The 70,462-nt window shown below is 49.2% G+C and overlaps 2 protein-coding genes and 2 non-coding genes across 4 annotated transcripts in view; 2 read left to right on the top strand and 2 right to left on the bottom strand.

Moving 5' to 3' along the window:
- ADCY10 (adenylate cyclase 10) overlaps positions 1 to 11,517 on the top strand; it is a 42,446-nt gene extending 30,929 nt beyond the window's left edge. Inside the window, 11 exon segments of the mRNA XM_049777594.1 lie at positions 536 to 692; positions 4,851 to 5,055; positions 5,143 to 5,239; positions 6,183 to 6,298; positions 7,437 to 7,554; positions 8,128 to 8,194; positions 8,197 to 8,337; positions 10,682 to 10,738; positions 10,740 to 10,772; positions 10,774 to 10,875; positions 11,194 to 11,517. Of these exon segments, the coding sequence (XP_049633551.1) occupies positions 536 to 692; positions 4,851 to 5,055; positions 5,143 to 5,239; positions 6,183 to 6,298; positions 7,437 to 7,554; positions 8,128 to 8,194; positions 8,197 to 8,337; positions 10,682 to 10,738; positions 10,740 to 10,772; positions 10,774 to 10,875; positions 11,194 to 11,355 (1,255 nt within the window). The 3' untranslated portion in view covers positions 11,356 to 11,517.
- Positions 11,518 to 18,009: 6,492 nt separating this feature from the next.
- On the bottom strand, positions 18,010 to 52,149 carry MPZL1 (myelin protein zero like 1). Its single transcript, XM_049776583.1, has 6 exons — positions 52,009 to 52,149; positions 28,703 to 28,869; positions 27,848 to 28,061; positions 26,290 to 26,422; positions 22,865 to 22,967; positions 18,010 to 19,056 (listed from the first exon to the last, which is right to left on the bottom strand). The coding sequence occupies exons 1-6, from the start codon at positions 52,091 to 52,093 to the stop codon at positions 18,955 to 18,957; spliced, it is 804 nt and encodes a 267-aa protein (XP_049632540.1). The 5' UTR covers positions 52,094 to 52,149; the 3' UTR covers positions 18,010 to 18,954.
- Positions 52,150 to 56,964: 4,815 nt separating this feature from the next.
- Positions 56,965 to 57,036, top strand: TRNAP-AGG (transfer RNA proline (anticodon AGG)). Its single transcript has one exon. It is a non-coding gene; the product is annotated as a tRNA-Pro (tRNA).
- Positions 57,037 to 57,725: 689 nt separating this feature from the next.
- On the bottom strand, positions 57,726 to 57,797 carry TRNAP-CGG (transfer RNA proline (anticodon CGG)). Its single transcript has one exon. It is a non-coding gene; the product is annotated as a tRNA-Pro (tRNA).
- Between the last annotated feature and the right edge of the window lie 12,665 nt (positions 57,798 to 70,462).

Genomic DNA, 70,462 nt, shown 5'->3' with positions numbered 1-70,462 from the left:
CACAGTGAGCAGGCCCCATGTATACTGTGAGCAGACCCCCAAGTACACAGTGATTGGACACCACGTACTGCATGAGCAGACCCCAAGCATGCCAATTCTCAGTGAATGGGCCCTGAGCACGAGTGAGCAGACCCTAAATACCACGGTTAGCAGACCCCGAGTACACAATGAGCACACCTCGAGTAGCAGTGAGTGGACCCTGAGTACTCAGTGAGAGTATCCTAAGTACCACAGTACTCAGTGAGCAGACCCCAAGTACACAGTGAGCAGACACTGAGCATACTGAGTAGACCCTGAGTATGCAGTAAGCAGACCCCCAGACTTTGTGAGTGGACCATGAGCAGTACCAGGCTCGCCCCTCAGTAAATCCAGAGTCTTCTCATTCCTATGTTTATGTACCTATCAAGACGGCCATGTTCAGCATTCACCCCTGAGGTAATGGGCCCCTCTGCACCCCTGGTCCCAAAGAAAGAAGAGGTTGGACCAGTTGTACCAGCAGATCAGCTGACAGTCCTCTGCACCCCCTGCCGTTCAGGAAGAAGAGGCTGGCCGAGCTATACCAGCAGATCAGTTGTCTCTCCCTGCTCTGGCGCATTTACAGCTTCAACTACTTCTTCCAGGACAAGTACTACTGCAGCCTGGCCATACTTATGCAGATGAACACAGCCCTGGAGACAGGCAATGACTTCCAGGTAGGGGCTGGGTGCTGCCCTCCTGGCCTGAGTTTGCCCACAGGGAAAGGCAGAGGCTGCCCCCAACCTCACCACTGGCTTACTCACTATCATTTGGTTCTTTGGGGGGGAACCCAGTGCACCTTCAGGGACATTTGGCTAATGGGGCCAGCAGGTGGATACTACTACGGCCTGAGGCTGCAGTGGTGGGGAGACCTGGGCCACCCTAGCAGTGCACCTGGGAATGCTCAGGGGACCATGTGATGCCAGGGACCAGACCCAGGGTTGGATGCATGCCAGGGCTGCCCCCTTTATTCTGGTTTCTCTCTCCTGACTCATTTTATAGTCAATTATCAGGGAGGTCAGTAGCTCTCATTTTAAAGGGCTGTATCCAGTTTGGGGGGCACACTGGCAGTGTTTACGGTTTACTTTTTTAAATTTTTTTAGACTTTATTGATCAATTGATTGGTTTTTGGGCCACACTCAGCGGTGCTCAGGGGTTACTTTTGGCTCTGTACTCAGAAATCATCCCTGACAGGCTGGGGAACCATATAGGATGCTAGTAATCAAACTGGATTCCTCCCAGGTTGGCTGCATACAAGGCAAACACTCTACCACTGTTCTATCTCTCCGGCCCCTAGAGTTTACTTCTGGCTGTGTGCTCAGGCATCAATCTTGGCAGAGCTTAGGGCATGCTGTGGAATGACAGGGATGGAACCCAGGTCAGTGTGTACAAGGTCCTACTGTCCTATCATACCAGCCCCTGAAATATCTTTTATAAATGAACATACATACTCAAAGTACCATTTTCATTGAAGAGGAAAAAAAAAGCCTTGTATTTCCCCAATCATTTTAGTGAAAAGAGTGACTGGTGTTAAGATTTTTTAAGTATTTTGGGGGCCAAAGCAATAGCACAGTGGCCAGGCGTTTGCCTTGCACTTGGCAGATCCTGGGAGAACCCGGGTTCGATCCTCAGCACCCCATATAGTCCCCTATGCCTGCCAGGAGCAATTTCTGAGTGCAGAACCAGGAGTAACCACTGAGCACATCCTGGGTGTGGCCCCAAAACAAACAAAAAAGATTTTTAAAGTATTTTTAATCAATGTCTTATTTATAGAAGATAAGATTATCCATCTGCGGGGGGCCGGAGAGATAGCACAACAGTGTTTGCCTTGCAAGCAGTCGATCCAGGACCTAAGGTGGCTGGTTCGAATCCCAGCATCCCATGTTCCCCACCCACCCCCATCCCCATGCCTGCCAGGAGCTATTTCTGAGCAGATAGTCTGAGCAGATAGGCAGGAGTAACCCCTGAACCCCACCGGGTGTGGCCCAAAAACCAAAACAAAACAAAACAAAAAAAGATTATTCATCTGCAACCTTCTTGCTATGATAGTATATCACAAAGTTTCTGGAAAGTTACACTATGTACTCGTAAGAAAGAACAGGTGAAAAGGAAAACATTAAAGAATTCCCCATGGCCCTTAAAAAATGAATTTAGGGTGGGCCGGAGTGGTGGCGCAAGTGGTTAGGCATCTGCCTTGCCCGTGCTAACCTAGGATGGACCATGGTTCAATCCCCCGGTGTCCCATATGGCCCCCCAAGCCAGGAATGATTTCTGAGCACATAGCCAGGAGTAACCCCTGAACGTCACCGGGTGTGACCCAAAAACAAAAAAACAAAACAAACAACAACAAAAAAAAGAATTTAGGAACAGCAGCAATAGCACAGCAGGTAGGGCATTTGCCTTGCATGAGGCTGACCTAGGTTTGATACCCAGCTTCTCATACAGTGCCCTGAGCACTACCAGAAATGATCCCTTCATGCAGAGACAGGAGTGGCCCCTGAGCAACACTGAATGTGGGCCAAAACAAAATAAAAAGCAAAGAAATAAAATTAAAATGTTAAAGTATGAGCTGGAGATATAGCACAGCAGTAAGGCATTTTGCCTTGCAAGCTGCTGACTCGGGATGGACCCAGGTTCGATTCCTGGCATCCCGTATGGTCCCCCCCCCCCAAGCTTGCCAGGAGTGATTTCTGAGTGCAGAGCCAGGAATAACCACTGAATGCCACCAGGTGTGGCGAAAAAAAGAAAACAACAACATACCTCTACATATGTATAGTAGCTACTACTTACACAGAAGCACTTACTACTACTTACAAGAAAGACTCCATTCCCCCTTCCCTCAACACCATCATCTAAGGAGACTCAAAACTCTCACTGTGCTGGTCTCATCACTTTATAGATTCTTTTATTCTTATTCCATCTTCTGGCAATTGTCTTTCACCAAGGAAAGTCCTTTGGGGGGAAATAAAAATCTTAACACACATATGGGGGAAAAAAAACACATGTCAAAAAAAAAATTTTTTTTTTTGGTTTTTGGGCCACACCCGGCGGTGCTCAGGGGTTACTTCTGGCTGTCTGCTCAGAAATAGCTCCTGGCAGGCACGGGGGACCATATGGGACACCGAGATTCGAACCAACCACCTTAGGTCCTGGATCGGCTGCTTGCATGGCAAACACCGCTGTGCTATCTCTCCGGGCCCACATGTCAAAAATTTTATGGGACTCACCCATCCACAGGAAAGCCCAAAGAAGTCCTGACTGGTGGAGCCAGAACTGGTGGAACTCAGCCTGAAGGGCACTTACCTTGCTGTTGAACTGGTTTGATCTCTAGCATCCCATAGGATCCTCTGAGCCATTCCAGGAGTGATTCCTGAGTGCAGAGTCAAGAGGAAGCCTTGAACATTGCCATGGGAGACACAAAAACAAAAATATATATTAAAATATTAAAAAATAAGAGAAGTTCTGATGGCAAGCAGTCTTTGATGGTAGAATGAGCAGTCACACAGCCCAAAGGCAAAGAAAGGAAAATCCTTGATGAGTATAGAGAAAGGGAAAGGGAGAAGGTATGTGTGTGTGTGTGGGGGGGAATCACACCCCACAGTGCTCAGGAGCCATCCCTAGAAGTGCTGAGTGACCCTATATGTGGTGTCAGGGATGAAACTGGGGTGAAACCAGGATTTGTCTTGCCCCTGTGAGTGCTCTCCAGCCCCTTGTTTAACTTTCTCTAGGTGTAGAATTCACCAGGTGCTGGATAGTACAGCAGGTCCTTGCTTGCCTTGCTGTGTGTGATCCCTAGCACCCCAGAGGGTCCCTTGAGCACAGCCAGGAGTGGTAATTCCTGGGTGCAGAGCCAGGAAAATGCCCTGAGCACTGTTGGGTGTGGTGGCCCTAAAAACTAAGGAAAAAAAAAGTAGATCACCTGAACTACTTTTCCTTTGCTGTTCAATAATAAAAGGAGCCCGTGCCTGCAACAGCAAATTAAATCCTTTGGGAATGTAACAATAAAATATGATGCCTCTCTTCTCATCTCCCTGACAAACAGGCCATCCCAGGTCCTGTTTGGAGGTGATTATGCCACCAACTCCTTTCTGCACTGTGTGATCCTAGACTGGGCTAGGAAGAGCTCTTTTATGTGCAAAAGGCCTCGGTACACCCCCAGCATCTCCTTGAGCACTGCACCTCATTCCCCTGCTAAGCACTAACCTGGAAGTAACCCTGGAGCATGGCTGAGTATGGCCCCAAAGCAGAAAAATAGGGCTGGAGAGATAGTACAACAGGGAAGGTGCCTGCCTTGCACATACTCCACCCTGGTTCAATCTCTGGCATCCCAGTGGGTCTCCTAAGCATGGTCAAGAATGACACCCCCTGGGGCTGGAGAGATAGCATGGAGGTAAGGCATTTGCTTTGTATGCAGAAGGATGGTAATTCGAATCCCATATGGTCTCCAAGCCTGCCAGGAGCAATTTCTGAGCATAGAGCCAGGAGGAAACCCTGAGTGCTGCCGGATGTGACCCCCAAACAAAAACACACACACACACACACACACACAAAAAAACACACTGAGCTCTGAGGACCAGGGGGTGTGGTCCTAAAATTCAAATTTAAAAAAATGTCAAGGCTTAAGATTTTCAGGGTTCTGTGATTAGGCAGGGCCATGGAGCTTTTTCTGGGAGATAAAGCAAAGAGGAGGGTGAATCCCACTGAGGATATGCTCAGTGCCATGAATATGGAGTGTATGAGCATGCAACGGGTTCCCAGACAGAGCCTTCTCCCACTCTACCTCCTCTTCCCACTCTTCCACCCTGCCAATCTGTCCTGCGCTGCTTCCGTTACAGATAATCAAGGCCTACCTCGACTACTCGCTGTACCACCAGCTGTCTGGCTACCAGGAGGTATGGTACAAATACGAAGTGATGGCCATGAATCTGTTGTACATGCCTCCCTTAAGAGGGGAGAACCTGGAGATTGTGGCCTACATGGCCTATAAGCTCAGCTACATCAAGTTTCTCATGGGCCACCTGGACTTGGCCATTGACATGGGTAAGACCCTGTGGGCTGAGGCCGGGAGGGCCGATCTAAACAGTACTCCACTGGCCCAGTGCCCTCCAAAACACATGCTCCCCCCAGGCCAAAGAGCCCGCAAGATGTGGGCACGGATTCGGAACCAGGATAGATACTGCCACGTCCTGTATTGGCTCAGCCGGTGTTTCTTCATGAAAAACAGGTATTTGGCCACGGACAGAGCCTTTGCCAGCGGCAAGTGGGGAGGAAGTAGGATCGATTCCAGGGCCTTAGATTCTATTTGGGCCTTAGATGCCAAGTGAGGGATGCATAGTACAGGTTGTCACCCACTTCCTGGGGGGTACTGAGGCACCTTTTTACCAAACAGACCCATGAGACATGGGGGACAGGAAACATGTCTGTAAGGGAGATGGATACCCCTGAGGACCAGGAACATGGCCTCTATGGAAGAACAGTCAGAGAAAAACACCAGTCTAGAGGTCTGAGAGGTAGTCCAGGAGGATGACATAGGCCTAAAAGTAGTCCAGGTGAATGGCACAGGCCTGAGAGGTAGTCCAGACAGATGGCATGGGGCATGCATGCACACAGCCAAACCAGGTTCCATCCTTGGCACCACATGGTCTGGCAGGTATAGATCTAAGCACAGCCAAGGTGACCTGAGGAATCCCCAGCACCGAATCCTCAGGCCCTTGCATGTAACCACTGGCAAAAGTGATTGAGAATTGTGATGAGGGGCCGGAGAGATAGCATGGAGGTAAGGCATTTACCTTTCATGCAGAAGGATGGTGGTTCTAATCCCGGCATCCCATATGGTCCTCTGTGCCTGCCAGTGACGATTTCTGAGCATAGAGCCAGGAGTAACCCCTAAGCACTGCCAGGTGTGATCCAAAAAACCAAAAGAGAGAGAGAGAGAGAGAGAGGGAGAGAATTGTGATGAAGGTAACTCAGGGTCTCTTGAAGACCTGCTTCCCCCCTAAAAGCAGCTGCAGTGGATGTCTCTGAGGTTGAATCAAAACTGGCATTTGCTGGTATTTGGCCCCTTTGCAAAAAGACAGGGCAGGAGAGAAGATCGGGGCTCAACTTGCCTGATGCACCCCCTCAGGCTGTCCTCATCTCCCTGAACCTCTCCACACCAGGACCCACAGTCTCAAACAGCTGATGCAGATGCTGGACCGGCTGTGGGACCTTTCAGTGGCAGAGGAACACATCTACAGCCAAGCCATCTTCTACTTTATCTGCTTGGACATCATGCTGTATTCAGGTACGCTGGGGAGGGCAGGGGCAGGGAGGATGATGTCTCAGTGCCCCAGAACACCCCAGTTGCAGGCTAGAAGTGGGAGAAACGTGTTTCTGAGCTGAGGGACCATTCGGGAGAGGCCAGGGTTATTCAGAGAGGAGGAGTGCTGAGTTAGAGAAATCAGGGCACCATTTCTGGGGTAGCAGAGGATGGATTGCACAGGAAGTACTAAAGTCACCAGTACCCATTGCCCAGGTACCATTTAGAGTACCTCATTTTTTCCCCCTATAACCTTCTCGGGGGACACATGGAGCCCAGGATCAATGCTCAGACTTTCTCTTCCCTGTGAAGGGCCTGGCAAGCCTGAGTGGGGACAATTTAGAGTTTGGTTTTTTTGAGGGGTGTTTCTGGTCCATACCCAGTACTCTTCAGGGCTGACTCCCAGCTCTGTGCACAGGAATCATTCCTGACTTTTTATGGCTCCAGGGATCAAACTAGGATTATTCAAGGCAAATGCCTTCTCCCCCTATGTTTCTCTCTGTCTTGGGCTTTCATCCACCTCTGGGACAGGGCATTCTGTCCAACACTACTGCTAAGACCTTCTAGAAATAATAATGGGAAAGCAGAGCCATACACCGAGGGCAGCTACTGGCTTTGTTCAATCCCCAGCATCACATAGGGTCCCTAACTCACCAGGAGTGACCCCTGAGCTCAGAGTGAGCTAAATAATAATAACTAATAAAAGTAATAAAGAGGGGCCAGAGAGAGTGTGGAGGTAAGGCATTTGCCTTGCAATCAAAAGGTCGGTGTTTCAAATCCTGGCATCCCATATGGTCCCCTGAGCCTGCCAGGAGCGATTTCTGAGCATAGAGCCAGGAGCAACCCCTGAGCGCTGTCAGGTGTGACCCAAAAACCAAAAACAAAAACAAAAAAAGTAATAAATGAAGGCTCCTGCTGCCAGCTCTGTGGAATGGAATTTTATCATTTCAGCATATGTAGCATGTCCACACAGCAAATGCGAAACTTGGGGAACAGGGGCATGGTACAGTTCATAGGCGCTTTAGGATCCAAACTGACTAGTAGTCTAGTAGGAAAGAGGGGGCTCCTTGGCCAGAGAGGGTCCCCCTACCTCTGGAAAAGTTCTCGTCTCTCTCATTTGTAGGCTTCATTTATAGAAGCTTCGAGGAGTGCCTGAACTTCGTCTTGCAGAATGAAGACAACGACATCCTCAAGTACCAGAGTGGAATCCTCCTGGCTCTTTACTCGTGCATTGCACTCTGGTAATTGCAGTATCCACGGCCTCAGTATACCCCCAACATGCAACCAGGGATCCCTTGCATGTGGGATTAATGTGGCTGTTTGCTTTAGAGGAGGGGGTACTGGGGTGAAGATGTTGACTTTGCAGATAACTCCCAAGTTTGATCCCTGGACTTACACAGGTGCCCTGTAAGCACAAAGCTAGGAGTGATCCTTGAGCACTGTCTGGTGTGGGCCCCCCTAAAAAAATAGTCTCTTTCTTTGCATTATAATATGCGAGTGCTTCCATATCCTACGAGGGTGGGTGAGTACTCCAATGTCACCAGTGAATGCCTACCCCAAATCAATCTTATGGTCCCTGACCCTGCACATTGTCTCCTATATCCCTACACCTTCTGTGTCATTGTCACACCATGGCAGGAGCACAGAATAATAAGAACAGATGGGACATTGTGAGTGACCATCAGGCTTAGGGGGGCTCCGTGGCTTGGCCCAGAAGCTCCTAGAAACCACAGGACTGAGGAATGTAAGAGGGGACCCGTTGCTGTCACATAACCAAACACCCACCAGGATGATGTCACGAGCTCTGTGTGCAGGTATGGCCGGCTGCAGGACTGGGGACAAAATTCAACATTGGTTCTCCCTGAACGGGCTAAGCACCTGGGTGTCCCAGGAAGACGCCCACAGCCATCTATTGCCAGGGCATGAGCCCGCTACCCTGGAGATCCAGCGCCCTTTTACCTGCAGCACATGATCCAGCAGCAGATGGAGGGAATGCACAGGACAGTGGCGTGAAGCTCCTTAAGGTGAGTGGGAATCTCCCCTTTGACGGACTGTGGGACCTTTACCCAGGAGTCCATAAGGGACTGTTGCATTCATTATTAAATAGAGAGTCCTAGTGTTGTGGTGGGATGGCGAGACCTTTTTCAGCTCAGTCTGGCTCTTGCAGCCCCTTCAGCCGTGAGTCTGTAGGTTGCAAACTTTATTACAAGGCCCCTAATTGCCATGTGCATTTCCCATATGCTTCTAAGCTAAGCAGCCTCTTTCCTTTCTCCTCTGCATCCATCCTGGCCTGCCCTATGCTCTCTCTCTTTGCTGTCTCTCCCCTCCCTCTCCCCTCCCCCAGGCAACCCTTTATCCTCTCTTCAAGCTACCCCTCCATCACAGGTGTGGGAGGGTCTGATCATCCCAAATCTGAGCAAAGACCTCAAGTTCTTCTGGCACAGAAACTGGTGGGTGTCTCCACACTTGGGCCCAGAGCCCAACTTGGGCCAACTTAGTCAACAGAGCTGCCATCCAGGGGGATCTAGGGGGACCCCAGCTTCTCCTGAGTTCAAGTCACAGCCATGGACACACACACCATATACTGCACACACCACTAATCCCACATAATGTGCTTCATGTCACACATCACATGTAAACATCATGTGCATATACACCATACATGTTATTGTATACCATACATGGTGTCTTACATATATCACATGTGTGCAGACATGTCACAACACGCACAAATCCTATGTCACACATGACACCATTGCATGCACTATGCTCATCATACACATTACAGACATCACATGTCAGATACACTGGACATGTGCTTGTTTGTTTGTTTGTTTGTTGTGGGTTTTGGACCACACCCTGCGATGCTCAGGGGTTATTCCTGGCCTTCTGCTCAGAAATAGCTCCTGGCAGGCACGGGGGACCATATGGGACACCGGGATTCGAACCAACCACCTTTGGTCCTGCATCGGCTGCTTGCAAGGCATTGTTTGTTTTTTTAAGTTCCAAGAGTCAGCCAGTTTTATTTCACAGTACCTTCTGCCATGCACACCTCCTCAGGGCCTCTCTAAGCCTTTTCCTAACAGCTACTTCTCTACTCCCTCTGGGCTCTCTCAACCTCAGTCTCCCTTTCAGCTGCTTCTTCCAGGCTTCCTAACTGGCTTCCAGGCTGACTAACTCCCTTGGGTGATGTTACTACTGCTGCTTCTTTGATGATACTGAATTGTTGATGCTGAATCTGATGCTGTATCTCTGATGATGATGGCTCTCTCTCTCTTGATGCCTCTCTAACTCTCCTTATCCCCTCTCCCTCCCCCCTCCCCCCCCCCCCCGCAGACTCTTCTACCCACCCATTCCAGGTGTGGGCAGTTCTGATCATTCAGGTGGGATAGATGAGTTGGGGGAGGGGATACCCACATTCTCCAGCTTTTTTGTATTATTACACAAGCATTATAGATAAGTCTCTAACAGGGATACAACAGAGATATATGTATAAAATTATTGTGTAAGATAGACAATATAACATAGCAATTGGGAAACATTCACCAGGATAGCTGAGAACTTTCAAAACTCTAAAATACATTTCCCCAGAATTGTGCAAACAAATATTAAAATTAGATACAAAATTTTCTGTTTGCAGTAAGACGTAAAACAAAACAATATGATACATAGAGATGAAACACACTTTAAATAGTAAGACAATGACTGATAAAAATAGAGTCAAAAGATTAGCCTAGGGCCGGGGCGGTGGCGCTAAAGGTAGGTGCCTGCCTTGCCTGCGCTAGCCTTGGATGGACCGTGGTTCGATCCCCCCGGTGTCCCATATGGTCCCCCGAGCCAGGAGCAACTTCTGAGCACATAGCCAGGAGTAACCCCTGAGCATTACCGGGTGTGGCCCAAAAATCAAAAAAAAAAAAAAAAAAAAGATTAGCCTAGAAAAAAAGTTGATTTTTTGTAGGTAACCCAGGTGCAAGAAGTTCTAAAAATAGCTTCTTCATACAAACTACATGCTGTCTGCATCACATACATCAGAGGCATGCAGACATGTCCCACACACCTCTCACAAATGCCCCTTCATATACATCACATATCATAATGTGTCAGGCATATTGTGCACATGTCATGAAAGACATGAATCACTATACATGCACTGCATGTCACACATGTGACATATATCATGTGTGTTCAAACAGTTGCATGCAACTCATACAGATATCATGTCCCATCACACTCATCACACACACAAGCAAGAATTGACAGAGACAATTGACAGAGGACATGGATCCTCGGTCGGACTGCTGGGCTTGTCCCCTGGCTGTGCCCCACCCCAGCACACCCCTCTTTACAGGCTGTTCTGTGTCCCTGCAGTCTCTAGAGTTGCTGGTCACCCAAGCACTGCCACCGGGCCCGTCTTTTACCCCACGAACTGTACCACCTCATGTCATACGTTTGCATCCTCACTGGGCGACGAGTGAGCACTGTGAGCTCTTCTTCAGCACGCCATGACCTTCACCGAGGCTCAGGGCAACATGCTAGAGAAGTGCTGGATGACCATGAACAAGGCAGGTGTCCCCAAGTGGGGTGGGGCAGTGGGGTTACAAGGTTCCCTCGGGAAGGTTTTGTTTCTATTTATAACAAACCCAGCAGTACTCTGGGGATTACTCTACATTCAGGAATCCTCCTGGCAGGGCTTTGGGGACCATATGAAGTGCCAGAATTGAGCTTGGGTCAGCCATGTGCAAGGCAAGCACCCTATCTACTGCTAGATGGGGACCCTCAGACACACAGTTTCTAGGTCTCCCAGTCTGCAGACATTCTTTTGCTTCAGCCCCCAGCCACTCCTCTCCACACCCTGAGTCACCTCACACTCTGCCCTGCAGGATTGGTGGTGCTCCAGCTCCAAGGTAGCCACAGACCAGTGGCACCAGATCGTTCAGAACCTCCCATCCTGGAGGATGATCATGGAAGACAAAGTGACCCTCGAGGATGTGCAGAAGAACAAGTTCCATTTGCGAGTCAATATCCTGGATAACCCTTTCTAAGTCTGTGTCCTGAACCACCTCCTTCACTGACTGGACCACCTCTCCCAAGTCAGTAGGTTGATCATCATCTAAGGCAGTCTTGGACAACCTCTTTCATTTACTGGGCCCAAAAACCCTTTCTAATTCGGCAATTATGCAGAAATAAAGACACCGTCTGCCTGAGCTGACTTGTGCCACCCTGTGCTCCCAACCTGCTACCATAGCCCCTTCATCCCTAAACCCCTTTAGAGCCAAATTCTTCCAAGTCAGGCTGGAGTGATAGCACAGCGGTAGGGCATTTGCCTTGATCACAGCTGACCCTGGATGGACCTGGGTTAAATTCCCGGCATCCTATATGGTCCCCCAGGAGTGATTTTTTTTTTTAAGCAGAGCCAGGAGTAACCCCTGAGCACTGCAGGGTGTGGCCAAAAACAAAAACAAACAAACAAACAAACAAACAATAAATGGGGGGGCCGGAGAGATAGCATGGAGGTAAGGTGTTTGCCTTTTATGCAGAAGGTCATCAGTTCGAATCCAGCATCCCATATGGTCCCCCGTGCCTGCTAGGAGCAATTTCTGAGCATGGAGCCAGGAATATCCCCCTGAGCACTGGTGGGTGTGACCCAAAAACCACAAAAAAAAAAAAAGAAAGAAAGAAGGAAAGGAAAGGAAAGGAAAGGAAGGAAGGAAGGAAGGAAGGAAGGAAGGAAGGAAGGAAGGAAGGAAGGAAGGAAGGAAGGAAGGAAGGAAGGAAGGAAGGAAGGAAGGAAGGAAGAAAAAGAGAGAGAAAGAAAGAGAAAGAAAGAAAGAAAGAAAGAAAGAAAGAAAGAAAGAAAGAAAGAAAGAAAGAAAGAAATAAAGAAAGAAAGAAAGAAAGAAAGAAAGAAAGAAGAAAGAGAGAAAGAGAGAGGAAGGAAGGAAGGAAAGAAAGAAAGAAGGAAGGAAGGAAGGAAGGAAAGAAAGAAAGAAAGAAAGAAAGAAAGAAAGAAGAAAGAAAGAAAGAAAGAAAGAAAGAAAGAAAGAAAGAAAGAAAGAAAGAAAGAAAGAAAGAGAAAGAAAATTCTTCAGCTTGGAGTTTTGAGACCCATTTACTTTACCTGTCATATCTGAGCAGGTCTCAGCTTGAGACAGGGACAGAGCCCACTTTCTTTGCATCAGGGGGAACCATAAGACCCACCATCGTGCCTGCTTGGCTGGCCCATGCTGGCATCCGTCGTTTAAATGGAACCTGTTTGGAGGTTACACACTAACATGGGTCTAAGGTTTGACACAGCTGTTCTCGCCAGGGGCAGAAGGACAAGTTGTGGTCAGAAACATATTTGTGGGGACAAGCTGTTCCATGATGGGAGCAGCTTTCCAGGGCCCCATGAGCCCTCTCGTATTTGCTTGGGGATTTGGCTTATTTTGATTTGGGCATCACATCCAGACTGACCAGAGCCTTATGGTGCTGGAGATCAGTTTCAGAGTGCAGAGAAAGCCTGTGCTCAAGACTTGGACCTCTCCACAGCACTTGAGATCAAACCCAGGGCAGCTATGTGCGAGGCACGTATATGGCCCAGTGCACCAATGCTCTGGCTCACTACATCCGGTTTGGATCATCGAAATAAAAATCAAATCTGCAGGATCAATTTGAGTAAAGATAGGCCAGAGCCATAGCACAGCAGGGAAGGTGTTTACTTTACATGTGGCCAACTGCAGTTCAATCCCCAGCATCCCATATGATTCCCAGAGCACCACCAGGAATAAATCCTGAGTGCAGAGTGATAGGTATCCCCTGAGCACTGCCGTGAGTGGCCTAAGAACAAAACAAAACAAAAATCCAATAAGGACAAGCCATCAGCCAAACACAGACTTGTCCATAAGAGCCTTGTTTGATTACCACCAAAGCAAACAGACAGCACAGACAGCAAACAAATCCAAACACACAAAACTGATGGGAGTTGCACAAGCTCCTTTCAGAAATATTAATAAAAAATTAAATAAACTCCCAAAACTCCTGGGGGATGAGGGGTAGAATCACAGGCAGTCCAGTTTCATTGTTTTTGGTGGCTCTTTGTTGTTGTTGTTGTTGTTGTTGTTGTTTCTTTGTGGACCAAACCTGGCAGTGCTCAGGGCTTACTCCTGACTTTGGGCTCAGGAATCACATTGGGCAGTGCTTGAGGGAGGATCAAACTCGAGTCAGCTGTGTATAAGGCAAGCACCCTCCTCATCGAGCTCTCTCCAGCCCCAAATATCCTCGTAAGACTAGAAATCTTCTATTAGCTTCTGACTGAGGCAGGATCAAGACAGGGCCAGGCCCTTAGAGCAGTTTGGTTTCTGATCTCCCTGGAAGGGAGGAAAGGAGGGAATGGAGAGAATAGGAGAGGCCGGGAGAAAGTTGCCCAATGCGAGCAGATGGTCCTTCCCTGTCCCTCCAGGGATCTGAAGCCAGGCTCAGATTTTTCTGGAACCTGGAGGCACCATAAGCCCTCCAACCAGTTGGATGACTTTTGGGTCAGGTCCTGCCCGTGGCCACTTTGCCCTCCTCTGGCCAGCAGAGGGCAGCACAGTTCCTTGAAGGACGATTCGGAGTGACCAAGCTTCTGCGGGACAAGAGAGCAAAGGGCTGAGCCACGTGCCCTGGAACTTGGCTCCGAAGTCTCTCCCTTACTCGCATTGCAAGTGCTCAGAACACGCAAGCAGGCCAGTGAATGGCAGCAGTTTATTTTGCAGTGCCAGGGTGAGTACCCAGGCCCTTGAAGCCATATTCCCAGACAGCAACATTTTCTTTTTGATTGTTTCTTTGGGGGACTCACCTGAGGAAGCTATGCGATGTCAGGGTATGCGTGTTTGTGTGCCCTGTCAGCATCTTCCCCTCCTTTTTGTGGGTTAGTTCCAGGTCCACACTTAAAAGTGCTTGGGAAGCCAATTGAACGTTTTCACCTGAGCCTTTCCAGTAAGCTCCCTTAGAAGAGGCAACTACCTTCTGGAAGATTTAGCCACAGAGCCGAACTATTCAGGCGTGTCCAGTCACAGAGGCAGCCTAAGAGCGAGTGTGTGTACGGGTCCAGCCTCTGCGGCATGCGTGGAATCTTGTCCACACAAGATTTCAACTCAGGTCTGATCCCCCATTGCTCTGCCAGGAGTGATTACTCCTGAGCACAGAGCCAGGAGTCAGCCCTGAACTTACTCACATTTTGGGGTGTTGCCCCAAAACATGAAAAACATGAAGCTCGGAGTCACACAGGGACACATCTGGATTTGTGGGAGCAAGTCTGGAGGCCCCTGACTGGGGAGAGAGAACAAGTGTCCCTGGGAATTTACAGGGGGACATGAAACATTTATTCAGCTGAGCAGGCACTATGGTGGCATTCCAGACTCAAGGATTAGGATGGTTCTGAAGTTTGGGGCAAACCGAGGTGGTGTGAGTGCTGGCGAGGGAATGGGCTGGGGGAGAGGGGTACCCATGATATAACAGAACAGCTCTGTCCCCAGCTTTCTCCATTAGAATATGAGCCTCTGGCCCAAAACCCTGATTCTAGGGAACAACTTTCACATTCATTCTTCCCCAGCTGGAATTGATTCATGTTCCTGGAACTGTTCTTTAGACTTTAGGAAGTTCTAGACCTAGAAGAGGAGCTAGAAGTCCACAGTACAGGAGCTGCTTTAAGGCCCAGAGGGGCATCTCTGAGCCCACATTGTACCTCAAGGAGAAAGCAGGAAGAAGAGGAGTGGGAGGAGGAAGAAGAGGGGCGAAGGGCAGCATGAATGAAGGTGGAGCACCAGGGCATTTGGGGTGCTTTGGGTGTGGGGTGTGGGGAGGCAACAGGTTCTCCTTTTGGGTCAGGATTTACATCTTGCATGACTCCTGCTATCCACGCAGGCATTAGGCCAGGGCCATACCACAGAGCTCAGAGGGCACTGGACAGCAGATCTGTGGCCGGAAATAGTTGAGACTGTGCCTGGAACTCCCCATTTCTGAGCAAGGTTCCTTCAGCCTGGAGCTGAAGTCTCCTTTCTCTCCCTTTCTCTCCTGCTCGTTCTGGAACTCCCTTTGTTGTCCTTTCCGGTCTCTCAATAAGTCAAAGTGAAGCCACAGGAGCCCCACCTCCTCTCCCTGGCAGCCTGGAGGACTAGGATGTTGTGAAGCAACCCAGCTCTGCCCAGCCTGGCTGACAATCTGAACTTTCTCCCCCTGGCAAAGGGGAGGATGAACAAACAGCTGAGGTCGCCAGTCTAGCTCCACTTCACATTCTTGGATAATGGGGATCTGTGGTGATTTTTCCAGAAACATCCCCACAGCTCTGAGCAGCCAATACAGGAAGGGTTGGATATCTGAGACCAGCCAGGCCTTCAGGGTTGACAAAAACATCCAGAAGCTAGAAGGGCCTGCAGCAGGGGCTTTGCAAAAAAAAAATTTTTTTTTGAAGATTCTAGGCTCTTTTTTTTTGTTTGTTTTTGTTTTTGGTTTGTAGGCCACACCTGTGGGTGCTCAGGGCTTACTCATGGCACTGCACTCAAGGGAACTCTAGGGGATGCTGGGGAACCAACCCAAGTCTTAGGGTTGTGCAAGGCAAGTGCCCAACTAGCTGTACTGTCTCCCTGGCTTTCCCACCAAGAAAGTTTAAGGCTGCTTTTTTTCTAATTAAAGTTTAAAAAACACAGGGATCGGGGCTGGAACCATAGCACAGTGGGGAGGGCATTTGCCTTGCACTTAACTGATCCTGATTTGATTCCTGACATCCCACATCCCGAGCATTGCCAGGAGTAAACCCTGAGCACCACCAGGTGTGTGGCCCCAAAATAAAATAAAATGGAGGGGAATAATACAGCGGGCCAGGTGCTTGCCTGGCACAGGGATGAGCTAGGTCTGATTTCCTGCCAAAATATAAAAAATAAAGAAGTGGGGGTTGCAGGGAGATGATTCAGTGGGCCAGCGTGTAGGCAATGTATTGGGGGGGGGGGGAGTCCAGGTTTGATCCCCAGAACTGATGGCCTTCTGAGCAGCAAGCTAGGAGTAGCCCCAGAACACTTCCAAGCATGACCCGTAATAATAAAAACTAGAAAAACAAGAATAAAAATGGGGCCTTCTCAGTGGCTCTGCCCTCTCCTTCCTCACTCTCTGATCACACCTGATACCCAAGTGACCTAATGCCCCTGGAACAGGGGCCTCCAAGCCCATGTACACATTTCCAACACACAGGGTTCCTCTTCTCAGAAATAAGGAAAAGTTTAAAAAAAAAAAAACCAACCTGAGGCCAGAGCAATAGAAAAACCCAGGTCAGATCCCTAGCACCTCACCGGGTCCCCTGAGCACTGCCAGGAGTGAGCCCTTGAGAGCAGAGTCCAGTCAGCCTTGAGCACTGCTGAGCGTGGCTCAAAAGAGAGAAGCAGAATAGCACCCCAGTTCTTCCTTACACTAGGAACCCCGCCAGCCAGCCAGCCAGCCAGCCAGCCAGTCGCACTGCCATCTGGTCTGGGACACACAATAGAGGAACATCCTATTTGCAGGAGGAAACGCCAAGTGGGAAGTGAGGCCACCCCCCTGGGATGGGGACCTGGAAGGACCTGAGCTTCCTTCCTGGCAACCTCCAGGGCTGAGTCCACACCCCTCCCTCCCCTTGGGGATGTTTGTGCAAGCCCAGCATTCAGCTGCCTGAGGCTGGGCATGTCCTGAGGGCATAAGGGGATGGGCTCAGCGTCCCAGGCAGGGGCTCCCCAGAATGTCTCTCATCTCTCCAGCGAAAGGTTTCAGAGGTGGGGACTAGTCCTTTCCAAAGACAATTGCTTGTTAACAGCAGGAGGACAGAACAGGGAGAGCAGAAGGAAGTGCTCATAGAAGTACTTTGAAAAAACTGTTTGAAAAAGGCCTGGATGTTATTTTTGGGCTACACCCTGCAGGGCCCCAGGGGCTTTCCATGTCTGCTGCAGCTGCTCTGGGGACATCCATGCTGAGAATAGAACCCAGGGCTTTGACAGGCTAAGCCTGAGTCCAGTCTATGTCTATGTCTCCCAGGCCTTAAGTGTCATTTTATTTTATTTTTTAAACTCAAGACATTGGAATACCACTCCTACCGACTGGAGTAAGTCCAGAGTACCTCCAGGGATGGCCCCCCAAACGAACAAAATTCAACAAAAAAAAAATGGGTAGGGGATAAAATCATAGACTTGTTTCTGGGAAATTTTCATTTTTAATGTTTCTGTTCAGTATGATGTTATGTTACAGAAAATAAGAAGTTATGTTTGAAAGATACACAATCAGAGTACATAGATACGGTTTTAGGGATGTTTTACTTTTTTTTGGGGGGGTCACACCCAGTGGTGCTGATGAAGGGTGTTAAATGCTGGCAGGAACATTTTTGGAGAGCCTGATGGGAGTGGAGCCAGTCAACTGGAATACATGGAGCAAGATTTGGGGGACATCTTGGGTATTTCTAGGTGCGCTCTTCTAGCTAACTCCCTTCTAGGAGGACCCCACTCCATTCCCTCCAGAAGCTCCCCAAGAAAGACCAGAAGTGGCAACTTCTGGCATGAGGGGGGACAAGGTGACTGTGACCCTCCACAAGTGCTCTGCACTCCCTCCAAGGCGCCCTTCCAATACAGGGGAAGGGAGAGAATTCTCAAATAGAATCATCCAGAAATCAAAGTTGGCCACATAAATCTTTAATAATCCTTGCTAAGTTTGTTGTGTGTGATAAAAAAAAATCCTGAGCTCTGAGAAGAGAGGGTGGGGTGCTGAGTGAGATGAAGACCCCCCTGTTGCTTCATCTCACTATTTAGTCATTTGATGAAATTAGGGTGTGTGTGCAAGGGGGCTGGGGACTGGAATGAGATATTTGGGCTTTTTTGTTGTTTTGGGGGCCATACCCAGCAATGCTCAGGAGTTCCTTCTGGCTCTGCACTCAGGAATCACTCATGGTGGTACTCGGGGGACCCTATGGGCTGCTGAGGATTGAACCCGATAATGAAAATAATTTTCCAGCCTGGACCCTCTTCCCTCAGCAGGCTGAGGGGTAGGGTGGGGTAACCCTCACAGTGGGGGATGCTGCCTGCAGCGGGGTATATAGGCCAGTGGATGAGGTCTTCAAGTGACCCCCACAGGACTGTGTAGTGAGTGGAGTAGGCAAGGGTGTTCCCCATCTCTGCAAAGGGTACCAAGCCAGGCTTCTTTCTGGGTGGGGGGGACAGCACACAGCCTTCTAGGAGGGAGCAGTCAGGGCACCCACCAGCAGGCTTACAGGTCTCCTCAATAATGGAGAGGACAGGGGAACCCACCACTACCATCACGACCACCACCACTGAAAGCTTCTGCCAGGCCCTACAGGAAGCTGGACATTGTCCCTTCAGCTGCCTGGAGTTTTAAACTGGGAAAGGTCCAGTCTGTGGGGCATGAAAGGAACTTGGGGATGGCTGGAAAAGGGGCCCACAAGGTAACCAAATGCCCTGGACAATAAGGCACCGATGAGAAAGCTTAGAACAGTGGGGCCTGGGCTATGGCCTAGTGCTGGGTCTTCCAACAGCAGGCACAGTAGAGGCCATGGGGGGCCCCCTACATGCCCCGTCTTGAGTCAGCATAGCATAGGGGTCTCTGCAGGAGGCCGGCCGGAATAGGCAGCTTGTCAGGAGGTTTGGGGGTATCCATCAGTTTTTCCGGATGTCTGCATAGACCACAGACTCGGCCTTGTTGATCTTGTCACTGCAATGTCCACCAGAATGTTCTAGTTGCGCGTAAATGATGGGGCCCTGTCGGGGAGAGACAAGGTCAGTGCTCAGAGACAGGCTGGGCCTCCCAGAGTCTTCTAGAAGCTTCTTTCAGGAAGGCTTAGGGCAGAGTGGATGGTAAGGCCTTCCCAGGACCTGCCTGCATCTTCACACTCCATCCCATAGTACATACCCTGACATGCTTCTACACACTTCCCAGGAGCAGAATTTGCCAAGTCCTGTCCTGTCACGACCAACTGAGAACACCACTTCCTGGATTGCTTAGATCAAATAACTTGGTTTTGTTTTTGTATGTTTATTTGATGTCAAGATCCAATTGGAAAGAAAAATCAGGGTTGGAGCCATAATACAGTACAGTGGGGAGGTACTGGTCTTGCATGTGGCTGACCCCGATTCCATCTCCAGAATCCCCTCTGGTTCCCTGAGTCTGGCCAGAGTGATCCCTGGGTTGATCCACTGGTTTGGCTCCAAAACCAAGAAAAAGCAGGAAGGAGAAAAAAAGAAAGATGGAAGAAGGAAGAAAAAAGGAGAAAGGAAGGAAGAAGGGGAGAGAGGAAGGAGGAAAGGGAGAAAGAAAGAGAAAAAAGGAGATAGGGGAAAGAAAAAGAAAGGGAGAGAGAAAAAGGAAGTGGAGAGAGGAAGAAAAAGAGAAAGAACCCCAAAAGCCACTGTAGGACTACAACAAAAGGTTCTGTGATAACATGTTTTCCAGACCCAGCAAGAAGGGAGAAGACCTTGGGAAGGGAGAGCAAGGCCAAGAAAGGTCTATATGGAACAAAGCTTAGCACCCTCGAGATCTGAGAGGAGAAGATGGGGCCGAGGACAGCGGCTCCTAACAGCTAACACGCCTGTCCTGGAGTCTCCCCAAGTGGCCAGGACAGGGCGAGAAGGGAAAAGGCCCCTGTTGGTCATAGAAGCTGTGGGAGTCTTGACAGAGTCGAGGGAAAGGCTCACTGAGAAATGACACCCACTAACACCAAAGCACCTGAAGCTAAAACTCCAAAGTGCTGTGAACTCAACAGTGCTCCAGCATCTCTAGAAAGAGTGGCCAGGTAGAGAGGTAATCCAGGGAGCACTTGCCCTTAGGAATTCAAACCCAGAATTAGACTAAGAGAGTTTTTCGAGTCCAGCTGCAGGGAGAGGTCTGAAGGGAAGCCAGTCACATTAGAAGGTTCCCCCAAGCACATTTACTTAGGGCCAGAACCCTGTTCCTTGGGATCCAGTAGTGGGGGCGGGGGGGGGGGCATATCTTTCAAATGGGCAGGACCACCTTGGGTTGGAACACAGTGGCACCAAAAAATACGGATGAACATGAAAGGGCCTTCCCCCAGGATCCCAGGATCGGACTGCAGAGGGTGGAAAATGTGGGGTTAAAGGATAAACAAACTTGGAAGGACAGAGTGAACCCTCCTTCCCTCAGGCCCTCTGGCCTCCTTAAGGAGCATTGGTGGGACCACAAAATTGTGCAGGAAAAATAAATTTTTAGGGCTAAAGAGATAGCAGAGTGGTAGAGCATTTGCTTTCCACATACCCCACCTAGGAAAGACCTGGGTTCGATTCCTGGCATCCCATACGGTCCCCTGAGCCTGCCAGGGGCGATTTATGAATGCAGAGCCAGAGTGCCGCTGGGTGTGGCCCAAACACCAAAAAAGAAAAAAAAGAAAGAAATCTCCTCTTGGGGCCCCTGGTCACATCCTATAGGCCTTGGAGGTCTTCTCCTGGGCATCTGTTCTCAAAAAGTCCTAATGCCCCCTCCCCCAGAAGTTGGGGGTAAACTAAAAAGGTGAGAAAAATCTTGTGGGATCGATGATCCAATCGATGGCCAAGGAAGGTCAGCCCCAAGCATAATGCTGGAAAGTTCCAGGCACTGTAAGAGAAGGCCCCAGACTAGACAGTTCTGAGATGGACTATTCTCAAATGTGTGGATAATGTGAGCAAAGAAGGCAGGGGCCGGCGAGGTGGCGCTAGAGGTAAGGTATCTGCCTTGCAAGCGCTAGCCAAGGAAAGATCTCGACCGCAGTTCGATCCCTCAGTGTCCCATATGGTCCCCCCTAAGCCAGGGGCAATTTCTGAGCGCTTAGCCAGGAGTAACCCCTGAGCATCAAACGGGTGTGCTCCCCCCTCCCCCCAGAAAATAACAAGGCAGGAGCCGGAGCAAAATCACAGAGAGAAGTGCACTTGCTTTGCATGCAATCATCCTGGGTTCAATTCCTGACATCCCATAGGTTCCCCTGCATACTGCTAGGACTGATTCCTGAGTGCAGAGTTAGAAGTAGCACCCAAGCATCACCAGGTGTGGCCCAAAAACTTAAAAAAAAAAAAAATGAGCTCCCTGATTTGGAGGCTGGAGCCATAAACAGCAAGGAAACAAGGTTGACCTGGTTTGATCCCCCGCATCCTATAGAGTCCCTGGAGTCTTTCTTTTTATTTTTTGGTTTTTGGGTCACACCCAGTGGCGCTCAGGGGTTACTCCTGACTTTGCACTCCTAACTCGCTCCTGGCAGGCAGGCATGGGGACCAGATGGATGCCGGGATTTGAATCACCGTCCCTCCTATATCGGCTGTGCGCAAGGCAAACACCCTGCCGCTGTGCTCTCTCTAGACCCTGGAGTCTTGATGGGAGTGATACCTGAGCATTGCCGGGTGTGGCCCCAAAACAACCAAACCTGTTCTTCGGTGTCAAGAATGGGAACACCTCATCACCAGCTTCTAGTACAGCAAATACCAGGGCCCTCAAGGAGGAACATGTAGGGCCTTAGAATCCAAAGACACCCATCAGCCCTGCCAGTGCTTTTCTCCACAGCCTCATTCCCACCACAGGCTATAATCCAAGACACAGATGGACTGATGGACAGATTCAACAAACAGACAATGGGCCCGGAGGGATAGCACAGTGGCGGCGTTTGCCTTGCAAGCAGCCGATCCTGGACCAAAGGTGGTTGGTTCAAATCCCGGTGTCCCATATGGTCCCCCGTGCCTGCCAGGAGCTATTTCTGAGCAGACAGCCAGGAGTAACCCCTGAGTACCGCCGGGTGTGGCCCAAAAACCAAAAAAATAAAAATAAAAATAAAAATAAAAAAACAGACAATGAGCGAGCTGGTGGCCAAGGCCAAATTGGCTGTGCACAGACCCAGGTTCTAGCCTCCAGTGCATCTGTGGTTCAAATGACTCAGACACCCCCAGTTCCTCACCACACAGAACACCCCCCGCTCTTCGCTTCCTGGCCCCTTGTTCCTCAGGTTTCCCACCCCAGAAAGCTTGGAAGTGTGAGCATAGCCAGGTCAAAGCTCAGCACACCCTATGGTGTGCATTTCACAGGAATACACTTTCCACCTCTAGAGTTTTCCACCAGGGAACATGGCTCCTCCTTTCCTTATGCCCAGTCCTGGGTCCTGGGGCGTCTGTTCAGGACTCAGAGAAGTGCCCCTAGTCTGCTTTTCAAGAGGAATTGAGACAAAGGACTGGTGGGTTTTCAATCCTGTCAACTTGGCTGGCCGTGTCAGGGTGCGTGGAGCACCTCTGAGAAGTTGTCAGGCCCAGATGTGTTTCCCAGATGGGCTGCTCAGGAGCTTCCTTCGCAGCCTACATCAGTAGGGACCTAGGGGCTAATTTCACCTTGTCTCTCCCTGGTTCAAGTCTTTAATCTCTCTTCCCTCTCTCCTCTCCCCTCTCTCCCACCCCTTGCTTTCTCCCCTCTCCTCTCCCTCTCTTTCCTCTGAATCTCGTCTCTCCTCTCACTCCCCTTCTCTCTCTTCTGTTTCTCTTCTGTCTGTCTGTCGGTTTCTCTCTCGCCTCAGACCCCAGAGTGCCCTAGCCACAGGGCCATTACCTGATGGGATCCGGTGGACAGAGTCTTTACCAGCCCCTCCGTGTCGGAGGGCCCTTTTCGTGGGGCCTGCTTAACCGGTGTGAGGCCCTCAGAAGTGCTGCAGCTGATGGGATGTCATGGGAGAACAGAAGGTGAAAAAAACAAATTAAAACGAATGGAACACACTGAAGGGAGGGCAGGAAATGGATTCAAAACAAAACACAAAAGGGCCGAAGTGATAGCACAGTGGGTAGGGTGTTTGCCTTGCGTGCAGCAGACCTGGGTTCAATCTCCAACATCTCATATGATCCCCTAACCTACCAGGAATGATTTCTGAGTGCAGAGCCAGGAGTAACACTGAATGCCACTGGGTGTGGCTCAAAAACCAAAACCAAACCACCAAAACACAATGCAAAGTGGGGCGAGGGCCGGACAAATCAGATGTAGAGAGACTGCTTTGTCTCCCAACTCAATACACTCCATAGGCGTACAGTAGGGGCTGGGGAAGCAACCCCAAGCAAGGCGCGTACTGTAGATGCCCCTGGAGTCTGAGTGGGGTGCTAAATCCTATTGGTATCCACTTCTCTCCCTGTACCCGTTCAACCCTTTGGGAGGAAGGTAAGGCTGTACCCAGGGCCAAAGAGTCGTGCCAGTGATGCCTCTTTGTGATCAAAAAAGAAAAATCACATCTTAGTGTGTCCCCCCAAATAACAGACATATTCAAGTTGGGGGGGTCTTTCTCACTTCCTTTCTTCTAGGCCCAACCCCTTCAGGCTGTCTTCCCACCTGACCCCCCCCCCAATCAAAGACAGCCCAGAGGGGTGTCCAAGAGAAGGCAATAAGGACTCATATTTTGGGGGATATGACTAGCAGAGTGTTTCATAAGTGGCTTAGAGACAGAACAGGGGGCAAGGTTCTTGTCTTATATGTGACAACCCCTGCTTTGATCCCTGGCACCTTGAAAGTTCACCTGAGTCAGTACCCCAAATCAAAATGGAATGGGTGCCTTCTTTTCAGGGGGCCATACCTGGCAGCATTCAGGGGTTACTCCTAGCTCTGTGCTTAGGGATCACTCCTGGCAGTGCTCACAGTGAATCCTATGGGATGCTAGGATCAAATCTAGATTGGCCGCATGCAAGACATAAGCCTTCCCTGCTGTGCTATCACTTTGCCAACACAAATGGAGTTTCAAAGATCAGTAACACAAGCCGGATATGAAAAAAGAACACACTCCCACACATCTCTCTCTCCAGAGAATACTAAGACCTCTTGGAGACCCGAGACCCACCCTGTACACCCTGCTCTCCTGGGCAGGCAAGATGCACCCTACTCCCAGCACAAACAAGGACAAAGGGTGGACTATTACCTCCCACCCCATGCCTTGCTACTGCACTAGAGCCAAGCCAGCAAGCGAGTGAGTGCAGGCAGGAAAACAAGTCCTGTGAGCAGGGACATGCACAGGAGCAGCGACAGGGACGGGGCCAGGAGAATTACCATGAGTCACTATGTCTGTCTAGGGCACTGCAGATACCCCAGACCCGCTACAGCCCCCAGGGCCCATCTGCGCCAGCCATTCTTAAGAAGCAGAAGAGAAACAGAATCTGATCCACGCACCAAGGTGGGGAAAGGGAAGAAAAACAAACATAAAAACAAAACAAGAAAAAAACAATGTGAGAAGAACAGTGATGCCATTGGGTCATGCAGGATCCCAAAGTACACACTTCTACCCCACTTCTTACACCCGCAAAGCAAGAAATGCCCCAGTCACCAGCTGGCATGGCAGCCGATTCGTCTGTGATATGCCCACCCCTCAGAGCATATTCAAGCAAGTAAGTATCTAAATGCCAGCATTCCAAGTCATTAGCTACAGCAACGCCAGAGGAAGGAGCAGAGGTGCCTCACCAGCCAGGGGTCAGGACATGCAATGCTCAGCAGACCACAGTGCCCTGGGCTCTGTGCACCTGGCCAGAGGAATCCAGCCTTCACCCCATCTTATTCAGCCAACTTTTACCCCGTTTCATCACGACCTCTCTGAGACAACATTCCCTTAAACCAGAGTCTAGGCTTTGCTTCTTCCCAACTGAAGTATTTGGGCTCAAAGTTTAGGATTCCCGGTTGGACAAGTTCAGTCATGTAGGCCTCTGCCATTGAGAACGAGCGAGCGAATAAGCGAAGCAGCAATAGTGGTGTGAAACTTTGCAAGACTGCAAAGAGGGAGAGAGGTGGGAAGCAAACAGTTCAGCCCGGCAGCACCATTGAGAACCATCGAGGATAGAAGGGCAAAGCCATGAAAAGCACAAAAACTGCAAGATGCGAAAAGGGAGAGAGGAGCTGGCATGGGGTGAGAGGGCAGCTCTACCCATGCTTCTGGACTCTTCTGGCTCGGAGTTTTGCATCTACATAAGGGGGAAGGAAGAACATTGCAGTGTGATGCATGGAATTAACAGAGCATGAAAGCCTGTGGGTTAGAACAAAGTGAAGGGGCATAGGCTGGTGGTAACAGAAAGAGAAAAGAGAAGAGAAAGGGGCGAGTGGAGAGAGGAAAGACTTAGAGCAGGGAGGAGATAGGAAAGAGGAAGAGATAGACAGAAAGAATAAGTGTCCACCTTTATAAGATAATGCCCAGCTATCAAACCCAAACAAAAGTGTTCCCTAACTTCCTTTTCCTGGTAATCACTTCTTTTGATATGTAAAAGTCCACCTGAATTACAGGGCTTCCCCTTCCCCCTTCCAATGGGTGAGGTTCTGGATAATAAAGAAAGGAGACTTGGTATTATTTATCTGCTGCTACCTTGCTTCATCAGGTTGGTCCATCTAAGGGGTAAGAAACAAGGTGCCTGGGCCGGAGAGATGGCATAGCAATAGGGCGTTTGCCTTGCAAGCAGCCAATCCAGTAGGTTCAAATCCCGGCATCCCATATGGTCGGTTTCCTGAGCCTGCCAGGAGCGATTTCTTTTCTTTTCTTTTCCTTTTTTTTTTTTTTTTTTTTTTGGTTTTTGGTTTTTGGATCACACCCGGCAGCACTCAGGAGTTACTCCTGGCTCTATGCTTAGAAATTGCCCCTGGCAGGCACAGGGGACCATATGGGATGCCGAGATTCGAACCACTATGCTCATTCTGCATGTAAGGCAAACGTCCTACCTCCATGCTATCTCTCTGACCCCCGGCCAGGAGCGATTTCTGAGCACAAAGCTAGGAGTAACCCCTGAGTGCTGCTGGGTATGACCCCAAACCAAAAATAAATAAATGAATAAATAAAATGGACATGTTTTAAAAACACAGTGCCTAGGGCAGTCTCTCCCAGCTTGAGAATATTTTTATTTTACACACTTTACTAGTGGCTTCTAGGTTCTGCATATCCTAAGGAGACTGCCTGGCTCAGACACATGTGTGTGTCTGTGTGTTTGTCCACCAAGCTCTCTGGGCCCTTTACCCAGCTCTCTTACCCTGTGTAGTCCCTCTTGAAGTTCCTCCGCCGATGTAGCACCAGCAGCACGAGGCCGATGAGCAGTGTGAGGCCCAGGACCACTGCAGACACAATGCCCACAACCACCCAGACGGGGAACACAGGCAGGTTCTCTGGGGGGGTGAACACAGAGGGTGTCAGGGCCCATGTGTCCCCCCACGTCCCCACCTCGAGAATCGAGAACATTTCCTGAAACAATGAGCCAGCGAGCAAGCAAATGCCTTCCTGGGGCTGTGAGCTCAAACCAAGTATGTCTGCACAGTGGGAGAAGGAAACCTGGAAACCCAGGGGGGTCAGAGAGATAGCACAATAGGTAGTGCTCAGGGCTTGCTCCTGGCTCTGCACTCAGGAATTACTCCTGGTGGTGGTTGGGGGACCATAGAGGATGCTGGTGATCAAATTTGGGCTATCCACATGGAAGGCAGCGTCCTACACCCTTCCCCTGTGCTATCGCTGCCAGCCCCCCTCCCCTTCTAGGTTTTGACAGGGTCAAAATTACCTCCTGGACAAAATTGAAACAGTAGGAAACCCTACCTCCTGCCTCCCTACTTGAGCAGCCCCCTCATGAATTAGGTCTCCCATCTTTGATTCTGGGGATTTGGTTTTTGGACCATACCTAGTCTTACCACACCTGGCTCTGAGCTGAGGACTCACTCCTGGCAGACTCAGGGGACCCTATGGAATGCCAGAGATTAAATCTAGGTTGGGGGCTGGAGTAATAGTACAGCGGGGAGGGGCATTTGCCTTGCATGTGGTCAACCTGGGTTCAACCCCTAGCATATCATATAGTCCCCTGAATGCATCCAGAAATTTCCTTCCTTCCTTCCTTCCTTCCTTCCTTCCTTCCTTCCTTCCTTCCTTCCTTCCTTCCTTCCTTCCTTCCTTCCTTCCTTCCTTCTTTTCTCTTTTCTGTTCTTTCCTTGTCTTGTCTATAGGTCACAACAAGTGGTGCTCAGGGCTTGCTCCTGGTTCTGCACTCAGGGATCACTCTTGATGGTGCTGAGGGAAGGGGTTGTATAAAGTACCAGGGGTCAACTGCATAAAGGCAAGTGCCTTACCCTGATCCTAACTTTCTGGCCCCCACCAGGAGTAATTCTTTTTTTTTTTTTTTTTTTGGTTTTCGGGTCACACCCAGCAGGGCTCAGGGGTTACTCCTGGCTCTGTGCTCAGAAATCGTCCCTGGCAGGCATGGGGGACCATATGGGATGCAGGGATTCATCCTTCAGGATGTAAGGCAAATGCCCTACCTCCAGGCTATCTCTCCAGCCCGAGGAGTAATTTTTGAGTATAGAGCCAGGATGGCTCCCCCAAGCATTGTTGGGTGTGGCTCAGAAGCCAAATAAACATTTGAATAAATAAACTTACTGTGGCTGTGGGCAAGGCAGGCAGGCACCCTAACCACTGTATTATCTATCTGGCCCCCAGCTTCTCACTCTTTGCAATGGGGTTGGACCCCACAGGAAGGAGTCCTCCATGGCAAGACACTCTGTGTGAATGGGGGTCCCTGGTCTCTGATGGCAGCAGGTGAGGGAAGATACCTCTCTCCACCACGTAGAGCCGGATGTGCCCAGGCTGTGCCACTATGTCAGGGGGGTTCTTGACATCACAGATGTAGGTGCCGTTGTGGGTGAACTGCATGTTTTCAATGTAGATTGATGCGTCCTTCTTGTTCAGGTCTCCGGCCCAGCTGATCCTGCCCTTGAAGGGTGCATAGTTCCCCAGGTACACCTGCCCTTGGGAGTAGTGGAAGAACTGCCCAAAGAGGGGACATTGAGCAACCTGAGGTCAAGCCCGGAAGCCCTGGCCAAGCCTCACTTGCCCCCCACCCCTACATCCCCTCACCTACAAAAACAACCCATAACGTTTCTTCCAGAAACAAAGTGGGAGCTGCCTGGGATATGGGTCCATTTGTGGCATCTGAGCCCAATAGGGCACAGACATCATGGGTGTGGAATGTCCATGGAGGAACCAGATCAGGGTCCTTTAGATCTCCTCCAGGTATTTCAGGGATGGAGGGAGGGGAGTGTAAGGGAGAGGAAGGATGGGGAATGGGAGAGAGGGGAGAAAGAGAAGGGAATGGGAAAGGAGAGGTGGGAAGGGAGGGAAGGGAAGGGAAGGGAAAGGAAAAGAAGGATAGGAAAAATGGGTAGGATAGGGAAGGGAAAGGAAGGGGAAAAGGGGGAAGGAAGAGGAGGGAAGAGAGAGGAGAGGAGGGAAGAGGAAGGGAAGGGGAGGGAAGGAAGGATGACAAACAGGAATGGAGGAAGGGGAGGGAAGAAGAGAAAAGGACAGAGGAGAGGAAGAGGGAGGGAGCTAAGGGGAGGGCAGTATCCCTAGGCCCAGCACAGCAGGAAAGACCTGTGTGAGTCTGGAGGTCCCTTGGGTGAACCTACCGACACACTAGTGTCTGTCCCCTGGGGCTGGAAGCTCCAGGTGACGGAGGTCAACGTTCCAGTCATGTTCGTGGACTTGAATTTACATGACAGCTTCCCCTGCGTTCCATTGGCCACGAAGATCTCCTTGGGCGTGTAGACCTCCAGGGCCGCCACGCCGGTGGTCACTGTGCAAGGATAGGAGGGAGATGGGGCAACATGAATACAAGTACGAGGATACGCACAGGTGTCCAGGGCAGTGAGGCTGTCATAGGCAAGGCAAGAGCAGCAGGACAGTGGTCCCTGTAGATGCTCCAAACTGCATGCTGCTGGCGGGTCCTTCCAAAGCCTCATCCTTGCTTGCCCACTGTGGGACTTACCAGCGGTCCACTAGTTTGGGAATTTGTGTCTTTGTAAGAAGCTATTTTGTGTGTGTGTGTGTGTGTGTGTGTGTGTGTGTGTGTGTGTGTGTGTGTGTGTGACTTACCAGCGGTCCACCAGTTTGGGAATTTGTGTCTTTGTAAGAAGCTATTGTGTGTGTGTGTGTGTGTGTGTGTGTGTGTGTGTGTGTGTGTGTGTGTGTGTGTGTGTGTGTGGTTTTTGGGTCACACCTGGCAGTGCTCAGGGGTTATTCCTGGCTCTAGGCTCAGAAATTGCTCCTGGCAGGCACGGGGGACCATATGGGACGCTGGGATTTGAACCAATGACCTCCTACGTGAAAAACAAACGCCTTACCTCCATGCTATCCCTCCGGCCCCTTAAGAAGCTATTTTCAGCGCTGGAGAAACAGTCCAGAAGGAGGGCGCTTGCCTTGCATATGGCAAACTCAGGCTTGCATATGGCAATCCCAGTACCCCATCTAGTTCCCTAAGCATCATCGAGGAGTGATCCCTGAACACAGAGCCAGAAGTCTGTCATAGCACCACCGATTGTGGGCCCCCGAACAAAACAAAACAAACCAAGAAATCCACAAAATAAGATCATTTTAAACACACAAATCCAAACTCCTTTCCCTGCAGTGTTTCTTCGTTGAGTCATTCTCAATTGGAATAAGCCAGGGAGGGGACAATGTCACTCTCCACTACCACCACAGTTGCCATTTTTTCTTCTTGAGGTTTAACTCTGACCCAAACTGGACCCTCCCCTGCTGTCCCCACCAGCGCCCCAATGTTTGTGCTCGACACACATGAGTACTTGGGGCTCTTCCTTGACATATACTGACAGCCACACGCCAACAAGCCTGGGCTTTTTCTGCCCAAGAGGGTGGATTATTATTATAGGGAACAATGGCTCATTATTTGCGGTCCAAACCTCAAAAACAAGCCCAGCTTTCAACCAAGAAGCAAACAAAAGGCATCCCTTGCCATCCCTTGCCATGGTGGGCAGACCAAGAACCAAAGTTGGCTCCAGGGCAGAGTCAGGCTGGGAGAGTGTGCGGTGTAGGGAGGACTGGATGTCAGGACAATTTTCCTCGTGCTCGATGAGAGTATCCCTGCAGGATGCTGGGGCAACTCAGCCATGACAACAAACTTTCTCTTGGCTCGCTAGCCTTTTGGGCTTTTCTAGAACCTCTCTGTCCTATTCCCTTCCCTGTGGTGTTATGATGGGGCCTGTGCTCAGCACATTTACCCACAAAAGGGATCAAACTCAGGGTTTCAAAATTAAAATACAGGGGCTTCTGCAGCTCTGCCCCCTCTCCATGGGACAGGAATACTTCTCTTGAGGCCCCATGGCCTGGCAGGGAAAACGTTCCCTACCTTCAGTCTGGGGATGGCACACACACACACACACACACACACACACACACACACACACACGCAATCTGGGAATGGCACACACACACACACACACACATACACACACACTTTCTCCTGGTCCACTTGGCATTTGTTATTTCACTTGACACACACACACACACACACCACTTTCTCCTGGTCCACTTGACATTTCGTTATTTCACTTGAGCCACTTCCTCCCTGCCACCCTTCCTGCAGCTCCCTGAGCCAGTGTTTGGTGCCACCCTCACCCACTCCCCTGCTGTCCTAAATAAAGAAACAGGGGTCGGAGCAATAGCACAGCAGAGAAGGCATTTGCCTTACTTGCAGCTAACCCAGGTTCAATCCTTGGTATTCCATATGGTTTCCCTGAATCTGCCAGGAGTGATTTCTGAGTGCAGAGTTAGGAGTAATTCCTGAGCGCCATCAGGTATGGCCCCAAAACAAAAAGTAAACTAAAAAATAAAATAATAATAATAATAATAGTTCCAAGCAGCTTGCCTGCCCATCCATCTGGCATGCAATAATCTCAGAGATCTTCAGCTTCTAGAAACTTCCCCAGGTGCCAGCCCTTTTTGGGCCAGCGACATCATGTGGACACATCTCTGCTCAAAGCGGGAAGTCCCAAAAAGGAAATGGCTCTTCCATTCCTAATCTGTGTGACCCAGGCAGAAACACGCCCTCATCATGGAGCCCCAGATTTGATGCACCTGGTCTCTCCCCACCCAGACTCTTGAGTTTTTTGGTTTTGGTTTTGGGGCCATACCAGATGGTGCTCAAGGCTGATTCCTGGCTCTGAGTTCAAGGATCACTCTTGGCAGTGCTCAGCAAACCCTATGGAATGTCGGGGATTGAACTCTCATCAGCCGTGTACAAGGCAAACACCTTCATCGTTGTGCTAGCACTCTGACCCGTTTCAGCATGGTGTCTGTAGGTGTTGGTTGAAGAGGGACTTTCTCCTGCATCCCACAATACCAGCATGAAGTACTGGTTCACAAATGCCAGCTCGTGCCCACAGGGCCAACAGACAGACACCTGCCTAAATATAGGAGAAACTCAGGAGTGAGGAAAGAGAGCAGGAAGGAGGTCCTCAAGTAAGCTGTAACAAAAACCATGCTTCAGTCCAGTGGGGATGGCGCTTGCCTTAAACACAGCTGACCTGGGTTAAATCCCCAGCACCCACAGGGTCCCCCAGAACACCAGCAGGAGTGATTACTGAGCACAGAGCTGAGGAGTCAGCCCTGAGCACAGCTGGGTGTGGCCTACACCCCAAAACAACAAAATTTTACTCAGGCTTAGGGAGAGATGATGCTAAGTACTGCCCACAGCTGTGTCTGAGGAGCAGTGTCCCATGGCCAGAACCTCACAGGTTCCCCCAACACTGCTGAGAATATCCACACTATATTTTAACCAAATTTGATTCTGGCTGCTTCCCAACCTAAGTGGGTTTTGCAAAGATGCCTGAGCCGGCCCTGAATGCTTACCTCAGAGACTTTTCTTTTCCCCTTTAGTACACTTATTTATATTAGTTTGGTTTTGGGAGGTCACATCCCGCGGTGCTCAGGGCTTATTCTTTCTCCAGCATTACTCCTGGCAGGGCTCAGGGGCCCTTATGGGATGCAGAGAATTGAACCGCAGTTGTGTGGGTTCACAAGGCATACGCCCTACTCTCCTTACTGGGCCTTCTCTCTTGCTCATCTTGCCCTTCACCCTTCTTGTTCCCACAAAGCTCTTCCAGTCTGGCAAAGCAAAAAGTCTCATGAACCCCTAAATCATGCTAGTCACAACACACATCACTTAACTCTAGCCAGCCCCCCTTGCCTTTGTCTCTCTCTCTCTCTCTCTCTCTCTCTCTCTCTCTCTCTCTCTCTCTCTCTCTCTCTCTCTCTCTGTTTCTCTCTCTTTGCAGCCTGTTCCTCTCTTTCAATCCCCCATTCATCCCTCCCCAATGTGCATACTGACCCCCACAGTGCAGACTGGGAAAACCTGAGACCGAGCTCCCCACAATCCCCAATGAACACAAACCTCACTGCTAAACTCAGCCTCCTTTGATCTGAGCCCCTACACTTACCATATACCTTCCCAGCCAACTTGGGGTAGTGCCCTTTAGACCTCCCAGGCTCTGGGCTGAACCCCTGAACCATGCATAGCTAGTTCGCTTGCTCTCTCCCTCTGCCTCCAAAGTCCTTTCCAAAGAAGCAGCATTTCCCTGCATGCCTCTGAATGGCCAGAACCACTGACAAAGTGAGTTGCCGACTTGTCAAGACACGTAACTTCTTTGGTTGGTTTGTTTTGGGGCCTCACAGCCCCGTGAGGGCTCAGGGCTCACTCCTGGCTCTGTGCTCAAGAATCACTACTGGTGGAACCCAATTAGGGGAGAGAGGGCTGGGGATTGAAGTGGGTGAGGTAAGGGCCTTGAACCCGGCACTATTTCTTCACCCGACACAAGCCCTAAACCTGAATGCTCATGTGCATTTCCAGCAAGTGGGAGGAAACACCCCACATTATTGGATACAACCAGGCAGATCCATACACAGGCAAAAAATGAGGTCATTTTGTGTGTGTGTGTGAGGATGGCACTGGGGTCAAACTTGGGGTGCCCTCAAGGGGCAGGAGTGACAGCACAGTGGGGAGGGCACCAGTTTAGTACACGGCCCATGTAAGTTCAATTCCTGCCAGCCCACATAGTCCCCAAGGAGACACCAGGAATGATCCCTGAGCACAGAGCCAAAAATCAGCCCAGTGCATCGCTAGGTGTAGCCCCAAAACCCCTGAGGCTCCCTCAAGCCAAGCCAGCACTGCAGTCCAGGTTAGTCATGAGCACATTTGGGAGGCAAGGAGGAAATTTGTGGTGTTTGGGGGGCGCTTCTGACAGTGCTCAGGGAACCACACTGTGCCAGCTCTGCCTTCAGCCTTGCCCTTACTCTCAGGACCCACATGTACATTCTGTTAATGCTGACACAGAAACAAACCCCAAGATAGTGCTCAAAAACTATGGTGGTGGTGGGGGGATCAGAGCAAGAGCGGGGAAGGAGTTGCCAATGGGGTTTAATCCCTGGCATCCCAAATGGTCTCCTGAACTTGCCAGGAGTAATTTCTGAGACCAGAGCCAGGAGTAAGCCCTGAGCACTGCCAGGTGTGGCTCAAAAACCCAAAACAAAGTAAAACCTTTGCAGGGGGTCTTAGCGATAGTACAGTGGGAAGAGATTTGCCTTGCACACAGTCATCCTAGGTTTGATCCCAGGCATCTCAGAGGGTCCCCAGAGCCTGGCAGGTGTGATTCTTGAGCCTCAATGATGTGGCCCCCAAACAAAACAATAACAATAGCTTTTTGGGAGCTCAGGGGTGAAGCTGGAACCCCAGCTGTAGCACTGACCCCAATGACATCCACTGTACCATTTCCCTGGTCCTTGTGGGTCCCTTTGAAGAGCCTGCTTGTGTTCTATTTGTGGCCACACCTAACAGTGCTCAGGGCTTCCTCCCAGCGTGCCAAGCATACGCACAGCCCTTTGAATCCTGGCCCTGGCCCCATGTCACCGCTCCTCCAAATAGTTCACACACCCCCTGGGGGTGGGTACTCTGTCTTCCCCCTAGTTCCTCCAGGCTGGCCCTGAGTGGCTTATCTCTCTGTCCATCTCCCCTCCACCCCCATGCCACATTCCTGCCACTCTTGTCAGGAATGCTATCTCCTGCCACCCCCTCACTCACATGCCCCTACCCATGAGACCAGCATCCCCACTTTTCCAGGTGCTTGCAGCTGCTTCCAGGCCAACAGAACCCCATAATAGGACTCAAAGCAAACCATGAGGAAAGCACCCGAACAAGGCACATGCAGCCCAGCACCAAGCCAAGGGGACTGACTGGTCTCACATCAGGGTACAGCGAGGACAAACAGTGTGAACAATACTGAGCAAATATCACTTTCCGGCTTGGCTCCTGATAAAAGTTCTTAAGCCAATCCATTTCTGCTTCAACTCCTGACTGGCAGGGCGGTTCTGACTGTCAAAGACCTGGCAGATACATTTTTTTTTTCTTTTGGATTTTGAGCCCCACCCAGCGGTACTCAGAGGTTACTCCTGGCTCTGTGCTCAGGGATCACTCCTGGTAGGCTGGGATGCCAGGAATTACACCTGGGCTGGCTGCATGCAAGGCAAATACCCACCTGCTGTGTTATGACTCTGGCCCAAGACCTGGTAGTTACATTCTCGACAGAGCAAAAGGTCTTTCATAGGAGGTTCATTGATAATATGAAGCTCCAGTGACAAATCAGAACCCTGCCTAGATCCACAGGGCACAGGTCCTAGCAAAGCTAAAAAACCGGCAGAAGAGTGGGGGATAGGGGGGAGGGGCCTACCTGGCATATACAGCCCACACAGGCCCCATGGATCTGGGCCCCCAAACTCCTAAAAGAAATACAGAGAAGGGCCCGGAGTGATAGTCCAGCAGAGAGGGCATGTGCCTTGCACATGGCTGACCCAGGGCCTGGCATCCCATAGGGTCCCTCTTGTACCACCAGGAGTAATCCCTGAGTGCAGGGAGGACTGAATCCTTAGTATCACTGAGTAAGGCCCAAAATCAAAAGTGGGGGGGGGGGAGGGGGGAGGAAGAGAGAAAAGAGAGAGAGGGGGAGGAGAAGTGGACTTGAATGATAACAGGTCTTGTCTTTCTGAAATATTCCAGTATGCTCTCCATAAGCCACTGTGCTATCTCGTTTTTCTGTGGCCCCACCTCTAGCACAGAAAGAAAGGCCAGGAGTCAGAGAGGGACAGGAGAGACATTGGGGGGGGGGGCTCAAAAGAGAGACCCAGAACAGAGCTGGGGTTACTTCCAACTAAGTTGATGTTGGACGTGGGTGAGTGAGTGTATTTGAGAGGTGCCACGACCAGGTTTGAGTGTCTTCCCGGTCTTAGATGTTGGGAAGATTATCAGGCTCACTGGGCGAGACCGCAGGGGTTTTGGGAAGGAACTGAAAGTTGCCGAATCACTGCCCAGCAAAGTGCACTGGTGATGCGGGCAGACATGGGGCTGCAGAATGTGGGTGAGACTGACACTCAAGACAGACAAGAACTAGACCCCCAGATCTGCAACCATGGCCTCAGAAAAAGGGGTCGCATTCGCTAGGAGCCCAGCGAGCACACTCGGACATGGAGAGTGGTGGTGGGGACACCAGCATGGAAAGATACAGGCTGCATGCAAAGGAGAGGATGCAGTATCTAGGAGGGCATCTCAGGGAAAGAGGAAGATGAGAGGCAAGGAGGGGAGAAGGAAGTGGAAGCGGTCACTCTGCGTGATGGATGGAAGGGATGAAAAGCAGAAACTGGAGTGTTAGAAAAGTAAGGGGAGAACCCTAGAGAGGTATCCCAGAAAAGGGGGTAGCAATATGGCATCCGCCAATGAAGCTAGGAGGGAGGCAGTGGGATGGGGCAATAAGGCAGGGCAGGGGGCGGGACTAGGATCAGAGTCTAGCCCTCTGGGTAGACACTAAGCCCATTCACGCACATCCAAAGTAACTGTGATCCCTGCATGTGCCAGGGTATAGGACACTCCAAGGGACACTGAACCCCAGCTCTGCTCAGTGGCCCCTGGAAGCTGGTGGGACACGAGCCTGCTTAGACAGTGCCCACCCCCCTCCTTTCCTTGGCCTTGTATGCATGTGGACTGTTGTATCTGGGCTTGTAAGTGGGCTATTGTTGGTCTCTCCTGGATCTACACTGCCAGGTCTACATTGCCAGCAGCCGCCGCCTCTCCCTGCCTCTGCTTATTCGATCTCTGCTCCAAGGTCTGCAGCACCTGCCTGGGGCTCCCTGCAAAGTGATCCCTGAATCTGACAACAACATACTGTGTGCCAGAATTGTCCTGCTCCCCGAGCACTATCCTTGCTCTCCAAGCACCATCTGTGCTGCTGCAGGTACAGGCCCCATCATCTGGCCAGACTCAGAGCTGAAATGTCAAGGTCAATGACAAAAGAAAGTCTAACTTGAATCAGAATAAAATCAAGAAAGTCGGGGTTCCCTATAGTCAAGTCAACACCTGAACTTATAGTTAATAAATGTGGGACCGTGAAAAGAAAGGAGGCAGCTGGGCCAAACTGGCATCATGAAACTGAGAGGGGCTGGAAAGGTAGCGCTCGCATGTGTGCACGAGTGTGTCATTTGCTTTGCAAGGGCTGACCTAGGTTTGGTGTGTGTGTGTGTGTGTGTGTGTGTGTGTGTGTGTGTGTGTGTGTGTGTGTGAGATAGAGAGAGAGAGAGAGATTTGGGGTGTGTGTCTGTGTGTGTGTGTATGGAGATTTGGTGTGTTTGAGATTTGGGGGTGTGTGTGTGTGTCTGTGTGTGTGTATGTGTGTGTGAGATTTGGTGTGTGTGTGTGTGTGTGTGTGTGTGTGATTTGCTTTGTACAGGGCTGACCTAGGTTTGATCCCTGGCATCCCAAAGGGTCCCCAAAGCCCGCCTGGAGTAATTCCTGAGCAAAGAGCCAGGATAAAGCCCTGAGCCCTCCTGGGTGTGGCCCAAAAACAAACAACAGGGCATGAGCGATTGCAGTGGTAGAGCATTTGCCTTGCAGCTGCTGACCCAGGATGTACCTGGGTTCGATCCCCAGCATCCCATATGGCCCCAAGCCAGGAGTGATTTCTGAGTGCATTGCCAGGAGTAACCCCTGAGTGTCACCGGGTGTGCCCCTCCCCCCCCCAAAAAAAACCAATAGAAACAAAAAAAGAAATCAAGAAAGAAAACCCAAAAGAAGGTTAAAAAAAAAAACATGAGGGGCCGGAGTGGTGGCACAAGTCGTAAGGTGTCTGCCTTCCCTGCGCTACCCTAGGATGGACAGTGGTTAGATCCTCCAGCATCCCATATGGTCCCCCAAGCTAAGAGCGATTTTTTAGCGCATAGCCAGGAGTAACCCCAGAGCGTCACCGGGTGTGGCCGAAAAAACAAACAAACAAAACAAAACAAAATTTAAAAAAAAACAGGGGAGCAGAGGGAGGGAAGGCAGGTGGGTGGGGTAGGGAGAAAAAACAACAACAACAACAATAACAACAAAAACAAAATTTAAAAAAAACATGGTAAGAACAAAGCATGGTTGGGGCAGACTGTAGGCATCTGGGTCAGGGTGAATCCAGGTTAGGGGCCAAGGGGCTCTTCTGAGGAAAGAAGCCCCACTGGGCTGAACCCACCCTAGAGTGAGCACTGTGAACTGGAGTCCAGACATGCATCCTTGATATCTGCGACAGGCACTGCTCTCCGCAGAAACAAGAAAGTATTTCTTCCAGTTGATAAAAGCCACTTTTCAGAGATGGTTTTAGTAGTGCCAAGGACAGAGCCCAGTGTCTCCACCCCTGAGGGTTTTAGTGTAGATGTAAGCTGCAAACAGCGGTGGGTTTCAGTAGTGGGGCACTAAGAAGGGGCACTCTGCCCGGCCGTCCTGTGCACAATAATAAATAGTGGCTCAGTCAAGATACCCCGCTTTTGTCTCTGATCCCTATTAAATCGCAGGACTGAATACAATGTACCACTAGGCTCTGACACTGGAGCAGAAAGAAGCAATACAAAATATCACAGATTCTAAAGAAACCCTTGTAGGGAGAGAGGCTGGGAAATAAGGAGATTTCTGCAAGCTAGCCTTGAATATAAAATAAAGTCTCTGTTTAGAGACTTGTGTCCCTTCTGTTATGAGTGTAGGAGAAAGTCATGCAGGTCAAACAATCTGTCTAGGCTAATAGTGCCATAACCATTGCAACTGCTATCTTTACATGCTTCCTGATTTAATGATGCCATGGGCATTGTAACCACTATCTTTGCACACCATCCAATTCAATGATGCCATGTACCTTGTGACTGTTTTTTCTGCATCCCATCTTGTTGCTGGAATGTCTAAACTGTATTACCCAAATTCTGTTTCCCCGCTTAAAGTTTACCCTTAAAAGCCTTGTCCCTACCTTCAATAAATGAAGGCCCTTGCTCTGACAATGCTTCCCTGTGAGTGGTCTGTGGCTCACAGTCTTCCCTCTCTTTTCCGAGTTCGGCCTGGAGGCCAGGGGCTGGAAGAGACCCTTATGCACCCTTGCATCGGCCTCATCCGGGGGGCCTGCCACTGAAATCCTACATCTGACGCCCAATGTTGCTTTCTCAGGACCCTCAAATGCTTCCGGAACAAGGGGACAATTCGATTCCAGTTGCCGCTAACTCATTGCAGATCATGTTAATTTTTTTTTTTTCCTTTTAGGGTTCAAGTAATCATTTTTTCAGGGGAGGGATAGAACCCTGCAACTCATGCAGTTCAGTTTATATATATATAAATGTATGTCCTTTGCATTTCTTCTCTTTTTCTTTATTGTTGCCTATTTGCTTTATTTTCCTGCCTCTCCTTTTTTGGCTCTCTGTTCAACTATTTCTCTTCTGAGTCTCTAATCCTAAAAATCTCTTGCCTCTACTTCTGTGACATTCCTCTTCATTGAAGCAGTCTGAATATCCCCTCAGATACAGGTCCTCTAAATAAGTCTCTAGAGAGGAGGCTGTAAAATGACCTGTGGCAGGATAAGGGTGTCCAAACAGGTCTTCCTAGATAAAGACCTGTCCCCCGCAGAAGGAAATTCGTGCACCAATTAGGCACATATTGGTTAAAGCAAAACACTGTCCCAAAAATATTTGGCATTGGGGCCCGGAGAGATAGCACAGCGGTGTTTGCCTTGCAAGCAGCCGATCCAGGACCAAAGGTGGTTGGTTCGAATCCCGGTGTCCCATATGGTCCCCTGTGCCTGCCAGGAGTTATTTCTGAGCAGACAGCCAGGAGAAACCCCTGAGCACCGACGGGTGTGGCCCAAAAACAAACAAACAAACAAACAAAAATATTTGGCAGATCGCTTCCACTTTCATCCTTGTGTTTCTGCTGCCACTGGCACCCTTATCTCTCCCTTTTGGAGATGGGAAACTTTCCTCAAAGGCAGAAAAACCTGCCCTTAGAGTGCTAAGATTAGATAAGGATAGTAAGAACCAGAGTGCTCAAGACAATTTTTTCAGAGTGGGAATGGCCTCCAGACAGTAATTTCTGTCAAGAATGGCCTTCTGGGCCGGGAGAGATAGCACAATGGTGTTTGCCTTGCAAGGAGCCGATTCAGGACCAAAGGTGATAGGTTCCATATGGTTCCCCCGTGCCTGCCAGGAGCTATTTCTTTTTTTTTTTTTTTTTTTTTTTTTTTTTTTTTTTTTTTGGTTTTTGGGCCACACCCGGTAACGCTTAGGGGTTACTCCTGGCTATGCGCTCAGAAGTCGCTCCTGGCTTGGGGGACCATATGGGACGCTGGGGGATCGAACCGCGGTCCGTCCAAGGCTAGCGCAGGCAAGGAAGGCACCTTACCTCTTGCGCCACCGCCCGGCCCCACCAGGAGCTATTTCTAAGCAGACAGCCAGGAGTAACCCCTGAGCGCTGGGTGAGACCCAAAAACAGAAAAAAATAAATAAAAAAGAATGGCCTTCAGGACAGTGGTTCGAATCTTGGCATCCCATATGGTCCTCTGAGCCTGCCAGGGGCGATTTCTGAGCACTGAGCCAGGAGTAACCCCTGAGCGCTGCCAGGTGTGACCCAAAAACAAACAAACAAAAAAAAAAGAATGGCTTTCTAGTAGTATCCCCAGTGGCCACAGCCAACCCCCCCAAAGGGAATCTGTCAACATAGGGGCAAATTGTTTTCTATGCTATTGCTATTCTGTAGCAGATAGAACCATTATTAGTTGAGAAAATCCCAAGTGAATGAAATCTGTCTGCAGGACCCAAAGTGCAAGATGTGCACAACTTTCCACTAGAAACCTTTGAAACTAAGGATTTTATTAAATGGGTTAATTTAAATGGAGATTCTGGCTTTATTACGCCTCTAGTAGCCAAAGGTTTAAGAAATAACTTGTTAGGGCTGGATATACTGGGGCAGGCAAGAGCATATATTTCTAAACAAACAAAAAACAAAGAAACAAACAAAAAAGGATGTGACGCCCCCACCCTAATAATTCATGCCACTGTTCCATGAGCCCTCAAAATTAAAATGGAAGGAAGACCCAGTCTGGGTGAAACAGTGGCCTTTGTCCTCAATTAAACTAGACATTTGGGCCCGGAGAGATAGCACAGCGGTGTTTGCCTTGCAAGCAACCGATCCAGGACCAAAGGTGGTTGGTTCGAATCCCGGTGTCCCACATGGTCCCCCGTGCCTGCCAGGAGCTATTTCTGAGCAGACAGCCAGGAGTCACCCCTGAGCACCGCCAGGTGTGGCCCAAAAACCAAAAAACAAAACAAAACAAAACAAAAAAACTAGACATTTATACCATATAATCAAGTAACATCTAAAATTTGGCCACATTAGACCATCAACTAGCCTATGAAAGATCTCTGGGATGTGGCATATGTTACAAAATTTAAAAAGATTAATAAGAGAATGATAATTCAGAGGACCCCCTTAAAGGAGTATACCATGAATTCCAGCCATTCCTAGTAACTTGCATTTGGTAATTATTGACATCAAGGATTTTTTTCTGGGGCCGGGCGGTGGCGCTGGAGGTAAGGTGCCTGCCTTGCCTGCGCTAGCCTAGGACGGACCACGGTTCGATCCCCCGGTGCCCCATATGGTCCCCCAAGAAGCCAGGAGCAACTTCTGAGTGCATAGCCAGGAGTAACCCCTGAGCGTCACAGGGTGTGGCCCAAAAACCAAAAAAAAAAAAAAAAAAAAAAAAAAAAAGGATTTTTTTCTCCATATCCCTAAGGGATGAGGATTGTGAAAAATTTGCTTCTTATTCATTTTGCTTGTCAGTTTGTGTTCTGTTTTCGTTTAAATTGTGTGTCCAAATTATGTTGTGCTTTTTGCTATGTTTATGATTGAGTATTGCTGCATTTTAGGTTAAAAATTGGCTGAAGAGAGAAAAAAAAGTGTATTTTTTGAAACCAAGCAGCCTTAGAACTTGTTATCTGACCAAAAAAAAAAAAAATGCCCTAGACAGATTGTTGTCTCTATGCTAATAGGTAAGCTGATTAGCTAGGGAAAGAAAAAAAAATTAGCTTTTTAAAAGTTTTACTGAAAATAAAGAAAAGAAAAAGTTTCTCTGACTTTAGAAATTCCTAAAAATTGGATGGATAATGTTGCAAATAATATTGTTAATTCTGTAAGTGCCCTAATCAACAAGGGCGCAACAGAAAAGCTTTCTCTACCCCTTGCATGTGGTACAAAAATAGGTTTCACAGGCAGGCTGAACATAAATCTTTTTTTTTTTTTTGGTTTTTTGGGCCACACCCGGTAACACTCAGGGGTTACTCCTGGCTATGTGCTCAGAAGTTGCTCCTGGCTTGGGGGACCATATGGGACACCGGGGGATCGAACCGAGGTCCGTCCAAGGCCAGCGCAGGCAAGGCAGGCACCTTACCTTTAGCGCCACTGCCCGGCCCCTAAACATAAATCTTAAGTTTGATAAGGATAGGGAAGCCTTTAAACTAAATCTGGACATCCCTCAGCCTCATTACCCCAAGGGGAAATACTCAAATGGCTGCTGCTAAGGGCTCTTTCACCCTTAAAGCAGGGTCCCCAGTCTACTGGACTGGGGGTGTCAGGAATAGGAGAAGGTACCCCCTCTCTTGAAACCATTAAGTGGTTAATATGGAAAAGATTAAAAAAAAAATTCAGGAGCTATAATGCCCCTCATAGCCAGATGCTTATCCTCTACTCTCTTAAGACAGGATATACTGGGGCAATCAAAGGAGGCCTATGTCTCCAAAACACCTAAAGGTGGTGGCCAGGTCCACCACCAATACTAGAGGCCACTGCCCCTCAGGTACCATTAATATCCTGGCGACTGGGAAAACCTGTCTGGGGGTAGCAGTGGCCACTCTCTCAAATAAAATGAGATGCTTTAAAACATAAAAAACCCCACCACCCCATCCCTTAGAAATTTTGGAGTAAGGTGATAAACAACAGACTATCAGTAAAGAAAAACTTTTGTCAGTTTAAGTTCAAACAGGCTACAACAGTATTAAAATTTGGGTCTTTTTATATTTCTATTAGAAAATGTATTTTAATTTTAAATGTATCTAAAATGAGAAAGTTGTATGCAAAATATTGTGGTTAGCCTTTTTTAAACTATTTGCATTTACCAAATTTAGCAATTCAGCTATCAGCTGAAACACTGAAGCAGCAAAATATAAGATATATTTTTTTTTCGGCCACACCCGTCTGATGCTCAGGGGTTACTCCTCGCTAAGCGCTCAGAAATTGGCCCTGGCTTGGGGAGACCATATGGGATGCCAGGGGATCGAACCAAGGTCCTTCCTTGGCTAGCGCTTGCAAGGCAGACACCTTACCTCTAGCGCCATCTCGCTGGCCCCAATATATTCTTAAAAACTGCAAAATAATATGTATGAAACAGTTAGAGAAAGAGACTATTTTGGATAATGTATTAAGTTATTGGGAAAAAAAAACTAAAGTAACTAATAATGTGAGTGGTGAGGACATACCTTGAAAACTGTAATTCCTCTGGATTACAAATCCTGGCACATAAAATTTTATACTTTATTTTATTTTTTGGTTTTTGGGCCACACCCGGTGATGCTCAGAGTGCTATGCACTCAGATATCGCTTCTGGCTTGGGGGACCATATGGGATGCCCAGGAATCCAACCATGGTACGTCCTAGGTTAGCATGTGCAAGGCAAATACCCTACCACTTGCACCACTGCTCCAGCCCCAGGCATATAAAATTTTAACATGAAATACTTATAAGCACATTAAGAGACCATAGCTCCTGTGTGAGGTTTTCGTAGTGGATTGGGGGGTGGATGAAACCCCCAGACGTTGCTTCCACCGCTTTGTTTTGCATGTAAATTGGTTGGGGTTGGGATCCCCTAAGTGGGGATCTAAACGTGCCCTAACCCAGGTGGGGCCCTTGGAATCTTTTTGCACCTCATTGTACTGATAAACAAGTTTCTAAGTTGCAAGTAAAATGTGTCAAACTTAAAAAAAAAAAAAAAAAAAAAAGAGAGAGAGACCATAGCTTCTAAATTTATTTAATTCTGGTTCAATGTTTTAACTAGAAGTTTTCTTTTAAATACAACATAAATTAAAAAAGAATACTCATTATTTTTAGGCATTTAAGATAGGCTAAATTTGCCTTAAAAAAAAAAACAAAAATAAAATTCTTGGTAATTTGCAAAGTGTGCAGGGGTCTCAAACTCAATTTACCTGCGGGCTACAGGAGGCAAAGTCGGGGTGATCCTTGAGTGCAAAGTCAGTAGTAAGCCTTGAACATTGGGGGGTGTGACCCAAACAACTAAAACAAAACAAAACCAAAAAAGATTCCTCTAGGGCAGGTCCCCAAAATGTTGTACGGAGGGCCCTTTGCTGCTCTCGGCCACAAGTTTGAGACCCTTGGTAGAGCCAAGAGTAACCCCTGAGCGCTGCCAGGTATGATCCAAAAACAAAACAAAAAAAAGAAAGAAAGAAAGAAAAGAATGCAGGTGTGTGATTTATGCAAGAAAGATAAGGTGTGAATTTATGAATACTGGAAAAAGGAAGAAAATTCTGTGAAAGAGTAACCAGTTGGTTGCAGATAGGACTGGAGGAAATTTGTAAAGTGAATTTTAAAGGAATGTGCAGAAAGGTTTTAGGATGTTTTTAAGAAACTGTATAATCAAAGTGAATGATTTTTTGGGACATAATTTGACATGGTTTTGTCTAATTAGCTTTTGTATTTGCTGCCATCAACTAAAAGATTTCCATTACCTTTTGCTAAGGATATAGACAGGTGTATCACAAAGAGCTTCTCTCCTCGAGGTGCAGAATGATAAGGATCCCTTGTACATTTAGCTGACTCAATTTCCAGTAAGGAAAATGGGCTGTTAGCCTTTGCCTGGAAATAGGAATTAGCCAAATCCCAAATGATGGTCCACTGGAAGGACCCAGAATCAGGGGAATGGAGGGGTCTGGATCCTCTGTTGTCAGCAGGCCATGGCTTTGGCTGTGTGTTCCCACAGGAAGAACCTAGAGTCCTAGGACCCATTTGAGTCCCAGTCAGAAATATCAAACATATACCTAGTAAAAATAATGATAATGATAATGCACAAAAATTCAAAAAAGGAATAATGTCAGGATTAAGATTTTATGAATCTGGTCATGAGTCTGGATTGCTTTTTTGGACGGGGAGGGATTGGGCCACACCTGGTATCGCTCAGGGGTTACTCCTGGCTATGTGCTCAGAAATCGCTCCTGGTTTAAGGGACCATATGGGATGCCAGGGAATCGAACCGCAGTCAATCCTAGGCTAGCACACACAAGGCAGATGCCTTATGGCTTATGCCACTGCTCCGGCCCCTCTAGATTACTTTTTAAAATCCAGTTAAGCATCACTTATCCTACCTTTAAAATAGGGTCTGAGCCCCTGGTTCCCACACCGTCTGCTCTCCCTGTAACATCTCTCAGCTTTTCATCACCCTGTCCAACTGTTCTTTTTTTTTTTTTTTTTTTGGTTTTTGGGCCACACCCTGTGACGCTCAGGGGTTACTCCTGGCTATGTGCTCAGAAGTTGCTCCTGGCTTCTTGGGGGACCATATGGGAGCCGGGGGATCGAACCGCGGTCCGTCCTAGGCTAGCGCAGGCAAGGCAGGCACCTTACCTCCAGCGCCACCGCCCGGCCCCTGTCCAACTGTTCTGACCTCCGGGCCACCAATATTTAGATCCCAATTTACCATGAGCCCTAGTGGGCCATTGCCTATGTGCCACATTCTCTTAGGCTTAACACCTACTGCTCATACCCTTTGACAGCTCATGAATTCCACCTATGCTATGCTTAACTATACCAGGCATAATTTAACTAAGGCTTGTTGGCTTTGTTTTGATGCAATCCCTCTTTTTATAAAGCCATTGCACTTAAATCAATCATTTTGTTTATAAATGCAACTGAAACTCAATGGTGTTCCACCTCTGATACCCTGGGTCTGACATTTGGACAAGTCCAGGGTCAAGGCTTTTGCCTATATAGTGGACAAAGGAGACAGTATAATCGTCCCCCTTATTGCCTCAATTTTATCAGTTGGACATCTCCTTTTTCTGATTGGGCAGTTCCAACACTAGGCAATGACTGTGTAAAAAATATAGGCCTTACCAAGTGCCTATATCAATCAGCATTTTTTTGTTTTTGTTTTTGTTTTTGGGCCACACCCAGCGGTGCTCAGGGGATACTCCTGGCTGTCTGCTCAGAAATAGCTCCTGGCAGGCACGGGGGACCATATGGGACACCGGAATTTGAACCAACCACTTTTGGTCTTGGATCGGCTGCTTGCAAGGCAAACACCGCTGTGCTATCTCTCTGGGCCCATCAATCAGCATTTATAAGCAATGACACAGATGTATGTGTTAGTGTCCAGTTAATTCCCTAATTACCTGCTGTTCTGTTCTAGATATGTACAACTCTGCCACCATGACTCGCTTTAAGTGGGACCCAGGCACTGTGGCTATTACTGTGGCCTCCCTTTTAAGCCTTGCAGGAGCAGTCACCAGAGCAGCAGCCCTTGGAACCAGCACACAGCCATCGCAGCAATGAGAAGACAAATTGGCAAATATTTGGCTGAAATCGGCAACTCTGTCACATACCTGAAGACTTCCCTACATTCTCTGGCCAAGGTGGTGTTGCAAAATTGACAGGGCCTGGACATACTGTTCCTGAAAGAGGGTGGCCTTTGTGCTGCCCTACGTGAAGAGTGCTGCATATATACTGACCATACTGGACTAGCTGAGGACTCCATTAATGAATTGCTGGCAGGAATTGAATAAAGAAAAAAAAGTGGGAGGAGGGAATCATCTTGGTATCAAAATCGGTTTAACTGGTTCCCTTGGCTTATACCTTTTTATCTGCATTGGCAGGACCACTAATTTTTTTTTATTATTATCATTACTTTTGGACCTTGCATTTTAAATCATCTGGTGGCCATGATTAAGAGCCGTTTTCACATGGTTGCAATGCTTGCTAATGTAGTAAATGAGTTAACAGTACAAACTGGAAATAGAGAGGCTGCAGCATATGTTATGTTGGAAGTCAATGATGGGTAAGATTCTGTGACATCTTTTAGGTGTCACCAGGACAACCTAAGACCTCATAAGCCTCATAGGCACAAACCTCATAAGCCCCCAGCCCCTCCTGCTTAATTCACTCGGTTCTGATAAAGTAAAAAGATAAAAATATAGGGAGAGAAGCTGGCAAATAAGAAGATTTTTGCAAGCTAGCTTTGAATATATAAGAAGGTCTGACTTGTATCCCTGATGCTATGAGTGCAGGAGAAAGCCATGCAGGTCAAACAATCTGTCTAGGCTAATAGTGCCATAACCATTGCAACCGCTATCTTTACATGCTTCCTGATTTAATGATGCCATGGGCATTGTAACCACTACCTTTACATACCATCCAAGTCAATGATGCCATGTACCTTGTGACTGTTTTCTCTGCATACCACCTTGTTGCTGGAATGTCTAAACTGTATTACCCACATTCTGTTTCCCCGCTTAAAGTTTACCCTTAAAAGCCTTGTCCCTACCTTCAATAAGTGAAGTCCATTGCTCTGACAATGCTTCCCTGTGAGTGGTCTGTGGCTCATAGTCTTCCCTCTCTTTCCCGAGTCCAGCCTTGAGACCATGGGCTGGAAGAGACCCTTACGCACCCTTGCAATGGCATCACGGGGGGGGGGGGGGGGAACGGACGGACGGACGGACACTGGCACCAGAATCCTACAAACCCTGAGTCAGCTGGGAGGGAAGCTGGGAGGGAAGGAGAGCACTGAAACATTAATCAATGAGAGCATCTTTAGAGAAGCCAGTGAGAACAAGGGGAAATTCTGAGAGAGCTCAGAACGTAATGAAGAAATCAAAGGCCTGCAGGGGAAAGATATCGAGATTGAAGTCCCAGCTAGGATAGCACAGCAGGTAGGGTGCTAGCTTTGCATGTGGCTGACCCAGGTTTGATCTCTGGCATTCTAGGAGTGGTGCCTGAGTGCAAAGCCAGGGATTCACCCTTGAGCACTGCCAGATATGACCCAAACACAAACCAAAAAAGAAATCCGGGGTTCTGAGAGGTTGCGATCCACCTCCTGTTAATTGGCTTTGCCATTAACCCGCCTCCTAGACTGTAGGTTTTTTAATCCCACCCAGATCTTCCTAACAGGTAAATTATGTTGTCTCAGATGTGCCTGTGGGAATTCAACCAGCCCTTGGGTAACTATTATTTTCCTGAGTCTGTGCCACCTGACATACCTCACTAGAGCCAACTCCCCGCTGCAAACCTGATCCCTAAGGGGATCCCTAGAACTGACTCAGCACCCCATAGGCACTCAAATGACTGAACAGTGTCATCCAAACAGGACTGTCTGTGCATTTATGACCTACCCTGGCCCCTTCATTTCTAAGCTGGTGACACTAGGAATGTGGCTCAGTGGTAGAGTACTTACATGCCTTGTATTAAATATAAGGTCCTCGGTTCAATACCTAGCACCACAATGTCACAGCCAATGTCACAGAGGTTGGGGTGATAGTACTGCAGCTAAGGTGCTTGCCTTGCACGCAGCCACCCAAGTTCAATCTCTGGCATCCCACAGGGTTCCCTGCATCCTGGCCAGAATGATTTCTGAGCAGAGCCAGGAGTAAGCCCTGAACACCATTGGGTGTGGCCCAGAACCACACCCTCTCCAATAAAAACCCTAAGACTACAGACATATTTCCTAATAACAAGCATGTATTATGTTTATTTATCAATAAGACAAAGGCTGAGGAAACTTGGGGCACATTTCTACTGAGGGAATGTCTTTAGTCTAAATCCAGTCCACAAGTAACTTGAAAAAGAAAAGGCCACTTGATAAAACATTTAGTTGCTACAACAAACATCATTTTTTAAAAAATGTTGGGAGAGTGCACTGAACTTAAAGTAATGCATTTATTTAGGAATAAAAGAAAATAAAACAGAAAATAGCAAAGAATGAAGCCGGAATCAATAGGGCATTTGCCTTGCATGTGGCAGACAATCCTTCAGCATTCCTTATGGTCCCCTGAGCACTGTCAGAAGAGATTCTTTTTTTTTTTTTGGTTTTTGGTTTTTGGGCCACACCCGGCGATGCTCAGGGGTCATTCCTGGCTGTCTGCTCAGAAATAGCTCCTGGCAGGCACGGGGGACCATATGGGACACCGGGATTCGAACCAACCACCTTTGGTCCTGGATCGGCTGCTTGCAAGGCAAACGCCGCTGTGCTATCTCTCTGGGCCCAGGAGAGATTCTTGAGTGCAGAGCCAGGAGTAACTTCTGAGCACCACTAGGTATAGCCCCAAAACAAACAAAAATAGCACAGCTGGGAGTGATCCCTGAGCACTTCTAGGTGTGGTCCACAATAAAAAAAGGGAGAAAAACAAAATAGTAAGGGGTTAGAAGGATAGTGGGGAAGGCGTTTGCCTTGCACTCGACTGACCTGAATTCAATCTGGGCATCCTATATGGTTCCCCAAGCCTATCTGAAGTTATCCCTGAACACAGGGCTAGGAGTAAGTCTTGAACACAGCTGGTTGTAACCCCCAAACAAAAACAAATTAAGTGGTAAGTATTTGAGGAGGGGGGGGAGAATAGAGTGTGGCATAAGCAGTAGGGCATTTGCCTTGTACACACTAACCTAGGATGAACCAAGGTTCAATCCCCAACATCCCATATGGTCCCCCAAGCCAGGAGCATAGCCAGGAATAACTCCCGGGTGCCACTGGGTGTGGCCAGAAAAGCAAAAAAAAAAAAAAAAAAAAAAAGAGTTTGTGAGAAGGATGGGGCATCTGTGAGGCATCTTCAGAGTATAGAGCTTATGGGCCAAGGCCCTGAGAAAAATGAATGTCTGAGGCAGCGAGACTGTGACCATAACTGATGTGGCTACCTTCTGCCTTTCTTACAGGGCAGGTGATGGAATCTGGCAGGGCTTGCTGGGCAGTGGCAGTGGAGAAACCAGATGGGATGCCTGATGGAACCTGGGTCAGCCACATACGTGATGGGAATAAGGACATTCACATTGCCACAACTACAGAATACTTGCCACATTCAATCTTTTTCTCCCTAAGGTGAGAGGAACAGAACCCAGCTGAGTCACATCCTTGAGCATTGACTCTGTTGTCTAATCATCTAACCAGTGGTCCTCAAACTATGGCCCGCGGGTCACATATTGTATTTGTATCTGTTTTGTTTCTTCGTTGCAAAATAAGATATATGCAGTGTGCATAAGAATTCGTTCATAAGTTTTGTTTTTACTATAGTCAGACCCTCCAATGGTCTGAGGGACAGTGAACTGGCCCCCTGGTTAAAAAGTTTGAGGACCCCAACCATTTCCACTTCTATTAATCTACAGGACACCTCACTCTATGTATTTCCCTTATTCCTGCAGCTTCCTCGGGGGGAGGGGTCCAGATAGACCCCCCCCCTCCAGGCTTTGTCCCCCACTCTTCCCCTTGCCTCTCCTCTTCCTCCCCTCCCAAGCCTCCCACTTGGAATCCCAGTAGATGACAGGAACTCCCATTTTCCGCTCAAGGGCAGGATGGAGAACAGAGAAGGGTCTGGGCTAGTCTCCATCCCCAGTCGCCCCGCTTTCTCTCTTTCTCCTTCTCAGCCACACCCCTGTAGCCACCAAGGACTCCATCAGGAACTCCACCTCTCAGCCAGCAGAGAAACAAATTCTCCCTGTGAAGAAAAACTCCAGCTCTTTGCATTAGCAGCAATTAATGGCTTTGGTAAAGGAGCTTGTGCTTCTGCCTAGCATCTGCCTTAGCTCCAATCATCTGGCCCTACACCCCAACTTCCCATCACAGGGAGCTTACAGCATGAATCGTCTTTCCTCTGCCCCCTCCCACCCCATCCTTGCAGCATCAACTTCCAGGGCCCACCACATGCCAAGCTCCGAATACATATGTCCACAGGGCATATATCGTGGTGCTTAAGGAAGGCTGCTGAAAGCATTTCTGGGTGAAGTTCAGAAAGTTTCTGTGTCCATGGGAGATGAGGACTAGGCAAAAAGGTAGTCTTCGAAAAAGGACCCAAAATTAACTGCCAGTGGCTCACTCATTTCCTCATTCAGGTCTCATTCCTGGCTGTGATCTTTTCATCTTAATTCTCATTAAAACGGGGTAGGGGTTTTTGTTGTTGTTGTGTGCATAATTTTTGTTTTCTTTTTAGGGGCTCTGCTACTTTCAATTCTGTGTTTGTCATCACCCCCAAAAGTTGTCCTCAACTCAGAATCTGCCGAAAACACTGTCCTCAACTCAGAATCTGCTGAAAACACAGTCCTCAACTCAGAATCTGCTGAAAACACACATGATTTCTGAATCGGTGATTTCCTACCCAACTACTGAAACGTAAGCATGACCACCACCTGACACCAAAAACCCCAAGTAGATAAACTTTTTCTTTGATCTTTTTATTATTTTTTTCCTCATATTTGGAGCCATACCCAGCTCTGTGCTCTGTGCTCATGAATCACTTCTGGTAGTGCTGGGGACCAGATGGGAATGCTGGGATTGAACCCTGGTCAGCCACATGCAAGGCAATCTCCTTCCCTGGCCTTTTTATTTGTTTTCCCCTCATCAGAGACCTTTATACATAAAAGACTGGGTCTTAAAGACTCCCTCAGATGTGTGTAGGATGCGGGAAGCCTCATGGTGCTTTAGAAATCCCAGAAACCATTGGCCATATTTCCCCCCAAGTTCCAAACATTTTATATTCGGGACTTTTCCATGAAAGAAATCCCAGCGGTGAATTCCTGTTCCCAACGGTGATATGATTGACATTTTGTAAGACAAAAGAAGAGGTGGGGAGTCTGCAGTGGTGTTGGGGTGATGGTGGCGATCTTTGGACCCTTCCCTTCAGCATTCTGAGAACCAGAAACAGGCCTGGGATGTCAACCTAGAATTGGACCATATCCCTGAGCCCAGCCTGCTGCAGCTGCCCTGGGGTTCTGACTCAACTCACGGGGAAATAAAAGGAAATAAAGGGGGTTTTCTCCCACAAATTCCCTTCTCCCTCTCTTCACGCCCCCCAAAAAGCGCTTTTCCATCCATGCCAGTCTGGAACGTGTGCTATGTGACCCATTCTTTGCAGGGAGATCCTTCCGTGGTATTTCTAACCCAGAAAAGGATGCCAAGGTTTCTGGGTTGTACAGGCAAGAGACATTTGGGGGGTCTCTCTCCTTCCAAAACACACCTCCAAAGTAAAAGACGCGGAAGGCACGTTAAAGAAAAGATAAAATAGACTACGGAAAAGGCCCAACAAAGGGGGCCAAAAATGGGGGAAAAACCAGCCCCCTTCCAAGGCGGGTGGAGGGAACAAGAAGGCCAGAAACACAATTCCCCCGCCCATCAGAAGCCTATGCATTTCGCAGGGGCGCCACAGCGCCTTCGAAGGAACCAGGTAGGGCGCCCCGAACTCCCACCCGCGACCGAGTCCTGGCTCCCCCACTCCCAGCTCCAGGGAGGAGAAGAAAAGGCTCAGCAGCAGGCCGCGCCCCCTGCCCGGCCTCCGCCTCTCGCGCACTCACCGAAGCCCAGAGCCAGCAGCGCGCACGTCCACGGGGCGGCCCGCCCGGCCCCGGCCCCGGCCCCGGCTCCCACGCGCGCTGCCATCTCGTCCCGCTGCAGCCGCTGCAGCCGCCGCCGTCGAGGGACGCCCTGCCCTGGGCGCGCCGGGCTCCGACTAGCACCGCCGCCGGGGCCGCTCCGTGGCACCTCCACGCCGCGCGTCCCACTCCAGGCCCACGCCGCCCCGCCGCGCCGTCATTGGCTGCCTCGCGTCCCCGGGCCGGGCCATTGGCCCTGGCCGCCCGTCCATCTGGCATCGGGCGAGGCTCCGCCTTCCGGGCCCACCCAGGTGCCTTCTCCCCGAGGCTGGAGGCCTCGCCCGGGTCCCCGTCCCCGCGGTCCGGGCTGCCTGCGTGGCCGGTTCCCCCCACCGGGTCACCCCGCACGGGCCCCGCGCGCGCTCCAGCCGCTCTCTGCTTTCTGCTCTCCCTGGAGCCTCCCAGCTTCAGCCCAAGGGGAAAAGCGGGCCCCCATGCTCCCCGAAAAAATGCAAAAACTAAGATCAAAACGGGGGATGCTGCCAGGGTACAGTCACTTTGTACCCACCTCACCTTCCCTGGCTCCGACCCCCCCGCCCCGTCTGCCCTTTGTCCGGCTATGCTCATGTATGTGGCTGCCTGTTGGGGACTAGCTGAATCTCCATCTTGCCAGCACACACACATACACATGCATGCTCACACACACACACACACACACACACGCATGCACACGCACACACACGTGTGCGCATTGTCCCTCGCAGGGGTCCTCAAACTTTTAAACGGGGCCAGTTCACTGTCCTTCAGACTGTTGGAGGGCCAGATTATAGTAAAAACAAAAATTATGAACAAATTTCTATGCATACTGCATATATCTTATTTAGAAGTGAAGAAACAAAATGGGAACAAATACAATATGTGGCCCACAGGCCGTAGTTTGAAGACCCCTGCTCCAAGGGATGCCAATAAAAATTGGCATCAGGCTGTTTTGGTTGAAAATGAAATATAAATGCTGAAATTGAAGTATATTAATCATGCTTCTGCTTCTGTGAATCATGCTCCTGCTCACGGGATTTGTTTGAAGTTTAACTAGAACCCCAAAGCCAGAACAATGGGCAGGATTTATGTACCTGGGCAGCCCAGGCCTTGAAGCCCGGGTAAAGGGCAGAACCTAGGCAGCTATAAGAATGCCCTACTACCTTTGTCATTTTTTAAAAGTGGGTGTTGTCCTAGGTATGATTCGAAACAAACATGAAACTTGTTGAATGGCAATAAGCTGACATACAGCAGAATTCAGGTGAGATGGAAGGTGATGTTTTTGGTTAAAAATTGAAGGAAGTATTGTTTCAGGATTGCTGCATTGTTTCTTAATGGTTTATTGAATGACGTATGTAACATCTCAAAAACTTAGAAAAAGCTGTATGTGACTGGCACTCGGGGTCAGTGGATGGACCACTGGAGACTGTTGGACCCCTTAGCCAAGGTAATTAAATCCCGATTGCAAATTGCATTACCGACTGGTTGTCATTCTCACGGACTGGCGGGGAGGTCACCGGGATTCTCAACTCCAAGTCCCGTCTTTTCTTCTTCCTTGGCCTTCTATACCTCTAACCCCTCTTCATGGAGCAGTCTGAATATTCCCTCAGGCATGCGTCCTCCAAACTAAAAGCTCTTAGAGCTGGAGGTCGTGAAGACACCCATGACAGGATGAGGGGGCCCCCGCGAGCAGGTCTCCCCACTTAAAGACCTGTCCCCCGCAAAAGAAAAGCCGCGCACCGTTTATAGATACATATTGGTTGAAGCAAAACACTGTCCCAAAATTATTTGGCAGATTGTTCCTCTTTTACTCTTGTCTCGGGCTTCTCTGACTAACAGTTTCTCACCCCAAGTCTGAACTGCCTTTGGCTGCCCAAGCACAGGAGCCCAGGCCGCCTGGCAGGCATGCAGCCAATCTCCTGTTTTGGAAAAGTCAGAGATGCGAAGCGAAAGAGGAGAAAGAGGAAGAAGAGGCGGAGGAGGAGGGTGGGAGTGGGCAGTGGGCAGTGGGCGTGGGAGGGCATCGTTTTTGGACACTGAGGATAGGGCCGGAGCAGAAGGGAGAGCAGAGCTGCCCGATGCGGCCTCTGACCCAGTGTGTAGTAGTCTCAAGTTGACCCACCAACGCCCTTCCTTCCCGGGACCTTTATTGTTTTATTAGTCTTGCAACACCTCGTACTCAAGGAAGATAATCGGCCCCTAGGAGGCCCAAAGGAGCCTGGATAAGCTCCTCCAGTGATAAGTGGGTTAGGGTAGGGCGTATGTAGGGCTTCTGTTTGTTTTCTTGTTTGGTTTTGGACCACACTCAGCCGTATTCAGGGTTACTCTCGGCTCAGAGCTCAAAAATCACTCCTGGCTGCTTGGGGTGGGGTGGGGGACCCTATGGGATGCGGGCATCGAACCTGAGTCATTCGTGAGCAAGGCAAGCCCCCCTCCCTGCTGTAAGTGTGCCCTCATGAGCTTTGTCCTGACTGCACCCACAAATGTCTTGGGGTCCTGTGTGTATAAGATATGCCAGCTGGGCTTCATTCTCCATTCTCACGGTACTGTCCACCGGGTAGGCCAACACAATCTGAATTCAAGTATTACCTGTGTGTGGGTTTTTTGTTTTGTTTTTTGGTTTTTGGGCCACACCCGGCAGTGCTCAGGGGTCACTCCTGGCTGTTTGCTCAGAAATAGCTCCTGGCAGGCACGGGGGACCATATGGGACACTGGGATTCGAACCAACCACCTTTGGTCCTGCTGTGTGTGTGTGTGTGTGTGTGTGTGTGTGTAAAATACTTCTTGGCTCTTTCCCTCAGTGCGGTGGAGGCGAGAAAGGTGGGGGTGAGGCAGGGGGTACAGACCCAGTTTCGCAGATGTCTGGTTATCTGGAAGGGCTGGCTGGTGACAAGGTTTCAGAAGACCTGGTAATGTGATCTTCCTCAATTGCTGGCGAGAAAGAGGAATAAGAGAAAACCCATCTAGAACGATGAACAATACTATATAATAGTATAATATAAAAATAATAGTATAATAAATAATAGTAACATAATAGTACAGTAAACGGGAAAATAATAGCATAATACATGAGAAAGAAGGGCGCAGAGATCTCCTAGGTGTGAAGAAAAATGGGGCTGGAGAAATAGTACAGGGACATGTGGAGGGGGTGCTTGTCTTGCACGTGGCTGGTTCTGGTTTGATTTCCAGCTTCCCATATGCTCTCCAGAGTATCCCTAGGAGTCATTCTTGAGTGCAGAGCTAGGGGGTAAGTCAACAACAACAACAACAACAACACAATAACAACAACAATACCAATATTGGTCTCAATATCTGAGCCGAGTTTCCTTTACTCCTTTCCTCATGTTCAGGAGAAATAGAAATTTGTAGTATCCAGGGGGTGTTTGCCTTGCACTCTGCTGAGCTAGGACAGACCACAGTTTGATCCCCCGGCATCCCATATGGTCTCCCAAGCCAGGAACAATTTCTGAGCACATAGCCAGGAGTAACCCCTGAGCGTCACCGGGTGTAGCCCAAAATGAAAGAAGGAAGGAAGGAAGGAAAAAGGAAGGAAGGAATGAGAAAGAAAAAAATTTCTAGTATCCAGAGTATTTTTCTTTTTCTTTCTTTTCTTTCTTTTTCTTTATTTTCTTCTCCCCCTTCCCCAACTTTAGATTTTGATGAATCAACTCTTTTGACTTCTAGAACAAATTCCTGTTTTAAAGAGAATTCCCATTCTCTTTGCCTTGGACCCCAAACACTCAAGCTCATGTTAGGACATTTTCATTTAAAACCAAGAGGGGCAGGGACAGAGTACGGGAGAAGAAAACTATAATTTACGGGTGTTAAACCACAGGAAAAAGGTGGCAAATCAGTGCCTGGCCCCTGAAATTAATGTTTGTGACCTGTCTGGGAGGGTTCTCGTGATGTTTGTGGAGGAAATGACCCATGGGTGAATAAAAGAGCTCACGAATGAATGACTTCAGGATGGAATAAAAGGAAGGAAAGTTGTTTAGATTTTGTCCCAATTACTTGTACTTTGCTACATGGTGACTGGCCAGAGTGACAAGTTCTGATTATACAAAGAACCACGAGTTGTATTACTAAGGAATTTGGAACCAACTACCAGCATTGAGTAATTCTTCTTTGGGTTCCTGCTCAGTTTGCTTCAGCCTCAGTGTATGAAAGTCAGTGTTGAAGACTTTAATAAGAGTTCAGAAGCCTCCGTGAGAAAATTAGGACAACTGGATTAGTACAACTAGTTTCCTAGCATGCACCAACTAGTATCTTCTCTCCAATAAATAAATTACTCCAGCAGGCAAGACTTGGGTTGTCAATTCCAAAGCAATGCAACAGGTTTTAGTATGTCACAAGATCTTTCCTTTTCTTTCTTTTTTCTTTTTTTCTTCTCCTTTGCCAAAGTTCCAGCTCAGGATCTCTCTCCATGGAAAGAGGTTTTGCAATTGCAGTGTGAGTCAATCTCCCAAGAATGGGGAATTCACCAGACTGGAAAGGGAGTGTTTTCAACCCCAGGAGAGGAGGGGGGGACCGCCCCGACCGACAGACTTGCACTGGCAAGCTGGCAGGAAGCGAAGCCTGGCAGCAAAGTCTGCCCCTGGGACAAGGGCACACATATGTTTTTTCGCTTTTATGCAATGGTGGTTTGCACCTGAGTCATTGCTCCGGCAACATCGTCGTTCGTCTTGGGCGTTGACGCTTTTCCCAGCTTCAAAGAATAAGGAAAGAAAATAAAAAATTAAATTAAGTTAAATTAATAAAACGTGAAGCTACCCCGAGACAAGAAACCACCATAGAACAAACTCAGCCCAATTCCGGCCACGAGCAATACATCAACTCACCACCTGGGGGCGCGGAACCGAATCATCACCTTTCCTTAGCTTGGAGGAAGCGTAATCTCGCGGCGGCTCGTTGGTCTAGGGGTATGATTCTCGCTTAGGGTGCGAGAGGTCCCGGGTTCAAATCCCGGACGAGCCCTTCTTTTTTTTTTTCCCCCTTTTTCTTGAAAAGAAAGCTGAACTTAAAGAAATAGAACGAAACCCGGTCGGTGTCGAGCCTAAGTAAATAACTCAAAGGATAAAACTCATTTTGAATTCAAAACGTGAAACATGCTGTAAAGTGAAACCATGCAAAGAGATTTAGGGGTGCATTCCAGGGGCCCCCACTAGTTTCAATTTTCCGGGTAAAATATAAAGTTCACAAGCGATCTTTCGTGCTAAACTTGGCACTTTTGAAATCCTAGGCTTCGATCGATTTCACTCCACTCTTTACTTTGTCAAATTAAAGGGGACACCCACATACTTCTGGCCAACCTTGATTTTTCTCTCTCTCTCTCTCTTTTTTTTTTTTATTCTTAACCCTGATTTTTTAAATTTTATTTAAACGCCATGCTTACAAGGTTGTTCCTAATAGTCTCCCCCCGCCCCAGATAAAGTTGTTTATGATTGAGTTCCAGCCACACAATGGACGACCTTCCCCAGGGCACGTTTCCTGCCATCAGGTCCCAGTTTCCCTCTCCCCGCTCCCCAACATCCTTTCCCCTTCCTGCCCCTCTCTGGCCAACCCCGATCGGCTTTGTTTCCACTTGGAGACGGGATCTAGCAGAGGTGCAAAAAAAATTGGAAGAGCTTCGAAAAGAATAAAAAATAAAAATCAAAAAAAACTCTGGGCTCGTCCGGGATTTGAACCCGGGACCTCTCGCACCCGAAGCGAGAATCATACCCCTAGACCAACGAGCCGCTCCCGGAGAAGCGGCTGCGAGTGCTGCCCTTCAGCCTTGTCTACTGCCGAAGGTTCCGAGCGACCCACGCGTGACCCGTTGCCCATCGCGGGGACCGCGGGGACCGCGAGGACTCGGGGCTGGTGCTCCGCGCGCTGCGCCCTGGACGTGGTGGCGATGGAGGTGGCGGCGGCGGCGGCAGCAGAGCACGCTCCAGCCCGGAGCGGATGGCGCCCGGGAAACCGCACCCCCGCACCCCGCGATCGCCCCCTGTGGGTCCATCCTTGTGTGAGCGGGGGATATGGGGGAAATAGGGGAGCCCCCACTGTGGCATGTCCAGGGGTTCGAATCCCCGCATGCATCTTTTACATGCATGCAAAAAATCAGAATTACGGGTGACCCCCCTTACACATTTAGCAAAGAGGAAACTCGCCCCCACCCCGAGACTTTTTAACAGATCACTTAAGGCCACACAGCTGGGGGTGGGTGGGCATTGCTGGGAAAATAGGATGAGTGGACAGCTGGGAGGTGCAACCACACCACCCCTTGCTTGCATGAACACCCTCTCCCCCCTTAGATATTTCCTGTGCCCCTCAACTCGTCTGCTTTCAGGCTGTAGGCTAGCTTTGTCTGCTGGATCAGCTCATGATCTGTGCAGAGACCTCCCTGAGTTCCCCCCTAAGGTCCCCCTAAAGTCTCTAAAATCATCTGTAATCTGGGGTATCTGGGGTGAGTCCAGAGGTACTAGAGGTGCCCTAGAGACTTCGGCCTTTCTACAAAGCACCGCTTCTCCCTGCTACTGCCCAACTGCTTCTTTCCTGGTGGCAGGGGGTTCTTGAGGTGCCCTTGAAGATGAGAAGATTCACACCTGAGCTGTCAGGGAAATACAGAGACACTCCCAATCCCACCCTGACTAAAACAGCAACTCAGAACTAACTTGCAGCTACCGGATGTTTGGCCAGTAGGGGGCAGATGTAAGCTTGACTAAAGCTGTTTGCAAACAGGTCTTGGGAGCACTTTTCTTCTTCCTGCCAGCAAAGGTCCAAGTATTGATCTTTTGGGGGGTGGGGTAGGTCAAAAAGGGACTCACATCTTTCTAGCTTTAGAGGATCTTGTGCTGTTGAGGGTTGAATTTGGAATTTCCTCTAACCCTGGGAATCACTTCCCATCCCGCTTGCTTCTAATTCCCTCTTGTCATTTGAGGGCTGAGGTTGGAATTCTGGTTGCATGTGGGATCCTGGGTTCCCCTCCACACTCCCACCAGCGCCTGACTAAGAGTCTCTTCCCTACCACAGGTGTGGGTAAAAAAAAAAAAGTAAATTAAATAAATAAAAACAAACAAAAAGCAACCAAAAATAGAAGCTCAGAGAGTTAGTACAGCTGGGAGGGTGCTTGCCTTTCATGTGGTTCCATCCCCAGCGTCCCAGAGGGTCCCCAAGCATTGCCAGGAGTAATTCATGAGTTCAAAGCCAGGAGTAAGTCCTGAGCACCACTGGTGTAGCCTCCAAACAAACAAACAAAAATAAATAAATAAAAATAAAAGAGGAAATAAAACCACAGGGGCTGGAGAGATAGCACCAGTAGAGTGTTTGTCTTGTACTCAGCAGATCCAATACTGACAGTGGTTCGAATCCTGGCATCCCATATGGTCCTCCGTGCCTGCCAGAGCGATTTTTGAGCATAGAAACAGGAGTAACCCCTGAATGCCACTGGGTGTGACCCCCCCAAAAAAAGCAATAAAACCACAAATGGGGTGAGGGGCTGGAAAGATAGCACAGTGGTAAGGCATTTGTCTTGCATGCAGCCAATCAGGGCTGACCCAATAGATTCCTGGCATCCCATATGGTCTCCCCGCACACACACCCCCAACCTGCCAGGAACGATTTCTGAGTGCAGAGACAAGAGTAACCCCAGGGATGGCCCCCAAACCAATCAATTAATAAATTAATAAACTGCTTTTAAAAAGTGTAGTGGGCCAGAGAGATAGCACAGCCGTAGGGCATTCGTTTTGCATGCAGAAGGACGGTGGTTCAAATCCTGCCATCCCATATGGTTCCCCCCCCCCAGCCTGCCAGGGGCAATTTCTTTTTTTTTTTTTTCTGTTTTTTTTTGTTTGTTTTGTTTTGGGCCACACCCATGACGCTCAGGGGTTACTCCTGGCTATGCGCTCAGAAGTCGCTCCTGGCTTGGGGGACCATATGGGACACCGGGGGATCGAACCGAGGTCCATCCAAGGCTAGAGCAGGCAAGGCAGGCACCTTACCTCTAGCGCCACCGCCCGGCCCCAAGGGGCAATTTCTGAGCACAGAACCAGGAGTAGCTCCTGAGCGCTGCCGGTGTGACCCCCCCCCCCCCAAATGGAGTAGTACCACTCAGCAATATAAATTTGCCCTTCCCTTTGAGATCAGCCCTCCCTGAACTCTAACTCCCTCTTGGTCCTTGGCAGGACCATTCAAGGTGCCAGACAGGAGCCCAAGGTAGCTGCTTTTGCACTACCCCAACTCTGCCAGTATTGATCATATGATTTTCTTCATGACACTTTGCCTCTGTGATCAACATGTGATGACTATATCATTGCTATCTTGTGATTTAACCGCCCCATTGGTATATATTTTTTCATTTTATTGTTTTTGGGTCACACCCGGCAGCGCTCAGGGGTCACTCTGGGCTCTACGCTCAGAAATCACTCCTGACAGGCTCGGGGGACCATATGGAATGCCAGGATTCGAACTATCGTCCTTCTGCATGCAAGGCAAATGCCTTACCTCCATGTTATCTCTCCGGCCCCTCCTTATGTTTTTTATTAGTTTCTATTTTTGTTTGTTTTAAGGTCCATCAGGCAGTAATCAGGGCTCATCCCTAGTTCTGCACTCAGGAATCACTCCTGGCAGGTTCAGGGGACTCTAGGAGATGCTGGGGATAAAACCCATGTCAACCTCGTGCATGGCAAGCACCCTCCCAGCTGTGCTATCACTTGGGCCCTGTATGTTTATTCGTGACCCTATGGAATATACTGGGGGCAGGTTTGAGTTTGGGTTCCTTAATTACCCCCCTGAAGAGCCAAACACATTTGATCATGTTAGGTCTTTATAACCCAAGAGTTTCTGACCAGAGAAGTGGCTGTCAAGTGCTCATTCACATGGTGAATTCATGCAGCCCTTGTGGAAACAGTTTTGGTGGGAGTTAGTGGGGAGCAGAGAGTTATTGGCCTGGTAATTTGCTCCCCACCACCAAGATACCCCACCCACTGGGCTAGTCCTTCCCCAAGCAGGAGGGAGGGGCAGAGCCCCCCTTTCTCAGTATCCCACCTCTCCAGCTCCCATAAGATTGTGAAACATCTGCTGGGCAATGAGTGTGTCAGGGTGAGGGGCAAAGCAGGATCTAGCCAGAGACATATGTAAATAAAAGTATGTATTACTGAGAGATGGTCACTGCAGATGGTGAGATCAGTAGGTAGTAGCAGAAAAAGACTAGAATCTTCAAAGACAAACAGATCAACAATGGGGTTTCCCCCAAACTACTGGTAACACATGCTTCTCTCCAAATCCTGCCAATTTTAATAATGCTCTTGGATAAACTACATGTTGTCAATGTCATATTTTAAAACATTTTTTATTTAAAAAAATTCCCAATAGTTATCTTAACTCTGTTGTTGGGTTCGAGAGGAAAGACTCCTTTGTAGGCTCTTTTCTGAAGTTCTAGAAAGAAGCAATAGCTCCAGAGTCAGCAGGAAACATTAGAATTCTCTGAGCGGGGATCACTGAGCTACTCTGAAATACTCTTGAAATTACCCTGCAATATGCCAAATACTGAGTGAGGAGGGACCTACTCTTTCAGAAGGAAAATTCAGCAAGGACCCCTGAGCCTGCAAATCTCCTCACACATACCCAAACAGAGCGTCCAAAGCCAGAGCTAGCCAGTGGGATGTGGGGGGCTGAGGTCCATCTCCTTCTCTGGGAATTCACTTAAGTCTGTGCTCAAATTAGAGATTAATAATGGACACTTAGTTTCAGTAGAAGATTTAGGAATGGGGACTAGACAGCAGGATTTTTACCATGATTTATTCCTGTACTTTGTACACAGAGACTAAGTCTGGCTTCATTACCTTATGTTGTGCGTGGTATTAGATTTGGGTCCAATCACATGTAAGATTCATCAGTCCTTTGAGTAGAATACTTTTATTGAAGTACATAAGAACTTTAGTAGTCTCAGCACAAATATAACTCAATGAGCTGCACTATCTTTAAAGATGTAACTAAGCTTAAAATCTCAAGAGGGTAAATCTGTTCTTGATTATCTTTAGACTCCATGTGATGAAAAGGGTTTTTATTAATACAGAGATTGAGGGTCAATTAAATATGACAGTGACAGGGAAACCCCTTGTTGCAGAACAATCCTTGATGGGGTTGACTGATGGAGGGATGGAGGATGAGGTCTTTCTTCTCCAGCTCGGACCACGCATCTGCTACCCTGTTCAGCCGGCGGTTCTGAGGTGAAAGCAGCGGGTATAAAGCTAACAGGCAGTCAGGCTTCCGAAGATAACAGCTTTATTCTGTGCATAAGGCTGAAGCCAAAAGCCCCAGAATCAGCCCCAGAAAAAAAGCCCTTGTCTTCCACAGACCCTTGCTTTTATACATCATAATCAGGTACCACACCAGGGTGGGAGCAGAATCAGGTCACACCCTAGATTAGGGCACAATCACTGATCAGGATAGGATCAGTAACATAATAATCCCATGGAAATGTTTACATACACAACACCCCTGGCACTGGTGTGCATCCCTGGAGCTTTGAGCACCTCCCAGGAAAGAGCTCACTCTCTGCTTCAGGTCACTGGCCAAAGGGCTGACTCAGAGAGCCCCCATCTCCATCTTCATGGTTCTGTGTTGTGGGGGAAAGGAGATAACGCAGAACCCTCAAGTTTCTGAGATGAGTCTTTCCGAAGTGGGAAAGGCAGGGAACATTGGAAAACGCACTTTCATTCTTTTTCATTGGCATCACTTTATCCTAGGCATCCCTAGGATGGGCAGTGAACACCAGAAGAATCTTTTATTTTCCTTTTTGGGCCATACCAGGGGTACTCAGGGGTTACTCCTGGCTCTGTGCTCAGGAATTACTCCTGCTCCCTGGCAGGTTCAGGGGACCATATGGGATGCGGGGGATCAAACCCAGATAGGCCATGTGCAAGGCAAACTCCTTCACCACTGTGTTATGTCTCTGGCACCACAGACCAAAAAAATCTTGAAACAGCTTCTCTGTTCCTTGGGAAGTTGGCAGTGGCAGCAGTGAAATACTCCATAAAGGCTATTCCTGTCATTTGGCTTTGATTTGGTCAGTGACCAGGAGACACTCGAATGCAGTGGACAGACCATGAACTTTAGAAGTATAGCAAAGTAGACAGAGTAATTGCACAGGGGATAGCATGTTTGCCTTGCATGCAGACGACTAGGTTTTGATCTGCAATATCTCATATGGTTCCCTGTTGTGAATCTGTGCTGTTAAATCCTTTGTTGGGTGTTTGTGAATCCACAAATAGTTCCCAGAATGAGAGAAGGGGGTTGCAGAGTCACGTGGCCTACAGAGAAAGGCACCTCCATGCAGCTACCACCATCCAAGCCCATCCTAAGGGCTTACTGCAACAGTTCCCCAAACCTGCCAGGAGTGATTTCTGAGCAGTCAGAAACCTTAGAGCACCGCCAGGTGTGGCTCAAAAACAAAAACAAAACACAAAAATGTAGAAGTACAAGGAGAGTCAAGTTCCAAGGTCAGCTAGAGAGGCTGAAACACTGGAGGGCTGGGAAGGGGCCACCAAGGGGATTTTTCATTACAGTTGGTTGTTTTAAATAAATTGCTTTTTCAGTGAGTCCCAAGGAACCAGCACAAATGTCTTGGGGCACTCTTGGGGCACCCCCCTGCCCTGCAGGGCATCTCCTCCAATTCTTCTGTCCAGAGAGTTGAGCTGGCAGTTCCATGACTAGACCCAAGTGGCTCTCTCGTGGTCACATTTCTGTGTCCTCAGCAGGGGAGTGATCCTAGGAGCAGAGGATGGAGGATGAGTTATGGGGAGCTGGCACAGCTCCAACCCCCCAATTGTCTCTCTGGGGTTCTAGATTGGACAAGAGCAGCAACATTCATCATCATCATCACCACCACTATCATCATTATCATTGTCATCATCAGGGTGGGCACAGTGCTCAGAGTCTAGAGCCAGGCCTGGCATGTGGGGGACTCAGGTTTGACCCCTAAGCACTCTGTGATCCCCTGAGCACCACCACAGGGAATAAATAAGCTCTGAGCACCATCACAAGAGTAGCTCACAATATTGTCAGGTGTGGCCTCCAAAATAAAGTTAGTGAACCCCAACCACAGATGTCATTAGAGGGGGAAAAGCCAAGCTCATGGATGGGGTAAGTCTGTTCTTTTTTGAGGTACATCTGTACCTGATAGAGCTCAATATTTACTTCTGGCTCAGTGCTTGGGGTCAATCTTGGAGGGACCTGGGAGTCCTTGGGGGGGGGGGGTGATGGATCCAACTGGGAGTGCCACATGTCAGGCAAGTGTTCTCCCTGTTGTAGATGTGCCCTTTAGTGCATTTGTGTTTAAGAGGCACCCAGGGGACCTGAGCGCACAGTGGGGAGGGTGTCTGCCTTGCACGAGGATGACTCAAGTTCAAGCCTAGATTCCATATGGTCTCCCAAGTCTGCTAAGAGTAAACCCTGAGCACCACTGGGTGTGGCCCAAAAGTCAAAAAAGTAAGATGCATTTAGGACTGGGGAACATCAAGAGAAGGGCAAACGCTTCCTGTCATGCTCTGTGTCTCATGACCTAAGCTTATTACAAGCCAGTTCAGGGGACAGGAAGGAATGGGGAGATCAATGATCCCTGCTGGCCTTTGGAAAACGGGGTGCACCTACCTCTGTCTCAGGGGCCTCTCTGCCAGCCTCCTGTTGACCGTGGCTGAGTCCCAACTCCAGGGGCATCTCCTCTCCCTTCTCCTCATTTCCCCCCTGCTCAGGGCTGGGGCTGTCCTCCCCCTTTTCAGGAGGATTTGAGGGGACCTTTTCCTGCGTCCCCCCCTCTTCATGGCACTTTTGTGGGACTACGCCCTCCTCAGCATCTCTTGCTCCGTCTTCCTGCACCTCTGCTGTCCCAGGACCCCCGATCCCACTCCCCGCCTCTGAGCTGGAGAGTTGGGGGGGTTCTGCGGGCTCCTTCCCGGGGGCACCGATGGCTGGCTGGGGATGCTGGGTCTCCTCAGGGACCGAAGACTTCTTCTCTGTCCTGCTGGGTGTCCTCCTCAGCGGCAGCGTCTCAAGAGACCCCCAGTTCTCCTGGCCCTCCCGACACTCAGGCTTCTCAGAAGCCTTAGCTGGGAATTCGACGTCCCCATTCTCCTGTGATGGTTCTGGCACCCTGAAGTCTGCAAGGTCCCCGCAGTCCGACTGGGACCTTCGGAATCGTCTGGAAGGGGGGCGCCTCTTGATGGAGCCCCTGGTTCGCACCTGCAAGAGGGAGTATGGAAAATGAGTCATGCAGGAGGCGGGGAGGAAATTGTGTGTGTGTGTGTGTGTAGGAAATTTTGTGTGTGTGTGTGTGTGTGTGTGTGTGTGTGTGTGTGTGTGTGTGTGTGTGTGTGTGTAGATGATAGTGTGTGTTCCCTGCCTTTTCTTTCTCAGTCCTCCAAAGCTAGACTCAGTTTTCCAGAATATTCCATTGTTTGCTGCTCAGGTTCAGGATTCATAGGGAACCCTGGAGATGCCAGACTCTCCAAGCTGGGCTATTCCCAGCTCAAACAGCAACACTGCGATTGCTCTGAACCTTCTAAGTTGTTCAGGGTCAAACTTGGTCTTTCTCACCTAATAGTTTTAAACTACCTCAAATAACCTTTACTTTCCTGTCACTTGTTTTTAATTTTGGGACTACACCCTACACCTCTCAGGGCATCAACTTTTAAAAAAGAAAAGTATTACTATGATCAAAATAAAAATTATATTAAAAAACAAAAGAAAATTATTTGAGCCAGCTGACATGCAGGCCAGAATTACCCTGTCAGGCCAAGAGCAGAATGTTTGGAGTGCTCATCCCTGAAGGCTCCTTTGGGGGTGAGTGGCTAGATTCAGAGGCTTGGGGAGGAGAGGCAAACAGGGCACAGGAGAGTTCTGAGCCCAGAGACCAGTGCACAGGGAGAGGTTCCTTTCCTGAATCCAAACCTAATTCTCTCACTGTGATCCTGAACATGTATATCTATCAAGAGAAACACAAAGAGACATAGACATACACAGAAACACAGACACACTGATACACACAAATATATACATGCAAAAACACACACAGATACACAGAGACAGACACAACAGAAACACACATGCATAAATACATAGAGACACAGCCACACATAGTTGCAGACAGACATACAGACAGATACAGAAACACAAAGACACACCCAGACTGATACAAAGACAGACAGACAGACAGACAGACAGACAGACACACACACACACACACACTTCCAGACACCCAGACACAGACAATTCCATACCTTGTTGAAACACGGTAACTGGCTCCCTTCAGGTGGCGGCTGGTCGAAGCTGACCCCAGGGCTGCTGGGCGTAGAGGGGGGACTTTGAAAGGGGGACATGACGGCCTTGAGTCCAGGACTCTTGGGGGATGCCCCAGGCAGCAGGGCCGCAGGGTCAAAGGCCAAGCTGGCCTGTGGAGAAGAGACAAGACACTGCCAGAAAGAGGACAGGAGAGCTCTGCTCTTGGTCTCAGAATGGGGCACACTGAGAACAGATGGGGACTTTTCCTCAATACTACCCGGCATCATCGGCCCTGCAGCCTATCTCCTACTGCTTGTGTTTGAGTGCCCTGAAAATACTAAGTCTCCCAAAACAGGTCCTCGTGACAGCTGTAGTCCCCCAGAAATGAGGACAGCCAGGGAGCCCCAGCTCCTGAGTATACTCCTGGCGCCTTCTGCTGGCCAGGTGCATTGAGTTCATTCTCCCGCCTCACCCCTCCTCTGTAGGCATTTTTGTGCTCAGGGTTGACGCCTGGCTCTGTACTCAGGAATCACTCCTGACAAGCTGTGGGAACCCTATGTGGGATGCTTGGGATCAAACCCAAGTCAGCTGCGTGCAAGGCAAATGTTTTTCCCCGCTGTCCTATTGCTCCAGCCCCACCTGCCCTATAGTCTTGTTCTCAGGGCTCCCTGGGGCCCCTTGCCAGTTCTGTCTATTCACCCCTAGCTCCTAGTAGAGGGCACCACTGCCAGTTGGTAGACCCATCTTAGTGTGTACCCACAGGGGTCGCCCCTTTACCTCTCAGCTTTCTCTGTGCTCAGCCCTGCAGGTATTGGATCAGGGGGCAGGGGACACTGGAAAAGGGGATGAGGAACCAGTTCGGGGGAATAAGTTGCTTGGACCAGAGAGAAAACATAGGGAGGGCACCTGCCTTGCACACAGCCCACCCAGTTCGGTCCCTGGAGCCCCATAGGGTCCTCCCAAACACCACGAGGAGAGATCCCAGAGCACAGAGCCACGAGTAGCCCTTGGCTACCAGCTGTGGCCCCAAACCAAAACCAAAAGAAAAATAAAAAAGATACACAAAGGGCCATGAGATTCTTTGCACAAAAAATACCTAGGGGGTGTTCATGGCTAGCACTATTTGGGGTGACCTCTGAGTAATACCTGGAAGTGTCCCAAAAATTAATCCATCACCCCTGTTGGCTGGCAGATAGCTGGACCTGGAGAAGCAAGGGCTGGGCTGGACCTCCGCCCACCAATCTACACTTACCTGGAGCTTCTCAATGAGGGGTGAGCTCTTCACCTTGACTTTGGGGCCATGGTTCCCGCTGGACGAAGATTTCTAGGGGTCGAGCAAGTCAGCGAGTGAGATGAAGGGAACAGGATGGGGGGGTCAAGCCAACACTGAGATAGGAGCAGTTCATTTTACCCACCTCCCCCTAACTTCCACCTGAGTCAATGCCGAGTAGCACCAGCACCCCAAATTCAGCAGAACAAATCATGCTGCAGGATACAGACCCCTGGGACCTTAGTCACCCATGGCTGTAGGGATCTACATTTGTCCATCTCCAACACAATCCCACTCCTAGGGGGCCTGCGTAGCTGCAAAATCCCAACAGCTCTGGCTCTCAATACTGGTTATTCCTTTTGCTGAGCAGACAAGAGCTTCTGGAAAGTTCCAGGCTCTGGGTGGGAGAAAGGAAGAGAACCATACTTAAAGGAGTATTTCTCAACATTTTCTTTTATTTATGTTTGTTTTTTGGTTACACCCGGTGGTGCTCAGGGGTTACTCCTGGATCTGCACTCAGAAATCGCACCTGTCAGGCTCTAGGGAACCATATGGGACGCTGAGAATTGAACATGAGTTCGTTCTAGGTCATCTGCATGCAAGGCAGATAGTACACCCTACCACTGTGCTATCACTCTAGTCTTCCTTCCTTCCTTCCTTCCTTCCTTCCTTCCTTCCTTCCTTCCTTCCTTCCTTCCTTCCTTCCTTCCTTCCTTCCTTTTCTTTTTTGGGGGCCATTCACATGCTAGTAAAGACCCCTCTCTGCTGTCTCTGCTGTGCTATTGCTCTAGCCAAATAGGAAATTTCCTATCTATTTTTATTTCATCTTACTTTTGTTTGGGGGGACACACCAGCATTTTTCAGGGCTGACTCCTGACGCTGTGCTCAGGATTCACTCCTGGTGATGTTTGGGGACCATATGGGATGCGGAAATTGCCATATTCAAGGCAAGTGCCCTCCCTGCCATACTTTCACCCTATGGAACATAATTTTTCTTTTGATCCACCTTGTCCTCAGGCTTTATCCCTCCTCTCACTGACTAGAGTTTCACCTGCAGGCCCTTTGGAATAGCGGGGGGGGGGGGGGGGGGGGGTGTAGGGGGGTAGGGGGGGGTGACTGACGCTGGCTGATAAATGCTGGCCTATACTGCCCTCTGCTGTCCATCTGTGGTAAGGTGCACTAGGGATCTGTGTGCTTTCATATCACAGTCTGTGATAAAAAAATATTTTAATCGCTCCTGGCAGGCTCGGGGGACCATATGGGATGCTGGGATTCAAATCACCGTCCTTCTGCATGCAAGGCAAACGCCCTACCTCCATGCTATCTCTCCAGCCCTTTTTGTTTTTGTTTTTGGGCCACACCCGGAGGTGCTCAGGGGTTACTCCTGGCTGTCTGCTCAGAAATAGCTCCTGGCAGGCACGGGGAACCATATGGGACACCGGGATTCAAGCCAACCACCTTTGGTCCTGGATCGGCTGCTTGCAAGGCAAACGCCACTGTGCTATCTCTCCAGGCCCAGCCCTATTTTTTTTAATAAATAAAATATTTTTTTAAATATAAAGAATGGGGGCCGGAGAGATAGCATGGAGGTAAGACGTTTGCCTTTCATGCAGAAGGTCATCTGTTCGAATCCCGACGTCCCATATGGTCCCCTGTGCCTGCCAGGAGCAATTTCTGAGCATGGAGCCGGGAGGAACCTCTGAGCACTGCCGGGTGTGACCCAAAAACCACAAATAAATAAATAAATATAAAGAATGATGGAAGCCTTCTCAGGCCAGGCCCCAACAGCACCAAAGGACCAGCTAAGTTCAGCAGAATGATGTCAGAAATGATGATGATGATGATGATGATGATGATGATGATGATGATGATGATAAAGAAAATAACATTAGGTGGGCCCAAGAAAGCCTGGGAAGGGCCCGGAGAGATAGCACAGCGGTGTTTGCCTTGCAAGCAGCCGATCCAGGACCAAAGGTGGTTGGTTCGAATCCCGGTGTCCCATATGGTCCCCCGTGCCTGCCAGGAGCTATTTCTGAGCAGACAGCCAGGAGTAACCCCTGAGCACCGCCGAGTGTGGCCCAAAAACCAAAAAAAAAAGCCTGGGAAGATAATTTAAGGGGATAAAGCGCCTGCTTCACATGTGGCTGACCATCCTTTGACCCTGAAACTCTGAACGGCTCTCTGAGCACCCTCAGGGGTCCCTCCTGAATAAATTCCTGTGCACAGTTAGGTGTGGCTCCTCCCCCCACAAAAAATATTCCCAGCTACTGAGAAAGGTGAGGTACCTTGTTCTTGGAAGAAAGGAGCTGGCTCCGCTGAGCGGCCTGGGGGGTGTAAAGGCCCCATGGGGAGGAAGAGGGACCTGGGTGAGCCCATTCCTGCCAGACCCTGGCCCCTTACATCATGGCTTGGCCAGAGTCTGGTGAACAATTAAACTTTATAGCCCAAGACCCAGACAGGTTTGGGGTGGAAGGGGGGGCATGGAACAGCTGATCCTAAATTCCCCCTGGCTCCCGGCCACACCCCATTGGGTTTCCTAATAGATTAGTTCCTTGGACTCTGCAAAATGCTTGTGGCCCAAATGGAATTGTCCGGAAAACGCCTCCTTTGCGGAGAAATGTCACTCCAGTGGGCATCTCTGCAAACAGCCTAGAAACTGCCGTTTCTAACCATTGCCCTTAAGCCGTGCTTTGTGCGACCCTCCAGACTGCTCTGGACCACCAATGTCGGAAAATGGTGGAAATCTCTGACCCTGCACCGAGTTGAGGGAGCCCGACCAGCAGGATGGCGACTGGGTGCAGTTCCTAGTATAGGCGGCGGGAGGCAGCACCTCACCAGCATTTAGTAAGCGGTACCCGAGCATCCCAGAATGTG

The sequence above is a fragment of the Suncus etruscus genome, chromosome 7, assembly GCF_024139225.1.
Source record: "Suncus etruscus isolate mSunEtr1 chromosome 7, mSunEtr1.pri.cur, whole genome shotgun sequence".
Classification (NCBI taxonomy): Eukaryota; Metazoa; Chordata; class Mammalia; order Eulipotyphla; family Soricidae; genus Suncus; species Suncus etruscus.
Note: the sequence above shows the minus strand (reverse complement) of the source record. Positions and strands in the feature narration are given on the sequence as shown.

What these genes read in the sequence shown, in the direction of transcription:
- MPZL1 (XM_049776583.1), bottom strand. Translation starts at nt 52,093, where the DNA reads ATGGCAGCGCGCGTGGGAGCCGGGGCCGGGGCCGGGGCCGGGCGGGCC. An exon ending in GCTGCTGGCTCTGGGCTTCG is followed by an intron (nt 28,870 to 52,008) that starts GTGAGTGCGCGA and finishes ATCCTTGCACAG; the next exon opens with TGACCACCGGCGTGGCGGCC. An exon ending in TTCAAGAGGGACTACACAGG is followed by an intron (nt 22,968 to 26,289) that starts GTAAGAGAGCTG and finishes ACATCCCATCAG; the next exon opens with CTGCAGCACTTCTGAGGGCC.